Below are 72,089 nucleotides of genomic sequence, written 5' to 3' on the forward strand. Positions count from 1 at the left end.
CCAATGCCAGGTGCCCCAGAGGGAGTGAACCTAACAGGTAATGATCAAGTGATCTCTCTCCTGCCATCCATCTCCAGCCTCTGACAAACGAGGCTTAGGGCACATCTTACCGATCCACTGGCTAATAACCATTATGAAATTAACTCCATGAATTTCAGTTCTCTTTAAATCTGTTATTGGTCCGTAGCTTCAAACTCCTCAGGTAAGAGAGTTCCATGAGTTGATGTGAAGTGTGTGAAGAAGGAACTTCTTTTATTTGTTTTAAACCTGCTGCCCATTAATTTCATTTGGTGGCCTCGTTCTTATTTTATGGGGAATAATAAATAACTTTTCCTTATTATTTCTCACATCATCAAATTTTAATTCTCTATATTCCCTAGTCTCCTCTTTCCAACTGAAGAAGGCCTGCTCTTTATCTCTCATGCATATGGGACATTCAAACTTCCTTAATCATTTTGGTTGCTTCCCTTTGAACTTTTCTATGCATATATTTTTTTGAGATGAAGAGACCAGTCTGTACTGTATTAAGGATGTGAGAGTACATGGATTTATGTAAGGGAATAGATTCCGTTATTCTCTATCCTTTTTAATGATTCTAAATCCTATTTGCTTTTTTGCCTGCTGCTGCACACTGCATGGAGGTCTTCAGAGAATGTCCACATGATCAAGATCTCTTTCTGATGTTTTGTGCTAAATTGCCCCATCAGATTGTAATGTAGTTGGCGTTATTTTTTTCCCCAATGTGAATTACTTTCTTTAATCCAATTAAATTTCATTTGCATTTTGTTGTCCAATCACTTAGTTTTGTGAGATTTTTTGAAGTTCTTAATCTCTTTGGTCTTAACTATTTGACGTTTAGTTATATCTGCAAATTTGCCTATTGTTTCCCCTTTCTCCAGATCATTTTTGAATAAGTTAAATAGGATTGGTCTAGGACTGCCTGGGTGAACCCACTAGTTCCCCTTCCATTCTGAAAATTTACCAATTATTCTTCTTTGTTCTCTGTCTTTTTAAACTATTTCAATCCATGATACGATGTTCTACTCTTGTCCCATGACAACTTAATTTTACCTAAGAGTTTTTGGTGAGGGATTGCCAAAGGGCTTTCTGGAAATCTTAAGTCACACGTAATGGATCTTTGTACCCATGTTTTGTTGACTCTCAAAGAACTCTAATCGATTAGTAAGACATGATTTTTCCTTTTACAGAAACCATGTTGACTTTGCCAAAAAGTTTTTCTTGTGTGTTGACAATTTTATTCTTTCGAATTTTTAACTTTAATTTGCCTGGTGTGATTAGATTACCGGTCTGTAATTGCTGAGATACTCTAGGCCCTTTTTAAATATTTGGCATTAATTAAGCTATCTTCCAGTCATGGGTACAGAACACGATTTAAAGGAAGGTGCAACATAGTTAGTAGTTCCCGTAATTTTTCAGTTGAGTTCTTTCAGATCTTGGTGAATGCCATCTGGTCCGGTGACTCATTAATGTTAAGTTTATCAGTATTCCAAGAACCTCTCATGAACACGTCATTGTGACAGTTCTCAGATTTGTCACTATAAAGCCGGCTAGGTATGGATCCCTACATCTCAGTGTGAAGACTGAAAGCAAAGAATTATTTAGTTTCTCTGCAATGACTTTTTTGTCTTTAAGCGCTCTATTGTTCTTCATCGTCCAGGGCCTGGTTGTTTTAGGAGGCTTCTGCTTCTGGCATGTATTAAAATGTTATTGATCTTCTGGAGTTTTTGCTAGTGTTCTTCAATCCTTTTTTGGCTTTCTTATTAATGTTTACATTTTATTTGGCAGTGGTTTATGCTCCTTATCTTTTATACAGGATTTGACTATCCACTTTTAAAAAAGTGCTTTTTATCTCACGCTTCTTTACAATGGTTGTTAAGCTAAGTGGCTCTTTTCAGTTCTTTTTTGTGTTTTTTAATTTGCTCAGATTGAAGGATGTGATAATTCCACTTATTCAAATTGGGTGAGGTCTCATCTGGAGTACTGTGCCAGTTTTGGGCCACACTACAGAAGGATGTGGAAAATTGGAAAAGTCAGGCAGAGGAACAGAAATGAATTATGGGGCTGGAGCACATGCTTATGGGGAGAGGCTAGGGAATGGGATTGTCAGTTGCAGAGAGAAGAATGAGGGGTGATTTGATAGTGGTTTAATACCTGATCCAGGGGGTTCAAAGAGGAATGGATTAGACTGTTCTCAGTATTTTGTAGCTAGATGACAGAACAAGAGTAATGGTCTCAAGTTGCAGTGTGGGAGGTTTAGGTTGGATATTAGGAAAAACTTTTTCACTAGGAAGGTGGTGAAGCACTGGAATGGGTTACCTAGGGAGGTGGTGGAATCTCCTTCCTTAGTTTTTAAGGTCAGGCTTGACAAAGCCCTGGCTGGGATGGTTTAGTTGGTAATTGGTCCTGCTTTGAGCAGGGGGTTGGATTAGATGACCTCCTGAGTCCCTTCCAATCCTGATATTCTATGATTCTATGATGTAGACAGTCCTGAGTGGGATGGGGAGAGAGGGGAACCTGATTCTACTAAGACGAGGCTTCAGAGAGGGGTATGGAGCTAAGTGTCTGATTAGCATGGTGAAGTGCTAGAGGTTAAGACTCTGGCTAGAAAATAACAATTCTGTCTCACAAAAAATGTCAAGGTTTCAGAATCTGTTTTTGATCTGTTTTTGATCTGAGGCGGAGTGAAACTGGGGCCCTTTGACATTCTCACTTGGACTAAAATCACCCCAGATTCAAGGCCCTAATCTGCATGATTCATAGAAAATACTTGAGCCTAGATCTCCTGTAACTGGATTGACTTGATGGATCTGTCCACCAGGCTATTGGCTAGTCCAGCGTGGGTCTCTTTTTCCCACTTCCTTCCTGCCCCCTCCCCAAAATTCTAGAGTAGGTATTTCTCTGTTTTTCACATGCACCTGTCCCCCACAAATTCCACCCTGGCCCTAAGAAACTGTTTTGATGGAAAAAAAGTTTAATCGAAAAGTTTTCAATCAGCTCTAGTTAAGACCAAACATCCTCAGACAATTTATTCTCTGCCTCCCACTATCCCTCTTAATTTATGCTGCCAAGAGCAAGGAAGCAGGTCACAAAAAGAGTTGAGACTTACTGCCTCGCAGTGCAAGGGCTAGGAGGTCTGATGCTCTCATCTTGTATGGCAATTCTGTAATCTTTGTTCATTTCCAGCACTCAAACTATGGCCTACATTCTTCTCCAGGGGCCAAAAGGAAATTAGTTGCTAGAAGTCCTTGAAAATTCCCAGTGAGCCCAGTGTTTGTCTCTGTGCTCCAGTTCTGTTTCTTTTGCATGTATCTGTTGTGTATCAGTGTTCGCTGGATAGACTATGACAAGCAAATTCAGCTTATGGGGAGTTCACAAACTATTGAATTTGATTATTTTGCTATTCAATGGTGCGTGATTGGTTACCTCAGTCACACAGTATTGTTTCTGCTCCTTGACTGGGTGACAGAAACTTAGCAGAAGAGAAACAGAAAATAACAAATGACAAATAGAAAATAAGGAGTAATGAACAGCCCCGTGTCCCCAGAATCCTGGATCCACAGTGGGTGAGGGCAGGAGAGGGCTCAACTGTTTTCCTTTCCCAGCCTCATTGCGCCTGGAAGCCCAGGTTGCTGAGCCCCTCCTTCCACAAGGAAGCAGGGCCCAGTAAAAGCCCCCATCTAGGAGATGCTGTGGGCTCCAGCCCACATGGCTAGCGTGATCCTGTGTCCTAGAAAACCAGGACTGTCTCTGTCTCTAAGGCCTGCCCTACGAACCAGTTGGCTTTACCAGGAACTATAGACAATTCCCAATTAACAGACCTGAGCTGTTACCCAGACTCAAGGATGTTAGAGATGGAGAAAACTAGCTGATCATCTAAATCACTGGCCACTCCAGAGTTCTTCCCCACAGTTCAGTTTTCATTCATTTATCCAGCCTAGCTTTAAAACCAAACAATGGAGCGTGTCCCACTTTTCTCAGGACATAACTCCACTAACAGAACTCACTTCCCGAAAGATTTGTTTTTAGTGTCTCTTCTACATTCAATCCTAACTCCTTGTTCTACCTGGGGATTAACACTCTTCAGCTATATGGTTATTAAATCCCCACCCCGGAGCTGTCACTTAGCCAAACTAAACATATTTAGCAACTGGAATTTTTTCTCATGAAATAATCATTCCAATTCTCCTCATCATTTCTGTTGCTCTTATCTTAGCTCAGTCAAATATCTTTATGGTAACACTGTGCCCTGGACTGAATACAATATTTCAGCTGTGGGGTCATTAGAGCTGGAACAAAAATGGCAGTCATCGTTTATGGGAATTTTTTTTAAAAAAGTATTATTTTTGTCAAAATTTCAGTAGTTCATTTTTCTGATGAAAAACTGAAAACAAAATCTGAAAAAAAAATCAGTTTTTGAAAACTGTTTTGAGTAAAAAAATGTTTTCAGTAAAATTTCAGGATTTTGGTAAAATATTTTCTTATTTTATTATTGTTTTCAGGTTTGGAAAATTTAGTCAAAAAGTAAATTTTTTCCACAAATTTTTGTTGTCTAATTAAAGCCATTTGACATCAAAATTATATTCTGACAGAAAAATTTCAATCAACTCTAGGTCTCTGTGATACTCTGTACCTCAGGGGAACCCCCTGAACCCCCATGTTCATCCTTATAATATGCTTGTGTGGTATCCAATGCAAACTTTGTCATGTTGGGTGTCTTCGGATGGCCCATGATGCACTGAGCATTGTTGTTATAATAATGTTATAGGTTGTAATTTAATGTATATAGTTATGAGTTGAAAATGTGTCCTCGTGGCTTAAAACAAGCCCAGGAAAAACTCATTGGGGCATGTATGGGACAAACCCAGCCCAGATTCACAGGAACAAAGGACGCTGGCCTAGGCAGCAACAAAGGATCTGTTGGACTCTCAAGTGAGTCATCCCCCTTCCTTTGGTCAGTTTGAGACTGCAATGAGGTAATGCTCACCTGACTCTAAAGGGGGAGGGGCAAAACCAAGAGGGAAGAAAGAACATGATAAAAGAGAGAGACGTTTCCCATGCTCTTCCTCTCTTCCACCTCCATCTACAGTTATCACCACCAAGCGACTGAAGCACTGGTCAAAGGGAAGAACCTGGCTCAAGGGCAACCAGCTAGCCTGTGGTGAGAAGCATCTAAGTTTGTAAGGGTGTTTTCCTTTTATTTCATTTGACCAAATCTGACTTGTTGTGCTTTGACTTCTAATCACTTAAAATCTATCTTTTGTAGTTAATAAATGTATTTGTTTATTCTACCTGAAGCAGTATGTTTGGTTTGAAGCATGTGAGAGACTGCCCTTGGGATAACAAGCCTGGTGCACATCAATTTATTTATTAAATTGACGAACGCATATAAGCTTGCAGCATCCATCAGGCATAACTGGACACTGCAAGACGGAGGTTCCTAAGGTTGTGTCTGGGACCGGAGATATTGGCTAGTGTCATTTGGTTGCACAATCCAAGCAGCGGCTGGCCAAAAGTGCTCAATCACATAACTCAGAGCAACTTACATACTAGAGGTTGTGTGTGAACAGCCTGGGAGTGGGGGCTCTCACAGCAGAGCAAGGTAAAGCTGACTCCGAGAGTCGAGGACTGGAGTGACTTAGCAGATCACCGGACCAGATAACACCAGGGGAAATCAGTCTCCCCTTACTTGCATGGAGAGGGGCTGTTCCTTACTGATGACCTTGTGTGTTACTCCTCTAAACCCATTTGTGGACATCAGTGGGATTTCTAGTTGACATTGATGTGTGTTCCTTTAATGAGCAGTTCAGTTCCCTCCTCTTTCTCCACTTGTCGCTCCCCACTCCACTAGACTCCACATTTGTTTTTTATAATTTATTTCCCCCCTTGCTTTTGATGATCAGATATCTGGGCCTGTACGTGTACTGGGCATGTACTCCACAGGGGGCTGAACTCCTCCTTTGTGGTGCTGAGCACCCTGACCTCTCACTGGAGTCAGTGCAGCACCAAACAGGATTGCTTTGTGTGGGACTGAGTGACTGTCCATCCCTGTCAATCTCCGAGGCAGGCCATGCCTCCTCACTACAGGCTCTAATCTGATTTCCGGTAGTCTGAAGTTTTTCATAATTTTTCAGAAATAATGATCAGTGGTCTGGGAAGTTCATTCCTTAATAGCACAGGGTGTGGGATTATCCAGACTAGCTGATTGGTATATGTTGTATGGAACCCTCATGAGCATTTCTGAAGTGGAGTGGGACTTTTATTTTCCAACCTGTGAAGCCAATTTTAGCTATTAAAGCTCCAGCGGACTGACATTCCTGGGATCTTTTCCAGTGCTTCTGTTTTGGACCACAAGGGGCAAGGCAGGACATGGCAACGCCAGCACTGAATAGGCACGTGTAACATACAAGTGCTCAAACTATTCCTTTAGAAAGGCTCATGTTCAAGCCATTCCGTACTGTGCTTTCAGTTCCCCGCCAGTGCTTTTGCTTTAGGGTAGAATTTTGCTGGCATGGGGTTAGGCCTGGTGCACGTACCAGACAGCAGCTGGGCATGTTCTAGAAGTAACACAATACCAAAGAACAAACAGCTCAGGCAACAAAACCGATTTGCTCCTGTCACTCAAACCCTTCTCTGCTTTCAGCTCAAGATAAATTTCTTGCCATTAAAAAGCCAGAATGAACAAGTACGTGCCTCTTTTTCAGAGCCTTAATCCCTGAGCAGTTTTTCTGTCTGACAGCAACTTGAACTCCCTTTTCTTTGACAGCACCCTCAATAGACTCATAAGGCAGAGATTTTAAAGCTACACTGCAGAGATGATAGTCATACACAGACCTGGAGCTCTCAGATCGGTCCTACCCCTCGAGGGTCTTTCCTGCCCTGGAGGGTGAGTCCTGCTGAGCACCACTGAGTTTTTGTCACAAAGATGGATGTGGTATCGTGGTTCCAGGACTACACTCAATAAAACCCTTTCCTGATTTTGCTAGTTGAGCTGGGCAAAGGCTGGGGAAATATACTCCCTCCTATGGCCCCTAAATCCAACTCATGGCTCAGAGTGACCACATTCCTGCCTCTTTTTGATCAGCTTTTTGTGGTCACTTAGGCACCTGCTTCTCTTTGTGTGAAGGAGGGGGAAAGTCTATCTGTGAAAAGAGCATGTTTGTGCATAAGGGGGAACTTTTCACGGCCCCTCACAGAGGAATATGCTTCCTCTTGACACTTTCTTGAATACACAGATACACTCTGAGCAACTTAGAGTAAAGCAACAAGTCTCAGTTACCTCAGGGGGAATCCAGAACAACTTCAGGGAAGTCAGTGCAGCCTATTTACACCACTGAGGGTCTGGCCTTGACTGGCGAGCCAGTAGTGACTCTGGTCTGGAACCCCAATCTTCAGACAGTGATGATGCCTTAAAGGCAAACAACAGAGGTCTGAAGTAAATTAATTCACATGGTCCTTGGGTTCCCAAAGAACCTTTGGAGTCAGATCCTCAGCTGGTATAAATCAGCATTGCTCCACTGAGGAGGTGGCTGCAATGCTCACTTCACTATTGGCAAAGCCAGTAGTACATCAGGGAGAAAATATATTTGGCCTTTATTTACCTACCAGGACCCTAGTGCAAGATTCCTGTCTACCTGCCTGTGCTGCAGCTCGGTGGCTGTGAAATAACTGGCTCTTGCAAGGGAGAGGCGCATGGACTCAAGGGAATGAGGAGGTGATTGCTGTAAGAGCAAAGGGGATTTGCAGCCCAGGTTCTCCACTGCTCTGCACCATGTCAGGCTGGCATCAGGGTGTTTGACACCCACTTTACATGGGGGGGGGGGAAAGGTGAAGCAGAGTACACAGCAGCCAGAGGCACGCCTATCAGTCTGATCTCCCTCTCACCCCTTGTATGTGGCTAGAGTGACTTCTGATTGCCCTGTATGAAAGCAAGAGGAACATCAGTGCCACCTCCAGAGTCCTACTGCAGCTTTGGAGAAAACAAAAGACCCCCATGGGTCTAGAACCCAGAGCTACCAGGCTAGCACCCAGCACCAGCTGCACCCACTTTGTGCTTCACTTCCCCTGATCAGCTGTGGACACACCATGGGAAGTTCTGCCTCAGAGGTTTGACAGACAGCAGCCTCCTGCTTCTGATTAGCTCTACTATATAAACCCAAGGGGTGTTCCATGAAGTGTCCAGGCAACAGGGTCATGACTGTTCCTGCTCCTTGAGCTTGAATTCTTGGCTTGATTTGGACTTTGCCTCCTGACTTGGACCCTGACACCTAATGTAGGCTCTGGCTCTTGGTGTCAGCCTGGGCCTGGAACCTGGCTACGAACTCGTTGGCTGCCTCCAGCCTCAGGTTTCAGAGTGTCAGTGAATAGCAGCATGTAACAGGTGACTGAGGTGAGAGGCGTTGGATCCCCAGCTAGACTGAACGTGGTGAAGGAAGCAGGCAAAGGTGACTTCTTCCTCTGATCGTGATAGTAAACTGGCCAGAGGCTCAGTCTAGTGTGGGACCCTGGGTACCATTCCACCAGCCTGGGATTGCTGCTGTGTGTCAAGTGCTGCCTCTTACCCTTCCTCACTCCTTGTGCTGACTTTCTACTTGTGCTGGGGGCATCCTCAGCCCCTTTCTGCTGCTGGAGCGGAGCACAGGACACTGTAGCAGGGCTGAAGATCTGATCCTTGCTTCCTACAGTCTTTCCCCATGCACTGACTTCACCAGAACAGCATGAAATCCACCTGGCAGCCTCTCCTGAGTTATTGATGCACAGATGGACATCAGAGGGGAAAGCCCCATCCTCTGTGTCAGGCTGGCTCTAATGAGGGGAGCTTGCTTCCTCCAAGCTTTGGTTCACCAATTGCTTTTTCCTGCTGGGCTGGCTGGGGGAGGGGGTGGGCTGGCCTGGAATGCTGCAGCTGCCATTTGCAGGATCCCTGTGGCATGGGTTTCAGAGGATTAATGATGTGCAAATACCCAGTGTGTGCCCCACATGCTACACCTTGTTAGCAACTGCTGGACCCCAGGCAAAGGGGACACTGTTTAGGCAATTTGCTGATTCCATATGGTTCATTCTCCATCTCTCAGCACCAAGGTCATCTGTGGAGGAGGGATAGCTCAGTGGTTTGAGCATTGGTTGGCTAAATCCAGGGTTGTGAGTTCAATTCTTGAGGGGGCCATTTAGGGAACTGGGGTAAAAATCTGTCTGGGATCAGTTCTGGTTTGAGCAGGTGGTTGGACTAGATGACCTTCTGACCCTGATATTCCAGAAGTTCTACTCTCATCCCCTAGCCACTGGAATGTGCTGCCAAATACAGGGGCATTCCCACCTGCCAAAGTATCTGCACACTGGCTCCATTTTATAGTGTCATTTGCTAAATATATTACAACACACTACTTACCTGACTCTGCAGCTCTGTGACTTGTGAGTGTCCGCTAAGAATTTCACAAATAACTCACAAGGTGGGGTACTGTTGGACCAGCCTGTCTCCCTAGCCACTCAATCAAGTGGATGTTGGATGTTGGCCATGATTTCCAGAGATGAGTGCCAATGTTTAGCCTGCTAAGGCCATGTTTAGGCAGTAGTGGGTGCTGGGCTCTTAGGACTTTGCAAAATGTGGCCACTAATATGGGTGCCTACCATGCTGTGTTACCTTGCTGGGTTGAGTGCCAAGCTTCCCATATGCTGCCCAAGCCACTGTTTCCTGCTCATGGGAAGAGGAAGGGCCATTGCACACACCTAGGGGCTAGATTCCCAGCTGGGATGTGCTGGCCTAACTCTATTGACTTCAACTGAGCTTTGCAGGTTGACGCCCGCTGGGGATCTGGCACCTTTAAATGCCCTTTCTGTAGAGACAGGTGACGGGTCTATTTGGAGCCAATTGTGAGGGTGGGGTCATCTCCCTATTAGGATGTGGACTGGGACTCCCAGGGTGTTCTGTTTAGGCCACTGAACTGCTAACCACTTTCTTGCATTCACTACTGAGCTGGGGACAGACTTGAACCAGTCACCAAGACCTGAAGGGGCCTTGATCGTTTCAGATGTGTATTTCCATCAGTTCAGAGTCTCAGCACTTAGCCTGTGGTGTGTGCAGAAGAGCTACATGTCCAGGGATGGTCACACCAAGCTTTTGAGTTTTGTTCTCAGCCTCGTGAAGCCCTTTAAACCACAGCATTGGTGCCCATTGACCAACTATGCTTCATAAACCCAACCGCTGCACCCCAACCATCCTGGGGTAAGAGCCCGAGGGACCGGACAGGCCTCAGCCTGTGTCCTGAGTTGCTCAATTCTGGCACAAACAGAATTGTCTCTCTGCTCCATGGGCTACTAGAGGAGGTCAGCGAGCGCCATTGCCAACGCTGAAAATGTTCTGCTCCAGCCCGCTAGAATTTAAGGCCAAGATTTTCACAAATGCGGAGTGTGAGATACCTTAAAGGGGCCTGATCCCCAAGAAGTGCTGAGCACCTGCCCTCTGAAAATCAGTTCCCCTTAAAAAGTGTCTCTAGTTGGTACCCAAAAATGGGAGCTTCAAGAATCACAAGGTGCTTTTTAAAATCTTCGCTTAAAGCAGGATACTCAGCAAGAGCTCCCCAGCTAATCTCTGCTATCGTGATGGTGCATGGAGAGGGTCTCTGAGACAGCAGGGTCCTATCCTGGAGGACGCTTTGTGTAAATACCTCTAATGGTATGTCTACACTGCAGCTGGGAGCATGCTTCCCATCTCAGCTAGGAGAAACATGCACGCTCTGCCTGAGCTTTGCACTAAATATAGCAGCACACTGGGGATAGCATTGGGGGTGTATTTTGGCAACTAGTCAAGCCAATAACCCCCTGGATCCCTGGGTACATACTTGGGCAGTTAGCCCAACCTGCTACATAGGCTACCATGTCTACACAGCTATTTTTAGCGCACTAGCTCGAGGAGTGCTGGCATGTATCTGTCTACCCGAGCACGGAAGCATGCTGCCAGCTGCAGTGCAGACATGCCCTAAGACAACAAAATTGCAGTGGGAAAAGTCTCCAAACCTTTGTATGTTATATAACAATCTGCAAATAGACTGCACTTGAGATGCTGGGTGTTAACTTGCAATAAAGTTTCTTAAGCGCGAACAGCGTTCTCTGGGATTGTACAGCTCACTCAACTGATGTTAATAAATGGGGTGGGGATTAGAAATTTGAGGGAATGAGAGGCAGAGGCACTGCTGTGCAGAGTATGCAGAGGAGGAATTGCTGCTCTGTATCTTGTGTCAATCTTGTCCTTTACCTCAAAGGGAGAATCTAATTTATTCTGGGGTCCCTCATGATAAATAAGACCCAAGAGGGGGTGAAACGCTTTGAAACAGATCGGACAATTCAATGAGGATGCTTTAGCACTGAGTAAGAAGTGTGACAAATACAAGAGTCAGCTTGGCGAGGGAAATTACTTTCCCCTATTGAGCGACTTCATTGGATCTTTGTACTTATAGGTGGATGTTAAAGGGGAATCACTATGAATTCCTGTATGTGGTGGGTGGCTTTCGCATCCCACATTAATGTGCTCTTTGACTGTACTCAGCAAGCATGTGGGCAAAGGGGGGAGTCAAAGGTAAAATGTTCCCTTGGCAGAAGCAGAGATTAGCCATTCCTTTGCTGAAATTTACTAGAAGAAAATATCTTTTAACCTTAATTTCCTGCTCCCATCAAAGGGATAGAGAGGAGAGCAGGACCTCTGCCTTTAAATCCCTCTGTCCCACTTCTCCCAGCAAATCAGATGGTAATTGCTATATAATCTCTGGATGAGGAGGATTCATGGTTCTGGTTTTATGTAGTTTGAGGAATGGGAGCCTAGTCAAACAACCACATCAAAAGTTGCCACTGCTCATGAAAACTGGTTCTGACAGAGCAGGTTAATGCACATCACCAACCTCCCAGCTGCATGTGGTCAATTATCACTCCCTTCTCTAGTGTTTTCCAGTCGCATTGATCAGTGGGGTGCTTGTACCTCACACCCTCAAAGCTACCTTCTGTTCTGTACGTGCGTAAAGTGCCTCTGATCCATGGGCACAAAGCCACCTGGGAGGGATTCTATATTAATTACACAGAGCAGGAAATGTCTAATTCCTCACAGGCAGAGTCAGGAAAGTATTCACAAGCAATAAACGCGAACCAAACCACAGGCTGCTGTGGCCACTCATGGCAGAGAAGGGGGAAGACAAGGCTGTAATGAATAACAAAGGGCAGGCTAAGGGGTGACAGTGGATAAGTATTACATAGGGATCAAAAATTTGATATTAGGCTCCTCGATTCGAGCAGACAGAGGTATAACACAATCCAGTGGCTAGAAGCTGGAGCCTGATAAATTCAAACTGAAAATAAAATGCCAGTTTTCAGTAGTGGGGGTAATTAACCATTGGGACAATGAACCAAGCGTAGCAGCAGATTCTCCATCACTGGCAATTTTAAAATCAAGATTGGATGTTTTGTTTAAAAGATCTGCTCCAGTTCAAACAGGAATTCAGGGCAGTCTTATGGCCTGTGTTATACAGGAGGTTAAACCAGATGATCCCTGTCGTCCTTCTGGCCTTATAATCTAGGAATAAAGGAGAGTCTTCATTGAGACAGCTGGGCATAGCCAGACCCTGTGGTTTTCTCTGGAGCGCTGGCTCCCAGACTAATTAGCACAACCTCTGCTGCCTAGTGTCATCATACAAGATCTATCTAAATCCCGCAGAAAGGAATTGTTGACTACACGAGTCCAAACATGGTTGAACTTTGGGGACATTTGGAAATATATCCAGATGCAGTTTTGAGTCCAGAACTAGATTTGGCTACATTCTTTGGGCCCAGACCCTATAGATCAGATTATTAAAAGTATCCAACCCCTATTTAGATAACCAAGTCAGAGATCATATTTACAGAGGCTGCCAGGCACTGAGTTCTTCTGAAAATCAGTCTGATCTCTGGCCTCAACTGCGGGTGCTGAAAATCCTGGCCCTTATCTCTAATGGGCTGAGCTGAAACTCAAAGCCCAGAAACTTCCAAACTTTGGAGGGTTTGGGATCTGGATCCTGATCCAAAATGGTGCCGTTTGAGTGCATTGCTAATACTCATTGCTGAAGGTAGTGAGGTGCTAAAACCTGAAATCTCTGGCTTTCTTTAACCTTAGATCACCTGAGAAAAGCCTGCGGGAAGGAAGCATGGTTCTTGGCTCATTTTTTCAACCTTCAAAGTATTATTGCCAGAAATTAAAGCATTCCTGACATTTCCCAAATGTCTTGCAGATACTATTGGGCCAAACTTCAAACAATGGCAGCAAATTAGGTTTGGGTGTTGAAGATGACTTGAACCTGGATGTCACACGATTGAGCTGGATGTCTCAGGCAGACAGGCTTTTAAAATAAGGCTTCTGGCTCTTCTATTTCCTGTTGTAGCTGGTTTTTGTGGTATTTCCAAACAGCTTCTTGCGCTGGGCCCTTCTGACCTCAGTCAGAATCTGGAACTGCTGTAGTGACCAACCTGTGTGTGCGGAAAGGGGGTAGGGTTGAATTTAATCGTTAAAAGGAGCAAAGGCTCAGGAATGGAGGTGAGCTTTTGACTTAGACCATCCCCAGTTTTAGTATATTTCAGGAATAATGAAAAGATCAGAAGTGACTACAGGGCTCTGGGAGTACAGGTGAAGGAGTTCAGAGCGCAGGTGGTGTTCTCTTTGATACTTCCGGTCAAGGGTAGAGGCCGAGGCAGAGACAGATGCATCCTGGAGGTGAATTCCTGGCTGTGAAGATGGTGTTACCAGAAGGACTTTGGCTTTCTCGACCATGGGATGCTGTTCCAGGAAGAAGGACTGCTAAGCAGAGATGGGGCCCACCTACTGAGGAAGGGGAAGAGCACATTTGGATCCAGACTGGCTAACCTAGTGAGGAGGGCTTTAAACTAGGTTTGAAGGGAGCAGGTGACCAAAGCCCACAAGTAAGTCAAGAACATGGAGACCTGGGAGAAGGTTTGGAATTTGGGGGGAGCACGGACTGTTATAGCAGGGACAAGGGAGAGACAAGACAGAAGTGGGGGGATCAAATCTGTATCTTAGATGTCTGTATACCAGGCGTGGGCAAACTTTTTGGCCTGAGGGCCACATCGGGTTTCCGAAATTGTACGGAGGGCTGGTTAGGGGAGGCTATGTCTCCACAAACAGCAAGGTGTGGCCCAGCCCCCACCTCCTATCTGATCCTCCCTGCTTCTGGCCCCCTGATGGCCTCCCCGGGACTTCTGCCCCATTCACCCCTCTCTGTTCCCAGACCACCCCCGGAACCTCTACCCCTGATTGCCCCCCACCGCCCCATCCAACCCCTCCTCTCATTCCTGACTGCCCACCCCGGGACCCCTGCCCCATCCAACCATTCCTTCTCCCTGACCGCCCCCAGAACCCCTGCCCCTGACTGCCCCCAGCTGCCCCATCCAATCTCCCCTCTTTTTCCCGACTGCTCCCCTGGGACCCCTGTCCCCATTCAACACCCCTGTTCCCCTCACTCTGACCACATTGACCACTAGCCACCTCCCCACCCCCAACCACCACCGCAAACTCCTCTGCCCGTTATCCAACCCCCCCGCTCCCTGCACCCTCACCGCACTACCTAGAGCACCGATGGCTAGCGGCGCTACAGCCGTGCCCGTCCAGAGCAGCAGGACAGGCAGCCGCACCACCTGGCCGGATCCAGCCATGCCACCGTGCAGCACCGAGTACTGGGTCAGGCTGCAGCTCTGAAAAGCCCCACAGCCAAGAGCACTGCGCCGGTGCCTCAGTGAACTGAGCCTGCGGGAGTTGGAGGATAGCAGGGGAGGGGCCGGGGGCTAGCTTCCCAGGCCAGGAGCTCAGGGGCCAGGCAGAAGGGCCCTACGGACCATAGTTTGCCCACCTCTGCTGGATACTAATGCAAGAAGTATGGGAAATAAGCAGGAAGAGCTCAAAATGCTAATAAATAAACACAGCTATGGCATAGTTGGCATCACAGAGACCTGGTGGGATGATGCCAGAGTAAAAGCCTTTAGTAGAAAGATTTTTATCAACTAACCCCATAAACACCTGGCACAAAACAGTAAACATGGTTTAACATCTGAGGAGGTCGGTGGAATAATAATAAGGAATAGAATAACCTTTAACAAAGGTCCACTGGTAGGATTTTCAAAAGACTTAAGTGATTTAGAAACCCAACACGTTGCTTCTAAATCACTTTGGTGTTTTGGAAAACTATCAAAACAAGGTCTATAATGGCACCCTGGGACACACAATGCACTTTTCAGTGCGTCGTCACAGACTGTAGATATGTATAAGGGAAAGACAATAATTTATGAATATAACAATTCCTTTTGTTTGTTCAACAGAGGGTTTTTTCCCAGCAATATTTATAGTTTCTGAATATTATAAGCGTCAAGTGTTTGTTTTGCCATTTTTGTTGTTAATCTTTAATACCTCAAAAATAGAAATAGCCTTTGGGATAAAACAAGTAATGTATCCGCACAGTCCTGACTGATGTGGGACACACTTTAAACTAGCAGAGCAAGTGGATATATATTTATAAAGCACCTTTCATGCAGAAGAATCCTAAAGCATTCAATACAGTGGGCAAAATGGACCCATTGGTCGGTTCCATATGCTGTGAGATGGGCTCTACTATAACCTTGGGAGTCCTGGGAAATCTATTGTCCGCTGTAGATGGTTATGTAGGTTTTAGCTTTGCCCTCTTTGTGCCAGTCAGAGATGGGCCAGACCCCCCTGCTGGGGACCACTCGCAGCAGGTACAGAGCCAGCATAGCTCACTCCTATGCAGAGGGTGTGGTGGGGGCAGGCAGGGTGAGGAGGAGGAGTGGCCAGGGCATGATGAACTCTGGCAATTCCCAACTAGTGGACAGACCCCATCCTGCAATACACCCCCCATGGCCGGCCTGAGGCAGCTGACTCAGGCTCTATAATTTCAGCATAGACGTTTGGGCTCAGGCTGGAGCCTCGGCTCTAGGGGCACACGAGGGGGGTGGGTCCCATCAGAGATGCACTGAGGGTGGAGTCACTTAGAAATCGTGCCCAAAACGGAATGTGCAGTACTGGAGTGTGCAGTGCTCAGAGATGGGGCCCGTAGGTGAGAGTGTGAGGGAGAATGTGTGTGTTTGTGTGTGAGGGGAAGCGAGAGGGAGATTTATAGAAGGAAAAAACAAAGGAATCGAATGAAAATAAACTCAATTGAATTAGCAAAATCTGAGGTTGTTTCCGTTAGGTTGATATTGTTTTTCCTAGAATGATCTCATAGCAGGCAAAGAAATGCCTCCCTGCTGGTGAGCGGGCCATCTGTCTGCCCCTCCCTGCCCTCCCACTCCCTCCGTTTTCCATTAGCACCGGTGCCTTCAGGGCCTCTTAAAAAATAAAGGCAAATAAGTTACATGACCAGCGGTGCATGCTGCATGTTGCTGCCCACCCCTGGATGGGCCGGGGTCAGTGCTGACCTGCAGGGCCTAGTGAGTATTTCTAAAGGGCCACTGTAGCGGGCCTGACAGGGCTAAAACCAGTCCTGAGAGAGGGCTAGAGGGCAGGGAGAACAGCCCAGGCTGAGTGGGAAGCAGGCTCAGCTGGGGCCACGCCCCAATCAGGGCCCAGCTGGCCCTATAAAGGCTTGAGCCAGGAGCTCAAGCAGACAGTCTTGCTCCATGTTCAGGGAGAGAAGGGCCTGGCTGCAGGGAGCTTAACCAGGTATCTAGAGTGGAGCAGGGCTGGGGGAAGGCCAAGGGAGCCAAGGAGCTCCAGCCTAAGAGCCCCAGGCTGCAGGCCCGGTAAGGCCTATTAGGTACCGGGTTGCAGGGGCAGCCCACGGGTAGCCAGGTCCAAACCCCTTTGCTTGTGATGAGTGGCTGATATTGCAGTCTGCCCCATTGAACAGGGGCTAGATGGAGACTGCGCAGTAGCCAAGACTGAGGTGAAGTGGGAATAGTGGGTGGGGGTTCCCCTGGGAAGAGGAGACCCAGACTGTGGAGGTACGGCCAGGGGCAGCACCCAGTTAAAGGGGTACCTGGGGTCCTGGGAGGGACACAGGGTCCAGCGAAAGTGGGACACTGGCCTGCAGAGGGCGCTCTGATGGCTGGAGAAGAGCTAATTCCTGGAGACAACCAGCAGGAGGCACCGCATGGGGTGAGTCCACTCCCTTACAGCCACACTAAGGCATTGCTTGGGGGTATCTGGCTCATCACCGCTAGATGGGAATAGCTGCTGCTGCCATAGACACAGTAATATTGATAATAACACCAAGCTCTTCCACAGCATTGCCCAGCCGTAGATATCAATGCACTTTACAGACATGGGTCAGGACTACTACCCCATCAGACAGCCGGGGAACTGAGGCATTCAGCAGGGAAGTAATTTCACTTTGGTCACCCACCAGGCCAGTGACAGAGCTGGGAACAGACCCCAGGTCTCTTGACTGCTAGCCATTGGGCCACACTGCCTCTCAGTGCCTTGGCAAGGTCTGGCATTGCTCTATTTCTTCATCCTGTGGTTTGTCATCATGAGACATGCAAAATGGCAACAAACCGAATACTCCAAGGATGACCCCTGTCCAGACTCTGCTCTGGGCAGAGGGAGCTGCTAATGGCTGGCTTCCAACCCCAGCTTCAGAGACAGCAAGATTGTGGCAAGAGAGCAATGGCTGGGCACTTCTTTCCTCAAAGTGGTGCCAGCCCCCTTTGTATGCTAGTGACGCATAGCAGATACCTCCATGGGAAGGGTCCGACTCCGCATGTCTCTGTGGCTATTCCCCAAGACTCTAAACAATGTGAGCACTTCCTACCGATTAACTTCCATAGACCTTGCATCACTTTACAAAGGTGGCTTAGTATTTACAACTAGGAAACTAAGGCACAAAAGGAAAGTGATTTTCCCAAAATCCTGGTGTGGCCTGGTGCTCTCTCTGTCAGGCCGCACTGCCTCAATAAGGGATGAGTGTTGCCCTCGTGTGTCCAATGCCCAGTGGCAGTTCTAGCTTTGGAGTGTTTGCAGCACTGACCTGCCCAGAAAAAGGGGAACAGAAGATCAAGATTAAATGAAGGTCAGTTCACCAGTCCTGAAAAGAGTGTTCAGTTCAAAGGGTACAAAGAGCTCTCTGAATGCATGGGTCCTTCTCTTTATCACTCCAAGGCAGAGCCAATAAAAACTTCTTGCACTTCAGCTATGCTCATCTGTCTCAGTGTTTGAATTTGGGATTTCCCTTCTTTGCGATGGGCCATTAGGGTTGTCACTTCTGAGGTGCAAAACAACTGGGACATCTGGGAGGATCCTGAGCCAATAAAACTGGACAGCTGGCTGAGTGCACTGCATATCCCAGGATAACTACCTCAAGAAAGGGATGAACCTGGGAAAACCTGGACAGTGGCAACCCTCGGGCCCCCTATTCTGGCCTGACCTTTAAAATAAAGACCTGGATGTATTCCTCACTTGGTCTGTCGTACTGTAGGAGTACTGGTATGGTGTACACACAAAAGGAACTCATGCTATAGACCACCAGACTAGGAGGATGAGGTGGACAAGACTTTCTTCTGACTGGAGTACAGGTATTGAAGGCTATATGCTGTTTAGAAAAGACAGAAATAAAGGCAAAGGTGGTGGAGTAGCATTGTATAGCAATGATAGAGGGGTTAACATGTAAATAGAAGGATGGAATGGATAAAACAGAGTCTGTCTGGGCAAAAATCATGTTGGGGAAGAAAGCTACTAGAGCCTCCCCTGAGATATTGCTTGGGGTGTGCTACAGACACAGGGATCTGTATGGATATGGATAAGGACCTCTTAAAGTTTTTAATTAAGTAAACACTAATGGATGTGTGATCATGGAGACTTTAATTCCCAGACCTAGACTGTAAGACAATGCTAGTAACAATAATAGGGCTCAGATTTTCTGGATGTGATAGTGACGAATTTCTCACCAGGTAGAATGGAAGACACAAGAAGAGGGGATGCCATTTAGATTTGGTTTTGGTGAGTAGTGAGGACCTCTAGAAGAAATGGTGTAGGGGACAACTTGATTCGAGTGATCATGAATAATTCAGTTCAAACTAGAATGGAGCGATAAACAAAAGTAGATTTGGGACTAGGGTTTTTATTGTCAAAGGAGCTAGAACTTAAGAGGAATCAGAGGCAAATTACGTTGGGGAAATACTGCGACATTAGGACCTGAAGATACACTCGTGATCCAACGCGACGAGCGAGGCCTGGCGCATACCAATACGGTTCAAGATCAGCTTGCAGAAGACTTAAAGACCGATCCAAGAAAGGGAGGACAGATCATCAGGCGAGGTTGGCTAGACCAGTGGACCTGAGCAACATCTCAAGCAGAAAGGTCGGTCTCTGAATAAAAACAAAAACAGAGACCGTATAAAGAGTGGAAGATGTGGAAAGCGTAGGCAAGAAAGCTACCTATGAGTTCAGAACATGTAGGGATTAAAGTGAGGACAAGGCAAAAGCCATGTGATGTTGTGCACCTTACAAGGGAATAACACCCATATGCTAAAAGAGATTTCTATACGCATTCAAAGTAGAGGAAAGCAGAAGAAGTGGAACTGTAACATAGAGGGGTGTAGGAGTAAAATCGAGCCTGGACCCACTCAGTCTAAAGACATCTTTTCCCTAAGTCTTTTAGACGATGCTAAGTGAGGGACTTAGGGAAATCACTCGCTCGGTGGCATTGCATAACATGGGACGGAGAATGAGGATATGGGTGGTGAATTACCACACCGGTTAGAAACAACTGGACAGCTTAATGGGCCGAATCGGAAGGCCCAGTAATCTTCAGTCCAGAATATTAAAGCGAACGTTGACTATGAACAGCAAGCTGTTTTAAACTTAATCAAATATCAGGGGTTAGTACCGCGGGGGGCAAGGAGGGGGGAGCCAAATTGAGTCCAATAACATATACGCTGTTAGTCTGACTCTTGGATGTATTGCAAGGTCTTGGAAAAAAGTTGAGAGAAAGTACGCTGAAAGACATGGGAGTCATGGTTTGGGACAAAATCACAACAGGTTCTACAAAGGTTAATTGGTGACAAACCAATTCTGATCTCCTTCTTTGAGAGTAACAAATTTCTAGACCAAAGGAAAACAGTGGAATCTAACTTTACCTCGATTCAGTAAAGGATTATGATACAGGTTCCAGATGGGACATTATTACGTTATTGGAAAAGAATTGGGAATGATGAATATGACTGAAACAATTCTGAACTGATGATGTAATAGACAACGGCACACCTCCGGTTAAAGGGTGAGAAAGCTAAAAGGTCATACGAAATGTGAATTGTCAGGCTGAAGGACCGTTACTAGTGGATTCTCAGGCAGATTTCAGTTTTGGACCATCTTATTTAATTTTTTTATTTACTAGACCTTGGCAAACAAAAGCGGGACTTGTGCTAATCAGTCTATGGATGACACAAAGCGGGGGGTCATTGCTACCCAGAGAGAGGACGGGCTTGCTACAGGAAGATCTCAGGAGTAGACTTTGTAATATGGAGTTAATAGTAATAGAATGAAATTTATTAGGTGAAAAATGCAAGTCATGGCATTTAGGATTCATAACAAGAACTTATGGTTATAAATTGGGGACGATCAGTGGAGAGTAATCAGGAGGAAGCGAAGGACTTAGGGAGTACCTGGTTGATCACAGAATGCTATTAACCTGCCCAATGTGATAATGGCCATTAAAAAGCTATGTGGAAATATAATTGATGCTCAGGCGAGGTATTTTCCAGCCAAAATAAGGAGGTGTTGTACCGATTTATACAAGCACTGGGTGAGACCTCATCTGGAACATACTGTGTGCAGTTCTGGGCTTCCATGTTTTAAGAGAATATTTTGACTCTAGTTACCAATGTGACACAAGACCAAAATCAGTATAAACTGGACACTAGGAAGTTAGACTTCAAATTACGAGGAAGGTTTCTAACCATTAGAGAGTGAATTCCTTGGGCACCAGCCTTCACCAGGGGAAGTACGTGGGGACAAAAAGACATAAGTCTGGCTTCAAGACTAACGCTTGAATAAGTTTATGGAGGGGACTGATATATTATTCTTTTGTATTTTTTTTTTCAGATCTTTTTTTTTTTGGTTTCTTTTTGTTGATTGTTTTTTGTTCTTGCATGGGATAGCTAATTTTGGCAAGTATTAATTTGATCTTTGATATTAGCCCCGGTAATAGCCCATGGTCTACTCGTGATCTGCTGGATGTCTTATTATTGGGTGGGGGATCTGTTTATACTACAAGCATTCTTTCTGGAGTGTGGTTGGGATTGCGCCACGATGCTCAGGGTTAACTGATGCATATTTGGGCGTTGGGAAGGAAATTTCCTGCCAGGGAAGATTAGGCAGAGAGCGCTGGAGGTATTTTTGCTTCCTCTGCCGCTACGCATGGTCATATTGCTGGAGGCATCTTTGCACACTTGAGCGCTCTTCAACCACAATTTGGGACTCCAGTAACTCAGATTAGGTTAGGGGGTTTGTTCCAGGAGTTGGGTGGGTGAGATTCTGTGGCCTGATTGCAGGAGTAGTGCAGACTAGCATGACCATCAATGGTCTCTTCTGACACTTAAGTCTCAATGATCTATGACACTAACAGAGGTTACTAAGATCACGGGCCCTGGTTCTCATGGGAGATTTCAATCACCCTGATATCTGCAGGGAGAGCAATACAGCCGTGCACAGACAACCCAGGAAGTTTTTGGAAAGTGTAGGGGACAATTTCCTGGTGCAAATGCTGGAGGAACCAACTAGGGGCAGAGCTCTTCTAGACCTGTTGCTCACAAACCGGGAAGAATTAGTAGAGGAAGCAAAAGTGGATGGGAACCTGCGAGGCAGTGACCATGAGATGGTTGAGTTCAGGATCCTGACATAAGGAAGAAAGGAGAGCAGCAGAATACAGACACTGGACTTCAGAAAAGCAGACTTTGACTCCCTCTGGAAACTGATGGGCAGGATCCTCTGGGAGAATAACATGACGGGAAAAGAAGTCCAGGAGAGCTGGCTATATTTTAAAGAATCTTATTGAGGTTGCAGGAACAAACCATCCTGATGTGTGTAAAGAATAGTAAATATGGTAGGTGACCAGCATGGCTTAACCGTGAAGCTCTTGCTGATCTTAAACATGAAAAAGAAACTTACAAGTGGAAGATTGGACAAATGACCATGGAGGAGTATAAAAATATTGCTCAGGCATGCAGGAGTGAAATCAGGAAGGCCAAATCACACTTGGAGTTGCAGCTAGCAAGAGGTGTTAAGAGTAAGAAGAAGGGTTTCTTCAGGTATGTTAGCAACAAGAAGGTCAAAGAAAGTGTGGGCCCCTTACTGAATGAGGGAGGCAACCTAGTGACAGAGGATGTGGAAAAAGCTAATGAACTCAATGATTTTTTTTGCCCCGTCTTCATGAACAAGGTAAGCTCCCAGACTGCTGAACTGGGCAGCACAGCATGGGGAGGAGGTGACCAGCTCTCTGTGGAGAAAGAAGTGGTTTGGGACTATTTAGAAAAGCTGGACGAGCGCAAGTCCATGGGGCCGGATGCGCCGCAGCTGAGGGTGCTAAAGTTGTTGGCGGATGTGAATGCAGAGCCATTGGCCATTATCTTTGGAAACTCATGGCAATCATGGAAGGTCCCGGATGACTGGAAAAAGGCTAGTGTAGTGCCCATCTTTAAAAAAGGGAAGGAGGAGGATCTGGGGAACTACAGGCCAGTCAGCCTCACCTCAGTGCCTGGAAAAATCATTGAGCAAGTCCTCAAGGAATCAAATCTGCATCCTTAGAGGTTTTTAAGGTCAGGCTTGACAAAGCCCTGGCTGGGATGATTTAGTTGGGGATTGGTCCTGCTTTGAGCAGGTGGTTGGACTAGATGACCTCCTGAGGTCCCTTCCAACTCTGATATTCTATGGTATTGTTGCAGTGTGGTGCTGGAAGTGCTCTCACCGCATGTGGCCATTCTGAATGACATGGCAGTTTCTGTAATAGTAGGATATTAACCCCTGTTGTGGATTTTTACATAGCTGCCATGTTCCACTCCAGAGCTGGCTGCCTTTCAGTGGTGGGGGACGTGACTCATGCTTGTAAAGTGCTTTGGGATCATTTGAGACGGAAGGTGCTAGATCACTTTATACTCTTCTGGCTGTCACAGTGTCAGATCTCACCAGCTATTCTAACGTGTGCCATACCATTTTTACCACTTGCTCCTTTATATGGGGCAAAGATATCATAACCACTGCAGCAGGTAAAACTCTAACCACTGAGCCAGAATGCTGCTGCTTGGGACCCTCTTCACTTTGCCCTGGAGTGACTTTTTCTTGACTTCTGCCCATTTCTATAGTGGGAAATATGTTTTCTCCCCAAAGTGCTGCTAAATGGAGCAGGTGCTGGAAGCTAGAAGACCTGCCATTGGGACTGAGACCCCAAAGGTGTAGCCAGATGGGATGCTGCTTCCTGTCTCATTTTGAATTTGCAGGGGGCTGGATTCTCAAACACATTTAGTGCCTTTTGTTCAGTTTGCTCAGCACCCAGCAGCTCCCACTGTCAGATTTTCTTAAGTTCTGAGCACCCAACATGCTGAGGTCTTTTGACACTCCGACCCCTTATTAGGAGCCTAACTGTGAACTGAGCTCCTCTGAAAGTCAGTGTGACCATAGCGTCTGCTCAGGTTAAACCTTAGCAGAGCTAAATCTAGTCCTGCAGGGGAAATGCTACCCAAAGAGCAGCAAGCAGAGTCCTTCAGGAGCTCTTTTCCGGAAAAGGCCTGCAGAATTTAAAGAAAGGGGGTTATTTTATATACTAATTTTGGAACTGTTCTATACGGTGTCGTACAGAATTATATCCCTGCTCCAGACTTCAAGCAACCCCCAGAGAAGAGGAGGTTACTCACCTTGTGCAGTAACTGAAGTTCTTCGAGATGAGTGTCCCTGTGGGTGCTCCACTCTAGGTGTCGGTGCGCCCCTGCGCCTTTGATCGGAGATTTCTGCAGCAGTACTTGTAGCGGCCACACATGCTCAGAGCCTGGCCCCTGCTCTGAGTATATCACTAGTGAGCATGTGCGGCCAGTTCCCTCAGTTCCTTCTCTACAACGGAGGCTACCCCAACTCCGAAGTAGAGGGGAGGAGGGTGGGTAGTGGAGCACCCACAGGGACACTCATCTCGAAGAACGTCAGTTACTGCACAAAGTGAGTAACCTCCTCTTCTTCTTCGAGAGATGTCCCTGTGGGTGCTCCACTTTAGGTGACTTCAAAGCAGTGTATCTCAAGGAGGTAGGGACTTCGGATCTGGCAGGAATGCCGTAAGCAATACTGCCCTGCCTAATCGAGTGTCAGAGAGGGGGCCTTGAGTAAGGGCATAGTGAGTAATGAATGTATGGTGGGAGGACCAGGTGGCCGCCCTACAGATGTCTGACAAGGGTACTCTGCGTAGGAAGGCTACAGAGGTAGATACAGATCCAGTGGAATGTGTCCTGATCAATGCCGGAGGTGTAACGTTCCCTATCTGATAACAGAGACGTGTGCACTCAGAGATGCATCTCGAAGGCCTCTGAGCAGAGATAGCCATGCCCTTGGAACGGTCCGCAATAGAGACAAAGAGTCCAGGCGAGCCTCGGAAGGGTCGTGTTCTGTCCAGATAAAAGGACAAGGCCCTACGCACATCAGGTGTGTGCATCGTGGCCTCAAGGAGTTTGCGTGTGGTTTCGGGAAGAAAGTTGGTAACTGTATTGGTTCATTGAGGTGAAAAGGAGCATGAACTTTTGGAAGAAATTTTTGGGTGTAAACGCAGAACAACTCTGTCCTTGAAGAAGAGGGCACATGGTGGATCCGCCGCAAGAGCTGCTATCTCGCCTGCCCGTCTGGCGGAGGTAATGGCCACCAAAAGGGCTGTTTTCATTGAGAGGTGCAAAAGGGAGCAGGTGGCTAAGGGCTCAAAGGGTTGATGAGTTAAACAGGACAATACTAGGTGAAGATCCCATGAAGGGGTAGGTGGCTTAATGTCTAGATATAGGGTTTGGAGTCCCTTCAGGAAATGCTTGGTGATGGGATGAGCAAAGACCGAGGTATTGTCAACTGTACCATGAAAGGTTGTGATGGCAGCTAAGTGGACTCTGATGGAGCTGAAGGAAAGGCCGGATTGCTTAATGTCCAATAGATAGTCGAGTATGCAGGGAAGAGGTGCCGAGGTAGGAGACAGTTGTTTAGTTGAGCACCATTTTGTGAATCATTTCCACTTTCGGAGATAGGTGGTATGGGTGGATTGTATTCTGCTGTGTAGAAGTGCCCTCTGAACTTGGTTGGAGCAGTCTAGTTCTCGTTGGGAGAACCATGCAGGTACCAGGCTTTGAGATGAAGCATGGAGAGATTCGGGTGAAGAAGCTGGCCATGTTGCTGTGATAAGAGATTCGGGATGAGAGGCAGGGAGATCGATGTTCGAATTGACATTCTGGTGAGGAAAGGGAACCACGGTTGTCTCGGCCATGAAGGTGCGATCAAGATCACCCTGGCAAGATCTGTTCGTATCTTTATGAGGACCCTGTTGAGCAATGGTATTGGGGGGAATACATAAGCTAAGTCCCGGTGCCATGAGATCATGAATGCATCTCCGAGGGAGTGTTTGCCCAGTCCCGCCCTGGAGCAAAAATTGAGGCATTTCATGTTTTTCGCGGTTGCGAAGAGATCTATGGTTGGGTGATCTCAAGTTCGAAATATGTTGTAAATGATTCCCTCATCTATCTCCCATTCGTGCTCCAAAGGGAAATGTCTGCTTAACTCGTCAGCAGTGGTGTTCATCACCCCTGAGAGATAAGCAGCTGATATGCGGATGTGGTTCACAAGGCACCAATTCCAGAGTTTTATGGCCTCTGAGCAAAGAGAGTGGGAACGAGCCCTTCCTTGTCTGTTTACGTAGAACATGCAGGCAATGTTGTCTGTCATTATGCGTACATGCTGATTCTTGATTAGTGAAAGGAAGCAGCGGCAGGCATTCCGTATAGCTCGAAGTTCTAGAACGTTTATGTGCAGGGAGGTCTCGGAATAAGACCATAGCCCATGGACTGTTTGGTGAGAGATGTGGGCCCCCCAGCCCATGAGGGATGCATCGGTCGCCATCATCAGAGTTGGGGGGGTCTGGAGGAAGGGGACTCCAGAGCAGAGGTTGTAGGGGACCGTCCACCGTATGAGAGAGTCTTTGACTCGGTAGAGTATGGCCAGTTGTTTGTTTAGTGAGTACACGTTTGGTTTGTAAACCGTGGCCAGCCAAGCTTGGAAGCACCTCATGTAGAGATGTGCGTTCTGTACCACGAAAGTGCACGAGGACATGTGGCCTAGTAGCTGGAGGCAGTCTCGGGCAGTGACCCAGGGGCTGTTGCGAAGTCTTGTAGCCAGCAGTTTTATGGTATTGAATCGGTCGGGTGGGAGAGATGCCAGTCCGGTTGTGGAGTCAAGGCTCGCTCCTATAAACTCCAGGTGCTGGGTAGGACTTAATGTGGAATTTCCTTTGGTTTTTTGCAGGCCCAGGGATTGGAAGCAGTCAATGGTGATTTGTGTGAAGCGGAGGGCTCGTCGAACCTGGAGGCCTTCAGCAGCAATCATCGAGGTAAGGAATATTTATGACTCCTTTTTTCCTGAGGTAGGCAGTGACTACCGCGAGGAGCTTGGAGAAAACTTGAGGGGCAGTGGAAAGGCGAATGGTAGAACTCTGTATTGGCAAATGCATTGAGCGAGGGTAAAACGAAGAAAACGTCTGTGGGTAGTGATGGTGAAAGTTAAGTGTCTTGTAGGTTGAGGGCTGAAAACCAATCGCCTGCTCAGGGCTGGAATTATGGTGGTGAGAGTAACCATCTTGAACTTTTGCTTTTGACAAATTGGTTGAGCCTCACTAGGCGAGGATCGGTCGCCATCCTCCAGTTTTCTTTTCTGTTAAGAATAAGGGGAGTAGAACCTTTCCCTTGTTGGCATTCGGGCACAAGTTCGATAGCACCCAGGTGAAGGAAATGTTGTACTCTGCTGGAGATGTGGCTTGTGAGAGGTGTCCCTGAAGAGGGACGGGACGGTGAGTGGGTGGGGGTAAGGAGAAGAAGGGATAGAATACCCAGTGTGATGACTCTAGAACCCACTTTCAGTGGTAATTATCTGCCATTGGTGCAAAAATGGGCTGTAGGCGGTGTCCAAAGATAGTTGTAGGCAGTGCAAACGCTGAAGTTGAGACGATGTTTACAAGACCCTCGACAAAGGTTCAAATCTGCTTATTAGCTGGAGGAAGTTGGGCATCCCGGAAGAATTGGGGCGACGCCGCTGGTATCTGGATCTCTGGCGTTGGTGGTGTTGTGTTGATCCTGAGTCTTAGGAAATGCTGAGTATATGGGGGGTAGCGGGATGGTGGTAAGGTTGATATCTGTACTGTCGCCTTCTGGTTGTAGGGGTTTGGATGCCTAAGGATCAAAGAGTTGCCCTTGAGTCCTTCATTGAGTGGAGCACCTCATTAGTGGTGGAAGCAAAGAGTTTATCACTATCAAAAGGGAGATCCTCTATGGTGCTCTGAACCTCGCGAAGAAAGAGGGAAGAGGAGAGCCATGAACTTCGGCGCATGACCACAGCCGTAGCGGTGGATCTTGCTTGCTGCAGTATTGGCTGAATCCAGAGATGCTTGAAGAGCCATGCGTGACATGATTTGGCCCTTGGAAACCAAAGCTGTAAACTGTTGTTTCCTGTAGTCTGGAATGTGTTCAATAAAGTCCATGAACTTGTTATAGTTTCTATGGTCGTACTTTGCCAGAATTGAGGTATAACTGGCAATTCGAAATTGTAAGGTTGAAGAGGCATACACTTTGTGACCCAGTAGGTCTAAGCGTTTGCCTTCCTTGTTGGCTGGGGTATGGCAGAAATACTGTTGTTTGTTCCTTTGATTGGCTGTGTCCACTACCAGTGAGTTTGGCACAGGATGTGAGAAAAGGAATTCAGAGCCCTTAGAGGGAACGAGGTATTTATGGCCCACTTGTTTGCAGGTAGGCTGGCTTGTGGCTGGAGCCTGCCAGATGGACTTAGCAGGTTCCAGAAGGGCTGCATTAATTGGTAATGCCAGTCTGGATGAAGATGAGGGCTGCAGGATGTCCGTTAACTCATGTTGTTGGTCCGGTACTTCCTCTAGATTGATTCTAAGCTCGCTGGAAACCCTTTTAAAGAGATCCTGGAATTTCGAAAAATCATCTGAGGGTGGTAGAGGCGAGGGAAGTAAAGCTTCTTCAGGCACTGCTTCAGTTGGTACTTTAGTTAGTACTGGGTCAGGACCAGGAGTTAATTGATCCTGAGAATGGCAGGGTGCCGCCAAGTGAGTCATACGATTTGGACGTTCGCGTCTCGTCGGATTGGAATAGGGGTGTGCTGCCGAGGGAAAGATGCCCATGGGGCCCAATGCTGCCATGGTGGTGGAAAAGGCATAGGTGGTGCCATCCAGGGATTAACACACCAGGAGGTAGGGTCTCGAGGGTAGTCTGAGACAATTGTCCTGTGCCCGCGGGTGACAGGACTCCGAGGATGGAATTCTGATTTTATTAAAACATCACCTTGTAGTTCAGACTCCTCCTCAGTGGAGGAAGACTGTTCAGACCCTGAATCATTGGTAAGGGAGAAGCAGTCTTTAAGGAAGTGCGATTGCAGTGTAGGTGACGCTAGGAGGTCACTTGACTGGGTAAACGGCAGCACTGAGGCAGCTGAAGGTGAAGACTAATAGAATTGCTGTGAGGGAACCCGGGCTTGCACCGAAGTTCTTAGTCTTGGCTCCATACCAAGTAGCGCTGTTAATGCCGGTGCCGTAGTCGGTCCCGTGCTATTAATAGCAGGCTGCGGTGCCTCAGTGGGGGCCTGATTTGTCGGAACCACATTCATCGCAGTGCCGATAGGTGCCATAATCGAGGCAGGCAACTGAAAGCCTGTCGCCTCGGCACCGGAGCCTCGCGCTGCCACCGAAAGCACAGGAAGTTTTAACGCGGTGCCGGAGGACCCTGGCTCGTCGAAAGTGCTCAGGTGGGGGAGCACCGGTAAGGAGACTGTGGATCTGACTGGAGAAGGTTTGTGTCTAAGGGCTTCTTTTGAATTTGACAGAAGATGTCCTCGTTTTGCTGCTTTCTTCTGCTTTTTAGAAGTGGGAGAGCTGTGTCGGTGAGCGGAGGCAGAGTCCGCGCCAGGGTCTGAGGCGGACCCTAGGATTTTTGAGGTAAAATAAGTTTAAGTTTTATCTCCCTGCCCTTTCTCGCTCTGGAGCTTAGTTTAGTGCAGTGAGCACATTTTTGGGGAATATGGGTCTCCCCCAAACCTTTTATGCACTGTGAATGTCCATCGGAGAGAGGGATAGCATCCTTACAGGAGGAGCAGCGCTTAAAGTCCGTGGAGCCAGGCATATCTGAAGCGGCTGAGAGAACAATTTTTTTTTTAACAGTAGAAAAAAGGTAGGTAACACTAACTAACTAACTAACAAGAAACTGTCTAACTACAAGTTATTTTAAAATGAGGAAAGAAATTCTTTAAGGAGTCTGCTGAGCACCGTCTCAAGCCAGGGACACTAGAGAAGGAACTGAGGGAACCGGCCGCTCATGCTCACTAGAGGTATACTCAGAGCGGGGGCCAGGCTCTGAGCATGCGTGGCTGCTACGAGTACTGCTGCAGAAATCTCCAATCAAAGGCGCAGGGGCGCACCAACACCTAGAGTGGAGCACTCACAGGAACATCTCTCAAAGAAGAAGATTGCATTCTCTAGTCATTTCTACAGAACACTGCTCAGTTCATCCTTATCACGTTCCCTCTGCTCCACCCTCCATCATGCTGCCCAGCCATTACCTAGATCTCTCAGTAGAGATTGTGTTGATGTACAACACTGCCCCTTAATAGAAGAGGATATAGCTGTTGCTCATGAATGACCCCTTACGCCTGGGAAGTGGCTTTTCTGCAGCAGGGACAACAGAGGTGATACCAATCCAGGTACTGGGAAGAGATGGAGGTGGGGCAGAACTCTTGTCTAGTGCTTCCTGATGGTGGACATTCTAACTGCTCGCTAGCACATGCTCCTGGTGCAATACGTGCCTCCACCACTAAGCCATCCAAGAACCAGCAGTGGAGGTAAACTGCCTGGGAACACAAGGTTGATGGACAAAATTAGCAAGGGATTGTGGCTGACTGTAGCTGGGGAGTCTGGAGGGCAGCAGCAGGATGGGATCTGTTGTAGAGATAGGGGACAGGTTGGAGTGCAGTTGTGGGAGGGTTAAGGAAATGGGAGAGGGTTGGCTTGTTTTCGTGAGGGAGAAGGAGAAAGCAGCATTTGAGAAGGTGTTGGGGAACCTGTTGTGTTGGTGGTAGTGGAGCTGCTACAAAGGAAGGTCTGGAGTGAAATGAGGTAGAAGAACTTGGATCTAAACCCCATTGAGCTCGTATTCCTATGGGTGGGACTATCTGAAGAGCATTCTCTGTGCCCAAGAGTTGGATTGAATAATGTCTGAGAGCCCCTGAGGCTCTGCTCAGAGGCTGGGCATGTGCTCTAGGAAACAGGTGGCACCCGAGAACCTGGATACTACAGGAACTGGTGCCACAGAAACACGTGTATGGTCATAAATATTAACGGTGTCGCAGTGATTGATGGTCTTGTGCCTGTGGGCACCACATTCCTCTGCAGGCTTACAATGGAGCTGCTCTCCACTGGTAGGTTTTCTAGAGCTGGTAGGCAAATGGAGGGAACTCTGTCTTGATTGACTCTTCCCCTTTTCTTTTGGACTAGCTGCTCTTCTTGTCTTCCTGGCCCTCCCACCTTCAGTTACTGCCTGTTGTGCCCCTTCTTCATTATCCAACTCAGCAAACCTGTTCCTGAGCTTTATTTCCCCTTCCCTAGCTGGTCTTGTCCTCCGTCTGGTTCTCATAGTCACATTCTTCCACTGGCCACTTTCCTCACCCAGCAGCCTCCCCTCAGAGTTCTCCAGTCTGGCTTGCATCTGCGAGTCTTCACTTTTCCCTTCAGCCTCCTCTCTCCTTCTCCCCATCCATACGCTCAAATCCCCTTCAAACCTCAACCATAGTTTCCACCTGCATCCAAACCTTGGATCTTCTATCAGCTCTGTCAGGTGGCACCTCATACAAATGAAGCTCTTTTCAGGTGTGTGCTCCAGGGTAATGTACATCCCACAGCGTCCACATCCGATCAGCTTCATTGTCTCTTCCCTTCCTTGGGTCACTGCCACTGCTGCCTCTAGCGCTGTCAAAGCCTCCCACCTAAATGTCTGCCAAGGAGAAAAAAAAAACCCAAAGGCAAACCAAAACCAAACATTAAAACAAAACCAGAACAATACACATCCGCTCCCCCAACTCCCCTGAAAAACTCCCACTCAAACTCCCATTTTCAGCTCTGTTTGCTGGCTCGTGTCCTGCTGGCTCACTGCTTTTATAGGTACAACGCATCGAAAAATGCACAAACTCACTCACTACCCCTAAGGAGTCTTCTCTCTTCTCCTCCAGCTGAACTCCCACTCAAACTCCCATTTTCAGCTCTGTTTGCTGGCTCCTTTTTGCCAGGCAGTGGCCAGAAGCCCAGCCCTTGGAGTCAAAGGAAAGCAGTGAGTAAATCGCAAGCCAACACATTTTCTCCTTTCATCTTAGCACTCCAGACTGATTTGAGTCTGGTTAAAAACCATAACCAGAGTTAGATCCCTTTTCTTGTCATTTATCTGAGGAGCTCAAAAAGCATTAGAAACATGACGGTAGCAATAAGAGCATAAGAATGGCCATAGTGGATCAGACCACTGGTCCATCCAGCCTAGTATCTTGTCTTCTGACAGTGGCCAATGCCAGGTGCTGCAGAGGGAATGAACAGAACAGGTAATCATCGAGTGGTCCATCCCCTGTCACTCATTCCCTGTTATGGCAAACAGAGGCTAGAGACACCATCCCTGCTCATCCTGGCTAATAGTCATTGATGGACCTGAACTTATCTAGTTCTTTTTTAAAACCGATTATACACAACATCCTGTGGCAAACAGTTCTACAGGTTCACTGTGTGTTACGTGAAGAAAAACTTCCTTTTGTTTGTTTTAAACCTGCTGCCTATTAATTTCATTTCACCCCTAGTTCTTGTGTTATGAGGAGTAAATAACACTTCCTTATTTACTTTCTCCACACCAGTCATGGATTTTATAGACCTCTATAATATTCCCCTGACTTAGTTGTCTCTTTTCCAAGCTGAAAAGTCCAAGCTTTATTAATCTCTCCCATGTGAGGCCTTACATTCAACTTGATGGCATTTCTCTGTTTCTATGTATGCATATATGTAACGCAATAACTTTTGAATGCCACATCTGATCAATTCCAAAATTTCAGAGAATGTTCTAGATGTCAATGGCCAGAAACTTTTTATTTTGGGGGATAATTTGAACACTGAATGGCAGGAAAATGGAGGACAAAGTTGCTACCATCTGTTGATGGCATCCATTAACAGTTTGCAGCATAACAATACCCCTGCTAAGGGACAGCCAGAGGGAAAGGAGAGAGAACGCTTCATTCCTTCTTTCCTTCTCCCTAATGTTCTACCTCCTCAAAGACAGCACAAGTTGTCCACACCTTCCTTCTCAATCTTGTGAGAAGAAAGATATTTCAAGGGGCATGGCAGGGAAAGACAGAGCCTCCATTTGCACTTAAAAAAAATTTGACAAATCTAAAGAGCAAGGCCTACAGTAGCAATGAAGCATGCAATCCTCTAGTGTGTGTGGGCAGCAGGAGAGGATGCCCGAGTTTCTTCTGCTGCTGCACCAAATGGGCACTCTGTGGGCTTGATTTTAGCCGAAAACGGGTCTTGTTTTTTGATTTTCACCAAAAATCAGTACAACATTCCATGACATTTTTTAATTAATTGGATGCAGTTTTCAAAAGTTATTGCCTGGCACAGAGAAATAATATTGAGCTGAGTGTAGGACCTTGCCTTGTTGGATCAACTAGTAAATTTTTACTTTAATTCTAACTTTTATTTGCACTCACAGCCCTAATTGCTTAGTAAAAACTATGTAAATATTTTGCATAGCTGGTTGGACAACATCTAAATAACTCCCTTGAATATACATATAATATTGTATTTCTGTATATATTAGTTTTTAGTTTGTTAATCTTTCTTATATGTTAATGACCAATTTTCACAAGGCATTTCCCCTGGTGAGGTGGGTAAATATTCTCATCTCCCTTTATAAGTGGGGAACCTGAGACCCAGAAACATAAAGTGACAGCTACAGAGCAAGTCAAGGACAGAGCTGGAGCAGAACTCAGGGACCCTGGACACCAGCGTTTTCTGAATTAGCCAAAGGGAGGAACAGACCTGGAGATCCCATCAAGCGGCTTCATGGTCTTGTTTTCTGGCAAGATTTAATCAAGGCAAAGGTCGAGAGGGAAAACTTGTTAGCGAGGCTCCCAATTACAAGCAAGAGGGGACAAGAAGCAGTGTTGCACAGGGAAAGAGACTATTGCCTGTAGGACGTCTGCCTTGTTTGTTGCAGGAGTTGGAAGGCGTGTAGTGCAGGGCCGGTGCAACCAATAGGCAAACTAGGTGGCTGCCTAGAGTGCCAAGATTTGAGGACACCAAAAAGCGGTGCTCAAAATGTCTGGGATGCTCACCTGGCACTGGCTAAAAGTGTAACCCTCTTCCTGCCGCTGTGCAAGGGGGCGCTGCAACTTTGATCAGCTCCGGCCCGCAGGCCAGGAAGTGATGTCGTTCCTCCTTCGGCCGCTGGGGGCGCTGCGCTGCTTCCAGCTGCTCTGGCTCTGCCCCAGGGCCCCCGCCCCCGCTCCCCGGAGCTCTGCAGCAGGGCCAGGCCTGCACTCACTGGCGGGGGGAGGTGCAGAGACCCAGCCCCACCGCTCCACCGGGGAGCGCTGGGGGTGGTTTCCCCCCAGCCCCCCAAGCCCGCCCTACCCCCCCGAGGCTGCCCCCCCACGGGAGCCTGGGGGAGCCCTCGCCCCCCCGAGGACCCTTCCCCTGCGAGGCTGGGGGCACCATTGTGTAGGCGCCCCGAATATCTAGGGACGACCTTGTACCGCCATCCTGGCTTCAGCCAGGCCCTGCTGCACCCCTAGGTCTGCCCACAGCCAGCCCCACCACCCCCTGCCCTGCCCGCAGCCAGCCCTGCATTCCTCTGTCTCTAGCCGAGCCTCCGGCCCCTCTGCCCTGCTCACAGCCAGCCCCCACCCCCTGCCCTGTCTCCCCAACCCCCACACCCCCCTGCCCATGGCCCGCCGCCCCGCCACACCTCTGGTCTCCAGCCAGCCACCACACCCCCCGCCCTGTCCCCAGCTACCCCACAGCCCCTCAGAGCCCTGCCTGCAGGCAGCCCCACATCCCTGTCTCCATGGTCCAGCCCTGCTGCAACTCACTCCCTGCCTGTCTCCAGCAACCCCACACCCTGCCCTGCCTGCAGCCAGCCCACATCCATGTCTCCAGCAAGCCCCTGCCGTGCACCCCCCCTGCCCTGTTCTCCAGCCAACTCACACCCTCTGCCCTGCCTGCAGCCAGCCCCACACCCCTGTCTCCAGCCACCCCCACACCCCTTGCCCGCCGCAGCCAGCCCCACACCCCCTGTCTCTAGCCAACCCCACACCCCTTGCCCTGCCCGCAGCCAGCCCCACACCCCCTGTCTCCAGCCAACCTAGGGCCTAGGGCGCCAAGTATCCTTGCACTGGTCCTGGTGTAGTGAATGAGGCAAAGGCTTACAAAAAGACAGAGAACAGTCTTATGATTAAGGCAGGTAAGTAGGTGTCCTGGGGAATTTCGGTTCTATCCCTGCCTCTGCCACAGAGTTCTTAAGTGATGCCAAACTAGTCACTTAAACGAAACTTTTCACAGGTGGTCACTGCCTGTGTGATCCTCATTTTCTGGGTGCCTGACTTAAGACTCATGGTATGTGATTCATTAACACTTGTGAAGCGCTCAGATACTGCAGTGGTGAGCGCCATAGAAAAACCCATGAGGAAAGCTATAGTGCTGTCTTCAGAAGAGGGTTGGAATAGTGTGCAACAAATGAGGCCTGGGGCCACACACTGAGCAATAAGAAAACAATAAAATATTGACAAGCTGCTCAGTCGGGAGAACCGTTCAGTTTGTGCACTAATGAATGAGGAGCCCTGTGGAAATAATAGTATGTGATCATGTAATTACAGACTAGTCATGATGCACAGGCACAAGGGGGCCAACCTCAATGCAGGCATTTCCTAACTTTTGAGTGTTTGACTTTGCAACTTGGATAATGTTCTTTTAATGCAATTTACTAATATGCAATATTTATATAGTGCTATAGCCTCGTTCCATTGAAGTCACGGGCAACATTTCCACTGACTTCAATGGGAGCAAGTAGTGGCCATCACTCCTTTCCTACACACTCCCGCCTTAGGACTTACTCCCGCTCTTAGGCTTCTGTTCTTTGACTGGGCTCTCATCAGGCCAGGACCTGTGAGCTTTGCGTTCTGCTTGCACGTGACAACACCTTGCACCACACAGGGTTCAGCCACATGGATCTGAAATGCAAAATAAAGATGGTTCTGTACAGGACTTGTTCAGGTCCTTTAAGGGCTGATCTTACATAGTACTGAGAGACTCCTAGGAGGTACTCTGCACCCTGGACTTCCATTGACAACTAAGGTCACAAGCGCCTTCCAGAAATGGTCCCCTATAGCTGGACCTATTACTTCAGCTCACACAGTAGGAATGTCATACCCCGAGTGTCCTGCATGGGCATCTGTGTTTGATTCCTACACAATCGCATGAGCTGACTACAACATGACTGCAAATTCCCAGGCAACGGAGACCTCATGGCATTTGTTCCTGGTGGCACTAGAACCATGGTGGTGGCTCACTGGAAATGCCTAGACCATCTATGCCTAGGCAGAAAATCAGAAGAAAGCAAAGTAAGCGCTGTTCCTTGGAAAAAATAATCCCCAGCCCAACTGCTATTACGGCTAATGGGGACTAAATACTCAAAGCAAACTTAGGTAATTATAGAGCAGGGGTCAGCAGCCTTTCAGAAGTGATGTGCAGAGTCTTAATTTATTCACTCTAATTTAAGGTTTTGTGTGCCAGTCATACATTTTAATGTTTTTAGAAAGTCTCTTTCTGTAAGTCTATAATATAGAACTAAACTATTGTTGTATGTGAAGTAAATAAGGTTTTTAAAATATTTAAGAAGCTTCATTTAAAATTAAATTAAAATCAGAGTCCCCAGTCCGGTGGCCAGGACCTGGGCAGTGTGAGTGCCACTGAAAATCAGCTCGCGTGCTGCCTTCGGCACACGTGCCATAGGTTGCCTACCCCTGTTATAGAGCAACTAGGTTTTTGAAATTCAGGCCTGGGCCACTTGTCACCTTGCAGGGGGTGGAAGGAATTGGCGTGAGAGCAGCATGGAGGGTGGGTGGCATTAAGGCCATGTCATAGAAATTACCATGAAGATTAAAAGTTGTGGGCCAAGTTTATCCCTGGTGCAATACCATTAGCTTTAGCAGAATTACATCAGGGAAGAATCTGGTCCCGTGGCTTTCTAAATAACCTTGAAATCTCTTCTTTGCTCTCCTCACACACACCCCTTCCCCTTCCCACACCTACACTTCCCCTCAGTGGATCTAAGTTCCGCAATTTAGAAAACCACTCAGGGCTGTGTCTAATGTCACACTGGTGTAAACTTGAAGTAGCTCCATGGAAGTATGAGACGTATATGTAAGAGCAGAATTAGGCTCACTGTAATGATCCATATTTCGGGTTAAATAACAGCTAAAACTTGTGCTGCTTGAGGGTTGGTATGAAAGATGCCTCTAGCATACGCAACAGTCAAAAGAGCAGTGAAATTATCATGTGAATAATCCTGTATGCCCAAGTTTTTGTCTCACCTAATTTTATTCCATTGAAAAAAGAACTTTTTAAAGAATTACACACACACACACTGGAGAGTGGCTATGTCATTACTTCATATGATATTTTCTCCACTCGTAAGATGATGAGATCTACGGGATCTGGTCCTGCTCTCAGATACACTAGTGTAAGTCAGGAGTGATTCCACTGAAGCCAGGAGAATCACATTCAGTGGCAGCTGGTGCCAGAATAAGTGTTGAAGCTACAGGTACCATAATATCCTGTGCTCCAGTCTAGTTAAGCAGGTGTGAGCGTTCTCAGCCACTGCTATGGCTGGGCAAAGTACTGGATGTTGTTTAGATAGAGAGAAAAAGGAAACAAATCTGTTATGGCATGATTAATCTGAGACTTCAGGACCTCCCACTTTCCAAAGGCTCACACAGCCAGGGTTACTTCATATGGAGGCCTTTCCTTCACCAAGGAAGCATTATCACTTCCATTTTACAGATGGGGAAAGTGAGGCACAGAGGTGAAGAGCATCACCTAATGTCAGACTACAAATCAGCAGAAGAGCATGAATTAGAAGTCAGACTTTTTCAACTCACAATTGGGTACATATTCCTTCAGGCTATACTGCCTCTGCTCTTACCTGCTACAGCATAAGATTGTGGTTGATTTAATTATTCAGTTCTTGGCCTAAAGTCTTGCATAGTCTAGCTGTGTGCTATTAAACACTCGGCTTTTCATAGCAGAGACGGCTGCATTTCACTAGTGAGTGGAGTGATTCCATTGCATATGAGATTGTAAAGAACACTGAAGTCCTTTGGGAAGTAAGTTGCTACATATGAAGGTCATTATCATCTCCAGACTACTTGAATTGGCTTTTGACATTCAGGGGGAGGGGAAAAAAGTAACAACACAAACCAATCCTGCTTTCAAATTTCCTCTTCGGTCTGCCCAGTGTGCATAGTGGAGATGGTACAATAAAGGCATTACAATGAGACTTCACGTTCAAATGATTATATATTACAATATAATTTGCAGGCCTTGGAAGCCATGTATTCTGTGTTGTTATAGGTCTGTGAATATAAACATATGGATATTTAGGTGAATTATGTAATATATAGAATTCAAGTTAGACACAATAGAAGAATTATCCCTTGGCTACACTTGGGGTGGTGTATAGGGTATATATGCGGCAGTGAAAAGCAGGCTGAGCCACCACTCACTGAGGTATGTAGTACCTGTGACAGTGAAAGGCTCCGGCAGTGCGGAGGCAGCAGGGAAAGGCTCTGACAGCAGAGAGGCAGTGGGACATTGCACTGCTAAAAATACCAGTGTAGATGTGGAGGCAATGGTTGGATGAGTCGAGAGCTGTGTAGGGAATACACCCTACTGGGCTGGCGTGCTGGGCTCATTGTATGCACTGCTATTGATATCGGTGCTCAGCGGCATGCAGGGTGTGCATTCCATTCTCCATGCCGCCGTACGTGTAGACATAGACGCAGGGAAATAGAGCAATGGAGGGCTGATCTTTAAAGGTGTCCTGCAAAGCTTTATTTATAAAACAAAAACTGCTTGTGGTTGAGTCCCAAATCTGGGACAGAATCCTTGAGTACATTTAGGAATGATAAACACACAACCAAATTCAGTTTAAAAAACAAATTATTTGTGAAGCAGCTCCTCCTCCACATAGCATCGCAGACCTGGGGGCAGGGAACCGTGTTTCCCCTTTAGCTGGCCATGGTAGGAGGTACACTCAGCCTGAGAAGAGGTCTCCTGAGTCTGTGCAAGCAGCAGGACTTAGACTCCATGGCAGAGACTCTAGTGCCGCTTCAGAAAGAAGCAATGTGCACTATGGGTTCCCTAGGGAGGTGGTGGAATCTTCTTCCTTAGAGATTTTTAAGGCCCAGCTTGACAAAGCCCTGGCTGGGATGATTTAGTTGGGGATTGGTCCTGCTTTGAGCAGGGGGTTGGACTAGACGACCTCCTGAGGTCCCTTCCAATGATATTCTATGTTTGATCCCCAGGGTCTGTTTTGGGATGCCACGCCCCTTAACCAGGTGGTCACACCTCCTTGGGATTGTGGAATGCTGCTGGGTACAACCCCTGTCCAGCACTCTGGAGGAAGTAAGTTAACAGTCTGCAAAGACAGTGTTTGGGTCACTGAGCGTGGGAGCTACCTGTGAGGGCAAGGCAGATTTTAGCCCTCTGTTTATCCTCCTGCAGTATGTTGTCCTTCTCTGGCATTTTCCAGTAGCAGGTCTCAGGTACTTCAGAAACCTTAATGACACCTGTGACCTCGGTCAGTGGCATGATCCCCATACAGTTGAGTAAGGAGTGCTCAGAGTTAACTCACACAGGAAATAGAAGCTAGAACTTCTGACTCTGAGGACTGTGTCTGGAGCAAAACACCATCTCTCCTCCCCTTGCTGAGTTTTATTTGCCAAAGCCTTTCAAAGAAGGATCTTGAAAATAAAAGCACCAACAATGAAAGGGAGGTTATGCATTTCTGATAGTCAAATGTCAATCGTTGCCTAGGTTGGGGGAGAAGAGAAGCAGATCCTGAGACAGAGCAAGAAGTGAACGAATTAGTATATTAATCTATACCTTCTCCATACAAGAGAACCCAGTTTGTTTGCTAGGATGTATATGTGACTGGAGACTGCATAATCTTTTCCAAATCGCCCTGTTCAACCCCACCCCATTCCCCTCAGGTTTGTTCTCACCCGCTCTTGTCTCATCAAGTCTGAACTCTAGACTGTAAGCTCCTCGGGGTAATTCTGCTCGGAGTGGCACACCTTAGGTGCAGCACAAATAATAAATAATAGTAAAAGCAAATGCGTAACAAAGATTAAACTGCAAACAGCAGATCCCAATGATATCTTCAAATGTAGATGCAAATGTTGCCCAAAGAATCTCTGTTAGGAAAAAAGGGGTTGACACACACCCCCTGAAACTCCATGGATCATGGACATCATCGGAGACAATGACAAACATTTTCTGATTTCTTGTTAACAGCATTTTTGCCCCTTCTGGTGAATTTCCTTTGTTTTACAGGCTCGTCCCACACCACTGACATTCCTGAACATTGTTTGCAATGTGTGAACAGCATTTGCTTGCAAATTTAATAAAAAATAAACTGCTAGATGAAAGAGTCACTAAATGCTGTGTAAAGATCTAGCCAAATAAACCTTCCTGCTCCCCCCATGTGTAAACACAAACATGTACAGACACATATATTACACACTAGCAAATATTTTCACATATGCAGATATACATACACCTATATCACTTGCCTGTGCCAACACATAACACACACAGACATCTGTAGACACACATAATACCTGCACATACACAGGAATATAGGCACCTATATGGAGGCACATACGTGCACTCACACGTGTTTACATGGGGTATTCCAACAAGCACATACATCACTTGCAGACACTGGAGCCTTGTCTGCACTTGGATATCTTGCTCCAAATTTCCTACCATTGTTAAAGTTGTAGGAATTTTGCTGCACATTTGGCTCCAAGCAGCTGCTGGCATTATTACCAAGGTATTGTCCAGACTTACTGTGAGCAGGGTCAGGCAACATGGGGATTAAAACGCTGGCTACCACATGGAGCCCTAACTACACGAGCACTCCTACCATTGAATCAGTGCTAGCAACAATGGGAAATTTAGGACAAAGGCCCAGAACCTCAAAAATATTTAGGTGCCTAACTCTCATTGAGTGCCTAAGTACCTTTGAGGATTTGGGCCTAAATGCCTTGTGTCTGCTCCAAAGGGTTAATATATCCCATTAACACCAATGAGAGTCTTTTAATTAACTTCAGTGAGCTTTGGATCAGGCCTGTAGGGCTGGTGTCTCCATCTTCACTCACACGTCCACTCCACCCGCTTAGAAATGCCGCAAAACCTTTTTCTGACTGTTGCGCTGGCTGGAGTGGCTCATGAGTGAAAACACCGATCTCAAGGCAGACTGTGCAGAAGCAGGGCACAAGCCCCAAGCTGTCTGTGAGCTCTATACTTAGATTTGACCAACCAAGTAACAAGTGTGAACTCCTCAGGCTTGATAACAGCTTTACTGTAGAGTCACAGACCATCCCCCTGGACATTCCGATCTATCTTGCCACCCAGGCAAACCTGACCCTGATAGCTGGTCGCTTTACACCAAAGATCACAAAATATTCAGGTTACTCCCAGTCCCAAAGGACCAGTCACTTACCCCAGGTCGCAAACCAAAAACAACACTTGTAGCCAATCCTACAGTGCACTAACTAAGGATTTATTAACTAAGAAAAAGAAATGAGAGTTATTTACAAAAATTAAAGCAGATAAACATACACTCACAAATGAGTTGCAGTCCTAGGCTTTAGATGGTGATAGAGCTGCTGAAATGTCAGCTCTAAGTCTTTTAGGGCTAACCTAGGGTAATCCTGGGGATCTCTTGCATATGTTTAGGAATCTTTGCCCCTTATAGTCCCAACGGCATAAAAAGACCCTAATTCCTTCTGGGCAGGGATTTTTATCCCCATCTCCCTATAGTCCAAGCTGATGGGACAAGCACTTTTACACGTCCTCCTCTTCATTGCTTGCTGGGAGCAATCAACAAAGTCCTTGTTCTTCGGTGGTTTACAATGGCCCATTTGCTGTCAATAGGCCTTCTTGATGGGCTGGAGGGAGCCCCTCCTCACGGGTGCAAACCAGGCTTTCACACTTGCTGGTGTTTCTTTCCTGACTGGATTTACAGTTTCCAAGCAAATATTTTTACAGTTACAGAACAAGCACTTAAGTGTTACCGTATAGCCTGGGTTACAGATATTGTACGTGAGATGAACGCGTGCAGCAACGTACAAGCATTTCATAACCTCTAGACTCTAAACACACTGGTGAAAGTCTAATACCAATGTTAGCAATACTCACACACAGGTGAGGCAGATGTACGTTTGATAGGCATTTACCCAGAAGAGATGGGACAATCCTGCCCCGAGTGCCTCCCTTTTCCCTGCTCTTGTGAAAAGTGTATTGCAGTGGTCCCAACATGGTGTCTGAGGGCACCATGGCACCAGCCAGAGCATTTATGTGTTCCCGCCTAGTGCCCAGCAGGGGACTTGCCAGGGACAGAGAACTCAGGCTGCGGGCACGGTATTCTCTGTTCCTGGCAAGTACGGGGCCTGCCTAGTTCCCAGCAGGGGAGAGAAGCTGCGGCCCCACACCTGCCAGGGACAGAGAATTCTGGGGCTGCAGGAGCTGGTGTTCTTGGTGCCCGGCAGGTGCGGGGCCCACCTAGTGCCCAGCAGAAAAGAGAATCTGGGGCCCCACACCTGCTGGGGATAGAGTACTCCAGGGCTGCGGGCACCAGTGTTCTCTGTCCTCGTGGCTTTTCTCTGGCTTCTCTCTGGATTCATATATTATGTAATATTAAATCTGTTTTTTTGTATTATTTAATATACAAATACAAAATAAGCCTTGTAAAATTGTTGGCACCCACCACACTCTTCTGAAAACATGAATGTGCTACTGGTCACAAAAAAGTTGGAGACAGCTGGTGTATTGGGATCTAGGCCCTTTGTTCTCTGTCTGTTCCAAACACTGGCCTTTCCAGCAGTATAGCACTCCTTAGCCTCCTGCCAGGGCACCTGGTTGGGACTGATAATACATCTGAGCTGGGATTTTCAAAGCAGGCCAAGGGAGTTAGGGGCTCAACACCACTTCATTTTCTGTGGGGCCTTGGAACCCCTAAAAATCCCAGCCCTTAACAGAACTGATTCAGGACCAACCAGGAGCCCCACTCCTGGTTTTCGCTACACTGACTCCCTGATTCTCAGCTTGTTGTTCAGCACACAAGAGTTCCCAGGACAGACTAACTGACCGATTTCCTTCCCCTGTAATTGGGGGCAGCTGCTGGTGGGCCTCAGTCCATGCTGGCTTCTAGTGTGCTTTCTTGTTTTTTTAAATTATGCACACTTGTGTAAAAATACTCATTCTTTTTTAATCTTAGTAGGGAGGAAAAAACAGAGTTGTGGTCTCATCTGTTTTAGGTTGTTTTTAATCTAATAGAGTTTACAGACAATTCCTTCCCCATGACAATCGGCGCTTAAAGGATTATTCTTTATTAAGTAAAAAATTAAGGTGGCTGAGAAATGAAGGTAAGAAGACCAGCTAATGGTTCATGGAAATGCTATTTATATAACCTCTATTTTCTGTCTCTCCTTTCTCTCAGTCTTGATGAGAAGGAACACACAAAATAAGATTTTTCTTCAGACTACATCAACTCCTGAAATCAGACTCTGGTCTACCAGAAGCCAAGAGTAATTCCACTAACTTGTGCAGTATAACTGTTATCAGTGTTGGGTCTATGGTCTTGCGTTTATGACATCTTAACTCAATAAGTGCTCCCTGTGGAAATGCCTGTGAAGTCATAAACAGGATGACTTCAAGCATGGCTGGCTCCAGGCATGAGCAGAGGAAGCACGTGACTGGGGCGGCACATGCTAAGGGGCGGCATTCCAGCCATTCGCGGGCGGCACAGTCCGGGTGGCTCTTTTTTTTTTTTTTTGCTTCAGCAGTTAAGGTGATGGTCCAAGCTGCCTTTTTTTTTATTTTTTCCTTGGGGCGGCAAAAATGGTAGAGCCAGCCTTGTCATAGTATAATTCCCAAATCTGAACCTTAGCGTCCAGAAAATGAGATACTAGCAAGAATCCTCTAAGCTTAATTACCAGCTTAGATCCTATAGCGCTGCCACCACCCAGGAATTCCAGTGCCTGGTACACTCTAGTCCCCCCAAAACCTTCCCTGGGGACCCCAAGACTCAGATTCCTTGAGTCTTACAACAAAGGGAAATAACCCACTTCTCTTGCCCCCTCTTTACCTCCTCCCAGATTCTTCCTGCCCTGCGTACACTAGGAAAGATAGACAGATTCAAGCTCCATGAATTTAAACAAAGGGATTCTCTCTTTCCCCCTCCCCTCTCCCGGAGAGAGAGATAAACACAGAGAACAGGTTTTTCCTTCCCCCCTGTCTTCTTCCTCCCACAAATTCCCTGGTGAGTCCAGACTCAATCCCTTTGAGCCTTAACTAGGAAAAAAATCAAACAGGTCTTAAAAAGCAAAACTTTTAATAAAAAGAAAGAGAAACCATCATTCTCGCCTGTATTAGATGTTATTACAGGTTCTCTTAGCTGTACCAATGCGATACCAAGCTCTATCCCAGATCAGCTACATTTAACTATTTTCCAGCAACACTACCATTTCACATTAAAGAAAAAAAACAAATAAGGCATATTCTGTTTTCTCTTACTTAAGATTGTAACAGAGCAGTGAGACCTGTAGAGACATGTGGTGACCCTCAGAGCCTAGACAGCACACACACACAGAACAAAGGACCCACACCCAAACTTCCCTCCACCCAGAGTTGAAAGTATCTTGTCTCCTGATTGGTCCTTTGGTCAGTGTTGTTTGTTAACCCTTTCCAGGTGAAAGAGACATTAACCCTTAGCTATCTGTTTATGACAAGCCCTGATTCAAGGGAGGAACAAACTATAGTCAGTAATACCCTGTATTTCCAAGGCCAGAGAATTTGCCATGGAATTGTGCTGCTAAATCTGCTTCATTTGTAAAAAATTATGTCTGTACCCCTTGTGGAAGCAAAGAACACGTTGAAAAGGTGAACTGTGTGTGAATTAATGCATTGCTGTCGGCCTGATTCTGCAGACAGCCTGAAACAATAGTTCTTGGAGTTGTCTATTTCAGTGTGGTGTTGATTCTGAAACATACAGAGGATAGTTTAAATGTCAGCATTGTTGGCTGCTGGGTGCTTGAGATGAAACAGCCAGATAACCACCATAGGGGATCTTCCCAATCTCAGACTGGAAACTGCCACTTTAAATCTAAATAAATCTGAATTCCTAGTCTGCTGCACCCGTGCACCACATCAGCCAGAGACCTTGCTGCAGAATTTAGGCCGACAGCTATACATTAGTTCACACTCAGTTCACCTTTGCTTGGGGCTTGCTACAGGGCACATGGTGCATTGACCGTGGGGCACAAGACAGCGCCATAACATTTTCAGCTGTTCTGGTCCTTGCTGTCTCTCCCCAACTCTGCCAAACACACCTCAGTCCTGAGCTGCAGCAGGCCCTGCTATTCCAGCCTCAGTATCTTTGTCAGCGCCTCCAATTGTGTGTGTGTGCACATGCGCGTGCACGGGGAGCAGAGTAGGTGTGAAGGGCAGGGCACAGGGATGTGATAGTGACTTTGCTGAGACCGTCAAACTCGCTGCACTTGGACTTAATCCCAGTTTGCTCTCGGATCATGCGGGATGCAAGTTGATTTTGCATATTATTGTTTTGCTGCCCCATTAGCAGCTATTTGCCTTTGCAAAGTGGGTCAGTTTGCCTTGTTCACTCAAGGACGGCTAGTCAGGGTAGGCAGTTTACCGTAATGTACAGCCTACACCAGTCATTTATTGTTTCAGTGGCACATTTGATCTCTCACTTATGTGTTTAAACCCTTCCTTAAAGCTACCTGAATAATCCCCAAGTGTTGTGCTAACCTCTCCCTGACCCACATGCTATTTTTACCTGGCTGCCTCATCTTGTTTGGAACCCTGTGCTGTAATTGTCAGTGGCTGGCAACCCATCCAGCCGGGGGGCAGTCCTGTCATGCTGACACAGATGGAAGGCATGCAAACTTCCTTGTTTGATTTGCAAGCTGTAAAATCCTCGTCACCTCCCTGATGCCAGTTTTGTACAGAGTCCAAGATGACTGCAGGTCTGTTCAGACCACACGAAAACTGCCCTGAATCTACTTGCTGAGGGCATCAGGCTGTTGTAGCCAGGCATGGACGTGGCTATGATGGCCACGTTCTGTGTTCTGTCTCATCGCTATGTTCCCTGTCTCTCTAGCAGGGCCTGTCACAGTTCTCTCTCAGCTGCAACCAAGTTTAGGAGTTAGGTGCTTTTGAAAATCCTGGTTGCCTGGTCTTTCTTCAGTTGCCACCAGGCTAGTGGAACTCTGATTTCTGCAGTCTCATGGGCTGCATGAAAGGATCTATTGCTAAAATCATTTTGCTCTCTAGGTGTTCATCTCCATGAAATAGGTCCTGACGTTCTGTTAGAAGGCTGAACTGGGCCCCTGGAATTGTTCTCCCTCCTCTGTCATGTTGAGCATATTCTGGGGCTGTACTGCAATCAGACTTGCTTGCACTGCCCCGGTGCCCAGCAGGGGGGTACTACTGTGTGCCAACAGGCAATAACACCTCTTGTCCCATGGGTTGCCTATCGGCAGCCTGAATTTGCCCAGGGTCTCAGAATGGTTTTATTGTACATCATCAGCATTTCTTCATATTTTACAGTTTAATATTGCTACCCTCAGTGTCGCTGGGATTACATTGTAGCTCGTTCCACAATCTAACTGGAATTGAATTTGTCCTTGATCAAATAGCACAGTTGCAGATAATGGCAATTGAATGGCTGGCAGCTTTCTTCTGCAGTGTGTGTACATTGAGCGTCTTTGGATCTGCTTGAGTCACATGGCAGATTTCCTCCTTCTCACTGGAAGCCTCTATGTACTCAATTACTGCATGTCCTGCTGCTTTTTAAATCCTGGGGTAACCTGTGGCACTGAGACATGAAGAGTTGATGTTTCCCACAGCCCTGGCACCATTACACATATGCTTGGGATTTTTCTTTCTGCCTTGCTCTGTTGATTTTCACAATATATGCACTGAACTATGATGCCTGCATTCTCTGTCACTCTGTCTGTCCTGCTTCCTGGGTTCCTTTAGCTTGAGCCTGTGTACTTGCTCTGTGCTAGTGGCTGTCATTGTTTTGATCCTTTCCTTAGACAGTTCTGCTATCCTTGCTGTTTGGATGCATTTTTCTGGGATCTGTTTTATATGCTGGAATAGCATGTCCCACAATCTAGCATTCCTCTAATTAGGGAGTTTTTTATTCCCTACATTTCTATTGCATCTTGTCCTATCCTCAAAGGATAAGGAGAACAAATTTTCTCCCTCCTCATTGTAACAACCTTTTGTGTACTTGAAAACTGTTATCATGACCCCTCCCAGCCTTCTCTTCTCTAGACTTAACAAACCCAGTTTTTTCAATCTTCCCTCATAGGTCATGTTTTCTAGACATTTAAGCATTTTTGTTGCTTTTCTCTAGACTTTCTCAAATTGGTTCACATCTCTCCTGAAATGTGGCACCCAGAACTGGACACAATTCTCCAGCTGATGCCTGAGCAGCGTGGAGTAGAGCAGAAGAATTACTTCTTGTGTCTTGCTTACAACACTCCTGCTAATGCAGCCCAGAACGATGTTCACTTTTTTTGCACCAGCGTTACACTGTTGACTCATATTTAGCTTGTGATCCACTATGACCCCCAGATCCCTTTCTGCTTTACTCCTTCCTAGGCAGTCATTTCCCATTTTGTATTTGTGCAACTGATCCTTCCTAAAGCGGAGCACTCTGCATTTGTCCTTATTGAATTTCATCATCTTTACTTCAGATCAATTCTCCAGTTTGTTCAGATCATTTTGAATTTTAATCCTATCTGTGACAAAGTTCCTCCTCTACCTTGGTGGGTCCTGTGCTTATTGGTGGATTTGCTCACCTCAGAGATCTTCCCCTCTGGTGGAACCCACAGTTCGGCTCAACTCTTCCTGCGTCTGCTAACGCTTGTACTCCTCAGTCCTCCAGCAGCACACCCTCTCACTCTCACTCTCGGCTCCTTGCACCGCTTGCTCCCAGCTCCTCACACGTGCACCACAAACTGAAGTGAGCTCCTTTTTAAACCCAGGTGCCCTGATTAGCCTGCCTTAATTGAGTCTATCAGCTTCTTGATTGGCTGCAGGTGTTCTAATCCGCCTGTCTGCCTTAATTGTTTCCAGAAAGCTTCTGATTGTTCTGGAACCTTCCCTGTTACCTTACCCAGGGAAAGGGGACCTACTTAACCTGGGGCTAATATATCTGCCTTCTATCACTCTCCTGTAGCCATCTGACCTGGAGGCTGCAGGAAGGCAGAGGGCTGCTGCTGCTGAACACTGGCCCTCCTTGCTGATGTTGCTGCTGCTGCTGCTCCCTTGGCTGGGCCAGACACCACCACTTCCACCCCCGACCTTCCCCTTCTCTGCTACCCTCTAGTTGGCTGGCTGCTGAACCCCGCACCCCCCCACCCATTGCTGGTGTTACTCCACCCACAGCCCTGGAGGGGAGGAGAAGGCTGCTAAAGGCCTGCTTTCCAGAGAAGGAGGGGAGTGAGGGACCCCGGTTCTTGTTGCTGAGGCCACCACCATCTGAGCGGGGTCCCTCCTGCCTGGACACCAGACGGCCACCACCTGGAGCTGCTGGAGCTACTGTGGCTGTTGCTGGGGAGCAGTTGGAGCCCCAAGGAGAAGGAGTAGGAGGAGAAGAGGACCACCCGCTGCTGGAAGACCGCGTGAGGACCACTGTGGAGGGGGCTTTTCTGGACTGAGTCTTTTTCGAACTGTGCTGTTGTGGTGGGGGTTTGGACTGTGTCTGTTGGGACGCCGGGGGTGTGGTGTGGAGCCTGCCCCCGGTCCATCAGTGTTCCCCTTGGCCCCACCACTATTGTTCCCCCCCTCACCACCCCCACTGGCTGTTTTCCTTCTGCTTAGACCTCCTGCCTCTGGGACCAAACTGCTCGCCTAGCTCGCCACGCCTACTTCCACCATTTGGGCCTGCAGCAACAGCAGCCAAGCATTGACTTTTTTGCACAAGTGCCCATGGGTGCACCCCCCTCCACCCCCTGGACTGACCCCCTTTCCTGTGCCTTCTTTGTCTGTCCCACCTGTTTCCCTCTGCGGCCCTGATTGTCCTGCCCCAGCCCTGCAGCTAGCCCCATGATCCCTCTGCCCCATTCCTAGCTTGCCCTTTTTCCCCCTCCACCCTGTGATCCCCCAGCCCTGATTGGTCCCTCCCCTCGTGCAGCCATGCCCCCTCCCATGCGCTTGTGCCCTTCCCCCATTTGAGTTTGCCCTTGTTCCCTGCAGCCCCTTATGCCGTTATCCCCCCTGATCTCCTAGCGCAGCCAGAGGAGCCAGAATTCCCCTCTGAGTCAGTGACCTGACACCCTCCTGCCCCTAAGTCCTTAGTTGCTCCCCACGCCCCTTTAGTCTTCCCTTTCTGGTGCCCTCCTCCCCTGCCTGCAGCCTAGCGGGGAGGGGTGGTCACCTCCTCTCCTTCCCCTCCCCACGCTGTTTGTCCCCCTCCCTGCTCTCGTTATGGTGGGGGACGCAGTGGGGAAGATCCCTCGTGATGCTCCTACTGCCCCTCCTCCACCTGCCCCCGTGTCCATTTCCCAAGCCTCTACCTCGACCGCTGCTGCCGATCCACCTACCACCGCCCCTGCTGGGGCACCGGCGGCAGCGAGTACCGGGGAGACCTCCGCTGCTGCCATGTCCCTCACCCCTTCCGATTCGGGGGGAGCCGCCCTATAGCAGGGTGGATCCCTGCACTGGCCCTGAAGGGGTTAAAAACAGCCCAGGGAAGGGGCTGGGGCTGGAGAAAGCAGCCTTTTAGGCTGGGCTGATTGGGGGAAGTGGCAGCAGCTGGGGCCAAGCCCCAAACTGAGCCACAGGCCCTTATAAAAGGGCAGAAAAGCAGACCCCCAGAGAGTCTCCTCTCCTCTGTAGAGGGAGCAAGGCCTGGCTGCCGGAAAACCAGAGATACAGGTAAAGCAGTTCTGGGGAAAGGAAGGGAGCGGGGCTCCTGCCTGGAAAGCACCCAGGCTGTGGCCAAGAATTAGCCAGGAGGTACTGGTTACAGGTGCACCCAGGGTAGCCCAAGGCAAGCAGGTCCAACCCCTTTGCTGCATGAGAGTGGCTGATAACGAAGTCCTCCCAGCTGGGGCTAGACAATGACTGGCAGTAGCCAAGACACTGAAGCAAGTGGGAATAGAAGATGGGGGTTCCAGAGGGAAACCCCTAAAGAAAAGGCATTACTGCAAGGGGTCATGAACCCCACATAAAAAGGGCACTGGGTCCAGGAGAGGACATGGGCCCGAGTCAGGAAACAAGGCGGAATCACAAGGCCGGCAGATAGGCGCTCCAAGCTGCAAGTTTTGGCTAATTCCAAGGGATGACCAGCAGGAGGCTCTGGGGGTGATGCCGCCCGTTACACCCCCCAACTGGTGAAAGGTCGGGTGGGGAAGAAGGGTAAGGGCCCCACTAAAAAGGGCCAGGCCCTCCATAGCATGAGACTGCCACCGCCTCCCGCAGCCCTGCTACCGGCCGTGGCATCCCTCCTCACTGCTCCCTCAACCAGCTCGTGGGTGTCCCCGCGCCCCCAGGGCGACGCCCAGGCGCGCCACCACTGCTGCCGTGCTGCCTCCGACCGCCACTTCCGCTACCATCTATAGCGGCCGGGGCCCCTTCCCCACCTTGACCAGGAAGCACAGCGTCCGTTTCCTCCTGGTGCCCGCCTCGCCCAACGTGGAGACCTACGTGCGGGTGTTGGCGAGGGTGGTGGGGCCCACGGCCATCGCGGCAGCCTCCAAAATGTACGGGAGGGTGGTCTTCTTCCTGGCATCGGAGGCTGCCGCCCAGGAGGCGATAGAGATGCGCCTGGCGGTTGGGGGGCGTGTTCATCCCCTGAAGCCGTTGGAAGACCTGGGGGTCCGCTTGATCCTTACCGCCATCCCTCCCTCCCTGCCCAATGCCACCCTGCTGCCTGCCCTTTTGGCCCTGGGGCACCCCATCTCCGTCATCAGCCCTCTCCAGTTGGGCTGCAAGGACCCCGCCCTCTGTCACATCCTCTCATTCCGCCGGCAAGTGCAACTTCAACTGCCGCTGGCGGCGCGTGGCGGAGAGGCGCTTGAGTTGTCATTTCTGGTCCCCTATCAGGGAGTCCACTATCGGGTGCATTATTCGATGGGAGAGGCCCGGTGCTACCTCTGCCGGGTGATGGGGCACGTCCGGCTGCCCGGCACCCGAAGCTGCCCCTCCTCCTTCTCGGTCCACCACTGTGGAGGGGGGTGTGGTGGAGATACCGCCGGGTGTGAGAGAGGGCTTGCCCCAAGGGGAATCCTCCCTCATTCCTGCTACCCCACCATTGCCTCCCTGAGCCATCGCCCTTGCCCCCCGGCCCCTGTTAGCCAGCCCCCGGATGATGCCATGGAGGGCTGGTCCTTAGTGCAGGGGAAGCAGGGCAAGCGGAAGGCTCGGGTATTATTACATCCTTTAGATTCGGAGACCCCCCGGAAGAGCAAGAATAGGGGCACCAATAACGAGCTTTCTGCCTTGCCCCCTGATAACTCCCATTGTGCGGTGCTGGTTGGGGACACCGTGGCAGCCCCGGAAGGTAACACCACCCCTCCTCCAGGGTCCCTTCCCGTGGAAGCCCCCAAGGAAGCCTCTCTTGCCCGCTTCCCATCCGAAGCCCCTGCGAGTGCCGAGGTGGGCGTCACCTCGGGTGCTGATGGGGAAGGCTCTAGGGTGGTGGACGGTGATCTCCCTTCCATCTATAAGGAGATCAAGGCCCTGGGTCTGACCCTGGTCACGCTGGGGGAGGAAGACTCTCTGCCAGCTGGCCTCGATCTGGGTGATCTCACCCTGGTCCCCTTGTCCCCATGCTCCCTTCCCCAATTGCTGCTTCTGCTCCCGCCTCTGAGGGTCCCCTGGAATCTTCCATCAGCCTGGCTGCAAGTGGCACCCTGCTAACGGCCGCTGAGCCCATTGGGGTGACGACCGGTGCCCCGCTGCCGGAACCTGGTTCCCAGGGGGTGTCCCTCTTGGGTGTGGAGCACTCGACCTCCTTCCTGGGCAGGGCCCCCGTTGATGACCATCCATCTCCTGATGCCGGGGCTACCCCCCAAACCATAGTGGCTGAGCCCAGCATCGTTGGGGGTCTGCTTCCCACTCCCCAGATCTCTGAGCCTAACCAGGAGGGGCCGCCTTCCAGCAGCCCAACTAATGAGGCTCAGGATCCTACTTCTGCCCTCCTCCCTAGTTACCTCCCTGATCCCCGCCCTACTCCTGTCCCCGGCCCTATCCCTGATGCCAGTCCTGTCCTTGTCCCCTCCACCTCCCGTGCTGCCAGTGCCGCACCTGGGGATACCCCCCAGGGAGCGGCTTTAGTTGTTTTTCCCCGTCCTGATCCATCGAGGGCTGATGTTTTCCTTACGCTGCCCCTTGTTGAACCAGGGAGTGGGGCAGGTCGCGTGGTATCAGCCCATCAGACGTCTCGTCGGGGGGTCTGCCCCCTGCCTGCCTGCCTCGGTGGGCCACGGGGCTGTGACAGGGGCCCCACTGGGGGACAGTCATAGATCAGTGACCCGGCCCCCCCATGCGCTGAAGGAGGAGCTGCAGGAGTTCCTTGAGGACGTCCGTGGCTCCCGTAACAAAGTCCAGCTTGTGCTCCAGCAGTGAGGGGATTTCCGTCAGGTCCTCTGGGCCGCAAGGGCCCTCATGGGGGAGGGTAAGAGGACCAAGAAGCAGGCCACCGCGGCCTACCAGCGGGTCCGCCTCTTCCACGACTCTTTACTCACCTACATGGTAGGTCACGGATTGCTGCGCGACCCGACGGAGGCAGTGGGCATGTCTGCTGGCGAGGATCCCCCTCAGCCCTCCTCATGGCACCAATCATCTTTGCCACATTAAACACCCAGGGCTGTAGGATGGGTCTCCGCAGGAGCCAGGTGGTCTCCTTCCTCCGGGAGGGCGGGTACGCTGTGGTTTTCCTGCAGGAGACCCATACGGATCTGGCCGCTGAAGCTAGCTGGCAGCTGGAGTGGGGAGAAGGGGTCTACTTTAGCCACCTCTCGGTCCTCACGGCTGGCATGGCGACCCTGTTCTCCCCCGACCTATGGCCTGCGGTACTGGGGGTCACCGAGGCTGTGCCGGGCTGCCTGCTGCACCTCCGGGTCTGTATGGAGGGGCTTGTGGTTAATCTTGTCAATGTTTACGCCCCAACATCGGGCCCAGAGAGGTTGCGTTTTTATCAGCAGGCATCCTCCTTCCTCGGCTCCCTGGATCCTTGTGAGCGCCTGTTCCTGGGCGGGGACTTTAACACAACCCTCGAGGAACGAGACCACTCGGGGACCGAGCACTGCCCAGCTGCCGCGGACGTCCTCTGGGAGATCGTTGATCACCACTCCCTGGTGGACGTCTGGCGCGACTACCACCCGGACAATGTCTCGACGTTCACCTTCGTCCAGGTGGAGGCCCATCGGTCGCGCCACTCCTGGCTGGACTGCATTTACCTGTCACATTTCCATCTTTCACGGGTCCACTCCTCCAGCATTCGGCTGGCCCCCTTTTCAAATCACCACCTTGCCACCGTGACAGCCTCTCTCTGCGCAGAGATGCCGGGGCCAGCCAATTGGCACTTTAATAATAGTTTGCTGGAGGATGTGGGCTTCATGGCATCCTTCCGGGAGTTCTGGCTGGCCTGGCCAGGGCAGAGGCGCGCCTTTCCCTCGGCGCAGTAGTGGTGGGATGGGGAAGGTGCGTGCCCGGCTCTTCTGCCGTGACTACGCCCAGGGCGCCAGCCGAAGGAGGGATGTGGCAATAGGGCAGTTGGAATGGGAGGTCTTGGAGCTGGAGAGGCGTCTGGCCACCAGCCCCGAAGATCTATCCCTCTGTGGTCCATGCTGGGAGAAGCTAGAGGAGTTCTGGGCCCTCGAAGGCCATCGAACCCAGGGTGCCTTTGTTCGATCCCGCATCCGCCTCCTTCGAGAGATGGATCGCGGCTCCCAGTTCTTCTATGCCCTGGAGAAAAGGAGGGGGGCCAAGAAGCACATCACCTGCCTCCTGGCAGAGGACGGCACCCCCCTCACGGATCTGGTGGAGATGTGCAAGAGGGCCAGGGCCTTCTACGTGACTCTTTTCTCTCCGGCTCCGACCGATCCTAACACTCGCAGAGTGCTCTGGGACGGTCTCCCAATGGCCAGCACGGGCAACCGGGACCAGCTCGAGCTGCCTTTCACTCTGGCCGAGTTCTCGGAAGCCATCTGTTGCATGCCCACCAATAAATCTCCAGGCATGGACGGGCTGACCGTGCAGTTCTACTGCATCTTCTGGGACGTCCTCGGCCCAGACCTGGTCACCATCTGGGCGGAGTCTTTGCAGGGTGGGGTCCTCCCTCTCTTGTGCAGGCGAGCCGTGCTCGCCTTATTGCCGAAGAGGGGGGACCTCCGCGACTGATGGAATTGGTGTCCCTTCTTGCTCCTCAGCACGGACTACAAAATCATTGCGAAGGCCATCTCTATGCGGCTAAGGTCCGTGCTGGCGGACTTGATCCACCCAGACCAAACCTACACCGTCCCAGGCCGCACAATCTTTGATAACCTGTATCTGGTCCAGGACCTTCTGGAATTAGGGTGTAGGGAAGGTCTGTCATTTGCCCTCTTGTCCCTGGATCAGGAGAAGGTGTTTGACAGGGTGGACCACGGGTATCTCCTGAGCACTCTACGAGCGTTTGGCTTCGGACCCCGGTTTGTGGGTTTTCTCCAAGTTCTGTACGCTTCTGCGGAGTGTCTGGTCAGGCTCAACTGGACCCTGACCAAGCCGGTCAGCTTCAGGAGAGGAGTGTGGCAGAGGTGTCCCCTCTCAGGTCAGCTGTACGCTTTGGCGATCAGGCCCTTCCTCTGTCTCCTTTGTCGGAGGCTGATGGAGTTGGTACTTCGAGAGCTGGAGCTGCGGCTGGTCCTGTCGGCGTACGCCGATGATGTGCTCCTCGTGGTCCAGGACCTAGGCGACTTGGCGCGGGTGGAAGCTTCCCAGGCCATCTACTTGGTGGCCTCCTCCGCCTGAGTCAACTGGGTCAAGAACTCTGGCCTGGTGGTTGGGGACGGGTGGCAGGCGAGCTCCCTCCCACCTGCTCTTCAGGCCATCAGGTGGAGCGTGGGTCCACTGCTCTATCTCGCCATTTACCTTTCTGCCACATATCCATCTCCGCTGGAGAATTGGCACGGTTTAGAGGGAAGGGTGACGGAGCGGCTCCGGAAATGGATGGGACTACTCCGGTGCCTCTCCCTTCGAGGGACGGCACTGGTGCTCAATCAACTGGTCCTGTCCATGCTCTGGTACCGGCTCAACACCCTGGTCCCGGCCCCAGGTTTCCTGGCCAACATCTGGACGACAGTTCTGGAGTTCTTTTGGCCAGGGATGCACTGGATCTCTGCAGGGGTCCTCCACCTGCCCCTGGAGGAGGGAGGACAGGGCCTGAAATGCCTCCACACTCAGGTCCATGTCTTCCACCTCCAGGCCCTGCAGAGACTCCTGTATGGTACAAGTAGTCCGGCGTGGAGTGTATTAGCGCACACCTTCCTCCGCCGCTTCCAAGGGCTCCAATACGACCGGCAGCTCTTTTACCTCCATCCGAGAGATCTTCCACGAGGCCTTTCCAGGCTGCCGGTCTTCTACCAAGACCACCTCCGGACCTGGAAGCTCTTTTCAATGATCAGGTCCGTGGCGGCCACTATGGGGGCCAATCTCCTCACGGAGCCCCTGCTACACAATCCCTAGCTTCATGTGCAAGTGGCAGAGTCCCCCACGGTGCGCCAGAGGCTGGTCTTGGCGGGAGTCACCAGGGTCGGAGACCTCCTGGACTATGACCAGGGAGACTGGCTGGATCCCCTGAAGCTCGCTCAGCGCATGGGGCTCTCCAGACCTCATGCTCCCCGGTGCGTACTTCAGGAGGTGAAGGCCACTTTACTGCCTGCTGCTTGGGCTTACCTCAACCGGGTCCTGCGAGAGGGCATGCCCTGCCCACCTCCCCCCCGCCTCCTCCAGGCCCCATGGACATTTTTATCAGGCCCCTGCCCCGTGGACCCAGTCGGCCCCCTCACCCATTCACTGTGAACCGGCTGCACGATCTGCAGCCGGTTCTGTTCCAGACCGCGCCATGGAAACACCTGTACGCGCTCGTGCTCCACACTCTCCACTACCTCACCCTCACATCCCGCCCTGATACTAAATGATGGGACCTCCTGCTGCCTCTCGAGGGTGAGAAGCCCCGGTGGGCCAGCTTGTACTCTGCCCTGGTCCCGCGGCCCGCCGGGGATATCAATTGGTGGCTCCTTCATGAGGCCATGAGCATGGGCGTGTACTTGGCACTGTTTACCCCTGTCCCCAACCTGCCCATTTTGTGGCATGAAAGAGACCCTGGCGCACATTTATTTAGAGTGCGCCAGATTGCAGCCCCTGTTCCGGCTCCTCTTGAATCTCTTCTTGCGTTTTTGGTTGCACTTTTATCCCTACCTGTTTATCTATGCACTCCTGATCAGTGGCCTCACAAAGTCGCGGGATCTCCTTATCAGTCTCCTCTTGGCCCTGGCCAAACTAGCCATCTACAAAACCAGGGAGAGAAGGCTGGCTGACGGGATTTCCTGCAACTGTGAGGCCTATTTCTGCTCCTCTGTCTGTTCACGTATCTGGGCAGAGTTCCTCTGGGCGGCATCCACTGGCTTCCTTGACGCCTTCAAGGAGCAGTGGTCGTTGTCCGGGGTTCTCTGCTCGGTGTCCCCATCAGATTCCCTTCATTTAGCCCTATGACCTCACTCCCGATCCTGTTTTTTCATTAGTTGTCCCATGGAATTGTTTGGTATCACAGACCTGTGGATCTTCCCCTTAGGCTGGGAGGAGGTCCTTTAGAAGCCCGCCCACCTCCTGGATACCAATGGGATCACTCTCCTGTAGCCATCTGGCCTGACCCTGTCACATATCCTCCAAAGCACTTGTAACCCTTCCCAGCTTGGTATTGTCTGTAAACTTCATAAGTGTACTCTCTATGCTATTATCTAAAACATTGATGGAGATATTGAACAGAACCTGACCCAGAACTGATTCTTGCAGGACCCCACTCATGATGCCCTTCCAGCATGACTGTGAACCACTGATAACTACTCTCTGGGAACAGTTTTCCAACCAGTTATGCACCCACCCACCATCTAGGTTGCATTTCCCTAGTTTGTTTATGAGAAGGTGATGCGAGACAGTATCAAAAGCTTTGCTAAAGTCAAGAAATACCAGGTTTACCACTTCCCTCCTATCCATGAAGCTTGTTACCCTGTCAAAGAAAGTTATCAGGGTGGTTTGACATGATTTGTTCTTGATAAATCCATGCTGACTGTTACTTATCTTATTATCTTCTAGATGTTTGCAAATTGATTGCGTAATTATTTGCTCCATTATTTTTCTGAGTACAGAAGTTAAGCCGACTGGTCTGTAATTCCCTCAGTTGTCCTTATAGTGCCAATCTATAAAAAGGGAAATATTTGCCCTTTTGCAGTCTTCTGGAATCTTTCCCGTCTTCCATGACTTTTAAAAGATAATTGCTAATGGCTCAGATATCTCCTCAGTCAGCTCCTTGAGTATTCTAGGATGCATTTCATCAGGCCCTGGTGACTTGAAAACATCTAACTTGACTAAATAATTTTTAACTTGTTCTTTCCCTATTTTACCCTCTGATCCTACCTCATTTTTCACTGGCATTTACTACGTTAGATGTCCAATCACTACCAACCTTCTTGGTGAAAACTGAAACAAAGGAGTCATTAAGCAGCTCTGCCATTTCCACATTTTCCATTATTGTCTTTCCCCCTCACTGAGTAATGGGACCACTCTGTCCTTGGTCTTCCTCTTGCTTGTAATGTATTTGTAGAATGTGTTCCTGTTAACTTTTATGTCCCTAGCTAGTTTGATCTCGTTTTATGCCTTGGCCTTTCTAATTTTGTCCCTAAATACTTGTGTTATATTTGTTTATATTCATCTTTCGTAATTTGACCTAGTTTCCACAATTTGTAGGACTCTTTTTTTTTGAGTTTCAGATCATTGAAGATCTCCTGGTTAAGGCAGGGTGGTCTCTTTCCATACTTCCTATCTTTCCTGCACAGTGGGATAGTTTGCTTTTGTGCCCTTAATAATGTCTCTTTGAAAAACTGCCAACTATCTTCAATTGTTTTTTCCCCTTAGACTTGCTTCCCATGGGATTTTACCTATCAACTCCCTGAGTTTGCTAAAGTCTGCCTTCTTGAAATCCAATGTCTTTATTTTGCTATTTTCCCTCCTACCATTCCTTAAAATCTTGAACTCTACCACTTCATGATCACTTTCACCCAAGCTGCCATACACTTTCAAAATCTCAACCAGTTTCTCCCTATTTGTCAAAATCAAATCTAGAACAGCCTGTCCCCTAGTTGCTTTCTCCAACTTCTGAAATTAAAAAATTGTCTCCAATACATTCCAAAAACTTGTTGGACAATCGGTGCCCTGCTGTACTATTTTCCCAAAAGATGTCTAGGTAGTAGAAGTCCTCTATTAGCACATCCTGTGCTTTGGATGATTTTGTTAGTTGCTTACAAAAAGCCTCATCCACCTCTTTTTTTTTTTTTCTGGTTAGATGGTTTGTAGTAGACCCCTACCATGACATCACCCTTGTTTTTTACCCCTTTTATCTTTACCCAGAGACTTTCAACAAGTCTGTCTCTGATTTCCATCTCAACCTCAGTACAATTTTTAATATATAAGGCAACACCTCCTCTCTTTTTTCCCTGCCTGTCCTTCCTGAGCAAGCTGTACCCTTCTATACCAATATTCCAGTCATGCATATTATCCCACCAATGGATGACAACTATGTCAGAGTTGTGTTTATTTACTAGCATTTTGAATTCTTGCTGCTTATTCCCCATACTTCTCGCATTAGTGTGCAGACATCTAAGATACTGATTTGATTCCCACCCCAGTTTTGTCTTGTCTGTCCTTTTATCCCTGCTATAACAGCCCATGCTCCCCCCAGATTCTGACCCTTCTCCCAGGTCTCCATGTTCTTGACTTACCCTGTCGGCTTTGGTCACCTGCCCCCGTCAAACCTAGTTTAAAGCCCTCCTCACTAGGTTAGCCAGTCTGGATCCAAATATGCTCTTCCCCTTCCTCACTAGGTGGACCCCATCTCTGCTTAACAGTCCTTCCTGGAACAGCAGGGAAGCTGAAGCCCTCCTGGTGACACCATCTTTGCAGCCAGGCATTCACCCCCAGGATGCATCTGTTTCTGCCTAGGCCCCTACCCTTGACCAGAAGGATCGAAGAGCAGGAGCGGCGCCAGGGTTTTTGGCACCCTAGGCGGGGGTCCTTCCACGCTCCCGGTCTTCGGGACACTTCAGCGGTGGGTTCCGGAGCGGGTGAAGGACCCACCGCAGAATTGCCGCCGAAGACTCGGAGCGCGGAAGGACCCCCCGCCGCCGAATTGCCGCCAAGGGCCACAAAATGCCAACCTCCCAAATCCTGGCTCCCTAGGTGACCGCCTAAATGGAAGCGCTGGCCCTGTCGAAGAGAACACCACCTGTGCTGCCAAGTCCTTCACCCTTACTCCCAGAGACCTGGATCACTTCTGATCGGCTGACGGTCATACCTTGCAGTATCATTAGTGCCCACATGGATGAGTCATAGAATATCAGGGGTGGAAGGGACCTCAGGAGGTCATCTAGCCCAACCCCCTGCTCAAAGCAGGACCAATCCCCAGACAAGTTTTTGCCCCAGATCCCTAAATGGCCCCCTCAAGGATTGAATTCACAACCCTTGGTTTAGCAGGCTGATGTTCAAACCACTGAGCTATCCCTCCCCAGATCCTTGATGATCCCTCCATAATGTCTTGGATATGGGCCCGTGGCAGGCACGATACCTCCCAGAATGCCATGTCAGGGCACAGATGGGTTCCTCCGTCCCCCTCAGAAGAGTCACCAACCATCACTACCCTAAGTTTCCTCCTGTGAGTGATAATTTTCTGGAGGATAGGTCGATCGATGGCTATTAGCCAAGATAGTCAGAGATGCAACCCCATGCTCTGAGTGTCCCTAAACCTCTGACTGCCAGAAGCTGGGAATGGGCGACAGGGGATGAATCACTTGATGATTGCCTGTCATATTCATTGCCTCTGAAGTACCTGGCATTGGCCATTGTTGGAAGACAGGATGTTGGGCTAGATGGATCATTGGTCTGACCCAGTTATGGTCATTCTTATGTTCTCTTCAGACCATCCTACTTGAAAACCCTTAAACTTGTGTGTTATAGAGAGAAGTCTGATCCCTGTGTCCAAACACAGCCTCTCACCCCAGAACAAAGAACTCACATATCACAACTATGGATGCAGTGTGAAAACAAAGATACATAGACTGATCAATCAACCCTTGGAGGTGTTTGAAATCTGAAATCCAGACCCACATTTTACAATCGGCCTCTGTGTTTATAATGGGCTGAACCAACACCTTAGGTCTGAACGCTGGAGTATTTGATATCCAAACACTGGGGCTTATGCCCATCTCTAGTTGTAAATCTATGGGCTGTGTAACTGGATTCCAGAGATACTGAAGAAACCCAAATCTATTAGTTTTTTTTTTCTCTCGCCCCAACCTCATCACTTTTATACGATGGAAACAACATGAAATCTTGTCCCCTCATATACTTCTACTGTCCAAGGACTGAGATGCCAGGAGAAGAGCAGACAGTAGTAGCAGTAGTTATTTTGCTGCCATAAATGGCTCTGTCAAACATTGAAAAAGTCAATTTAAAAGATAAGCACAAACACAAATAGCAGAAAGAATTCATGCCCTTAACCAGATAGAAAATCTTTTCCCTTCTCCTGCCCATGCTGGTGTTCTCACTAGAGATTCTAAACTTCCTTCTCTCTCCAGCAAACCAGGCCTAAAATGGACATATCTCAGTGCTGTTTACATAAGTTGTAAAGGAGGGTGTATTAAGCAAACAAAATGCTAATTTGGTTACATAGGATTAGTTGATCTCTTTGGGCTAAGCATGGGGGAGAGAGAGAGAGAGAGGGGAAAAAAACTTGTTTTGATGACTTAACTGAGCAAACATAACAGGAGAGTGATGAAAAGGTAGAGAAAGAGGAGACAGGGTAAACAGAGTGCACCAGCAGGCGCTAGCTTAGCAACAGTAGTGTTGTGCTAGGCATGGAGTAACCCATTACTCACACCGCCACAGGTACAGTATGTAATGGGGAGTCGGTTTATGTTACAGCAAGTTTTGGTTTGCTCTGTTATTGTTTTTATTTAAAGAAAAAAAGGTTGAGTTATGCAGAGAAACAAATGTGAATGCTCCATCTTCCCTGTAACAGCAGGGCTTGGGGCTAGAGCCTCTGCCTCTACCCTCCAGAAAGACTCTGGCAGCAAAACTTCCTCGCTGAGATCTATTAAGTTGTGGTACAGTATTCCAAGGAAGGTGGGACAATGCACTCGAGCACACTGTTGGCAGTCATTCTGTTTGTCTAGCTAATCCAGCAGGTTTCTAGGATTGCATGGAAGTCCGAAATGCAGCCATGTGAAAATATTCCCAAAAGGTGAAATTAATTCTCTTGGCTTAGGCTGCAGTTAGTCAGGCAATCAGTGACTGGAATGGAGGGTGGGTAGGGAGGTGAAATCTACTGCCCACAACCAGGGCCGTGGGTGCAGTGTCTAAGTGTAGCCTCCCTGCAGCTGCTACCCAGCCCATTCCAAGAGACTCTTGGGGCTTATTACTGAGGCCATTGGATCTGCATGAGCATGGATATGCAGCCCTTCCCTTGGGCTGCTTCCAGCTCACCTGCAAGGTGGTCTGCACCAGCCGATGTGGAGTCAGTGAAGAGACCCTTCCGCAGCGGATGTGCAAGCAGCCAGGTGCAGCTCCGCTGCACGAAGATGCTTTGTGCAGCATGTTTGTCGGCTGCAGAGGACCTTGCACTGAGCTTCCATGGGGCATGAATTCTACCCAAAGTCTGCAGAGCTGGCTGAGATAGGAAAGAAAGGAATGTGTGTGTCTGCGTGTTTGTGGCATGGGAGTGTGTACACTTGTGCAGGGCCGGGTTTAGGAAGCGTGGGAATTTCCTGTTTAGGAATTCGAACAGTTTTGACGGGACCCCGGCAAGGAAGACAAAAAAAAAAAACACCATGTAAAAAAAAACACATGGGGCTTGTACTCACCTGGTGGCGCTCCGGGTCTTCGGCAGCACTTCGGCGGTGGGTCCTTCACTTGCTCCAGATCTTCAGCAGCACTAAAGAACCTGCCGCCGAAGTGCTGCCGAAGATCCAGAACACGCGAAGGACCCACTGCCGAAGTGCTGCCGAAGACCCGGAGCGCCGCTAGGTGAGTAAAAATTAAAAAGGCGCCTCTAGACAGGGAAGAGATTCTCACTGGGCGTGGGGCCCTCTTAGGCGCGGGGCCCGATTCGGGGGAATTGGTGGAATTGGCCTAAAGCTGGCCCTGCACTTGTGTATGCTTGTTGGTGCAAGAGAAAAATAAATTCAATCTGGCTTCAACATTTTTTCACCATGCAAACAGTTCCCAGGCTGGGGATGCTCATTTTGCCATGAAAATCTTTTTACTTCCTGGAAAATATCAAACCACCTCCCCCCTGGAGCAAATGCATGAAAATGCTGATTCTGCCCAGCTGGTGGAAGGTGGTTGTTTAAACTGCGACAAGCCCCATTCATCACAGTGACTCCTACCCTCCAGTGAAATAGTCAAGTTCTGCACATGAGTTTTGGTGAAGCGCGTGAATACCTTCCCCAGCTCTCGGCAGTCCCTGGTGGGTCCCAAACACACCACATTCCAGAAAGATCCAGAACCTGGCTCTGTGTATGACCCAAACTGCAGGGCTGTGGAAATTCGAGTGCCATGAAACCACTGTGGTTCTCATTTTCTTTTTAAATTTCTTTAATTATTTGTATACATCCTTATATATAAGGAAATCACTTACTCTGATCGACAGTCCTCAAAAAGAAAAATTATTCTTCAGTTAGCTCTTGCCACTTCATGCATGACTAAAACCATACAGCACAGGCACATTGCAGCAGCAAGTAATTAAATAATTTTGTTTTAATAATGGAGATATACCCATCTCCTAGAACTGGAAGGGTCCCCTGAATGGTCATTGAGTCCAGCCCCCTGCCTTCACTAGCAGGATCAAGTACTGAATTTGCCCTAGATCCCTATGTGGCCCCCTCAAGGATTGAACTCATAATGCTGGGTTTAGCAGGGTAGTGCTCAAACCACTGAGCTACCCCTCCCCCTGAGTGGTCCTCTCTTGTGTGGGTGAGGAAAAGCAGCCAGGATTCTGTACCTGTATTCTGTATCTGTATGTCAATTCACAAGCAAAAAAACTTGGCTAACTTCCAGTTAATGTCACTGCTTCACATTCAAGTTAAAACAGATGTACATTAAAAATGGTCCAGGACAAAAAAATTAGACCCTTGTTTTGCAATTGTGTACATGTAAGTGGCCACCAATGCCTTCATGGAGACCCACTGACTTCAGTGGGCCTCTACAAAAGGGACTCTGTCTGCTCATATGCTGTTGAAAATCAGGGCCTTATTGTTTAATAATATGGAAAGGTGCAATTAAGGGAAGATAAACATGAAGATTTACATGCACAGAAAGCTTGAAGTGTAAAACTTAAAGCGTGCTGACTATACAGACTCTCCAAACGTTACTCTCTTCCATTTTAAGAAAGTGTAGCATTGAAAGTCCTATAATGATTTGTTCAACTTATTTCAAACTTCGCAAAGATTCTACTCTGGTACCAAAGTAATTGCAACGATTTTGAAGCCCAAGGAATTTTTTTGTCTAAAATTGTGTGTGTGAATGAGGGTGCGTGACAGAGAAAATTAGGTTTATAATGACAACCCAGTTATCCTCTTGTCGTGATTTCTTACAAACCTGCCAAAATCCTCCTCCAACTGTGACCAGTTAAACAGTCTTGTTTTTAGAGTCTTATCATGCAAAGAATAGAGTCGCATCCATATCTGATTCAAAGCAAACAGCAGAGCTTCCAATTGTGAGGTCACAAGCACTAGCCTACAACCTGAATTTAACACCTCACAAAAGTCTCCTGTTAGCAGACATGCCAAACTTGCAGGAAAAAACGCAGAAATTGGGCTTGGTTTTGGCTTAATTGTCTTGTGAGTTGCTTATTGGGTAGTTTTTGGTTTGTAGCTTGTTTCTTCTTTTTTTTTTAATCTGCTCCCAGAAAGCAGGGGCCAGGGGTCGGAGAGAGTCGGGGTACACAGCAGGCCCACCACAGTCCCAGACTGCACATCAAGGGGTCTAGTTGCATAGTGTGTTGGGGTTCTTAGGGATTGGCTTGTTTTGGCCTTGTTTTGAAATGGGATTAGCTTGAATTTTGGCTAATTGTGAAAGTCGGGTGCTTATTTACCGTGTGAAAGTTGGCCACTGTGCCTGTTAGGCATTTTAATCTCATCTTTGTTAGGGTTCTGATCTTTTGAACTGGAGCAGAATGTGTCAGAAATGGAAAACGGTTAAAAAGAGGAAATATTAATTTAATCACCAGCAACCTCAGCCTCCACCACTGCTTAGTTTAAACCATGCCCATTGTTGGCACAGCCCCTTGCTAAGGAATTACCCCATGGACTCCCATCACATGTAAGCTTCGTGTCACCATCTTCAAAGCTCTACAGAACTCTGCCCCTCCCTGCTTTCCTCCCTTGCCACGATTTGTGTTGTGTGTCCCCCATCTGCCATGCTCCACTAATTCTCCCAGCCTGTCTTGGCCTTTCTCAGCTTCCCCTATACCCACCTCTGTGCCATCTTCCACGCAGCTCCCTACGCATGGTTCATCCCCTTGAGCCTGCCTGCAAACCTCCTGCCTGTACATTTAAATCCCTCTGCGGCCATGTTGCCCACAGCGAATTGAATGGCTAGTATATAAATTGCCTATTTTTGAGCCACTTCCCCCAACCTCTGTCCCTGTATTGTGAGCTCCTTGGGGCAGGAACCGTTATTCTTAAGGGTTTGGAAAATGTCTAGCACATAGTGGGAGCTAATGTAAATAATAATAATCACAGGGGTAAAATGGGGCGTCTGGTGTGTTGACAAGTGCAAGGAGGTAACTTTGGCTCCCTTGCCTCTGAATTGCTTTTTATGGCTGTTAAATTTCCTCTTCCCTGTCTGCATGGCCAGGCAATGGCCGATAACCAGACGATTTACAATTCTTTACAGATAATGCCTCATTCAGCTGCCTGGATAGTATCCCTGTCCTTGTGGTCAGATAACATTATCATTGTGGCTTCCCTTTGCTGTTGCTTTCCCAAGTGGGTTTTGAAGCAGATCTCGACTGAAACAGGATTTGTTCAAACAATACAGACCTAGGGGAATAAGACAGCAAATGAAATCCAAGGGATTGCAGCATGCTGGCCTTACAAACGATACCAAGCATTTGCTCTGCTACAAGAGAGGCAGGGAGGAACTGAAAGAGAAGGAGATTTGGCTACAGAGGCAGGAGAGGAAGAAGGTGTTACCAGCAGGGGAAGAGGCGGGACGGGATGCACTGAAGCCAGAGAAGAAAAGTTTGCAATGAGTAAGGCAAGACATAAGAGGAGTAGTGGTGGAGAGAGCTATGACACAGTGGTCATGGAGAAGCAGCAGGATGTAATGTGAGAGCCAGGGTATAGAAACTGGCTGTTGGACTGGAGAACAGGCTCCCACTGGACACCCCACCACTGGGAGAGTGCTTGAAAATGTGCTGCAGGCAGCAATCCTGCTTTGCCCTGCCCCGGGGAAGCAATAGGTTGTTTCCACCTCTGATTTCTAGGAGCTCGAGCATCCAGACTTTGGGATGGTTCTCTCTGGAAATTCCAGAGCCGCCTTGCATTGGGCATTGGTATTTGAGTTTCTGTGTCTGAACCCAAGGGTATGTCTACACTACCCGCCAGATTGGCAAGTAGTGATCGATCTATCGGGGATCAATATATCACGTCTCGTCTAGACGCGATACATCAGTCCTCGAACGCGCTCCCGTGAACTCCACCAGGGCGACAGGCGGAAGTGGAGTCGATGGGGGAGTGGCGGCCGTCAATCCTATGCCGCGAGGATGCAAAATAAGTCAATCTAAGACGAGCTAAGATACGTTGACTTCAGTTATGCTATTCTTGTAGCTGAAGTTGCGTATCTTAGATCGATCCCCCTCCCCAGTGTACTCCAGGCCCCAGTCTCAAGTGATAACCTGCTGGGAAACGTGTCCAATCCAGTAACGTCACTGGGACACGGTCCACAGACCAGGTCCCTCGGGGGACGGGGAGAGGGGAAATTAGCATTGTCGGTGTCCAGAGAGAAGAGAGAAGGCTGAAAAATGTGGGGGGGAGAGATACAAACGTTTCTCAGCATTTTCTCAGATTTTAAAAAAAATGAAATTTGAAATGTCATTGAAATGTTGAAATTTGAAACATTTTGACCAGCTCTAGAGCTGGTATGAAAAGCAAACAAAACATGGGGGCGGGATTGCCCCTTTTATTGAGGGGGGATTTGTAAATTCCTAATAAATAACAATTCATCTCCTGGGCCTGGGCTGGAATTTAGCCTCCTGGGGTTTCCTCCAGGAGATTCTCTGGGCAGGGGCACAGAGCCAGGCGAGGAGCTCAGACACGGCACTCCTGGCTGCCAGCACAGCACAGTGAGGGAAAATGGAGTTTGAACAGGCTTCCCCACCCCCGGGTGCCACATTATCCCTTTGGGGCTTTTGGCAGCCTGGACAAATTAAAGCTTAAAGCTACTTTTGCCAAGGATCCCCTCTCCTGAGTTGTGCACACACTTCCCAGCCCAGCCTACGGCCTGGGCCCTATCAGAAAATCAGAAACAGAAAGTCAGAGAATCAGTATATGTACCAGCCCGCCAGGGCTAAAAAGGAGCAATCCAAGAGGACAAGCCCCCATGCATTTATCCTGAGTCTTATTTTGTGGGGGAGGGGGTCAAAGCCCCAGAGCTTGGAGTCCTGTGGTTTGTGTGAAGCTCAGCTTTCATTAAAAAGAAAAGGGACTGATTGCAGAGATGCTAAACATGTCTTTGCATCTGTCTTTACCATAGAAAATGATGGGGGAAAACCTGCCCTAGGATGATGTTTATGTGCAGCTCTGGTGAAGCAGTATTTCCAGTAGAGACAAGGAGATGTTAGTACCAGGCACTGGTGAGACCTCATGCAGGATACCATGTGCAGTTCTGGGCTTCCATGCTTAAGAAGGATGAATTCAAATTGGAACAGGTGCAGAGAAGGGTTACTAGGCTGATCTGAGGAATGGAAAACCTACCTTATGAGAGGACTTTCAAAGAGTTTGGTTTGTTTAGCCTAACCAAAAGAAGGCTGAGGGGAGTTCTGATCGCTCTCTATAAATAGATCAGAGGAATAAATACCAGGGAGAGAGAGGAGTTATTCAAGTTAAGCATTAATGTTGGCACAAGAACAATTGGATATAAACTGGCCATCAACAAGATTAGACTTGAAATTAGACAAAGGGTTCTAACCGTCAGAGGGGTGAAGTTCTGGAACAGCCTTCCAAGAGGAGTAGTGGGGGTAAGAAACCTAACTGACTTCAAGACTGAGTTTGATACATTTATGTAGGGGATGGTATGAAGGGACTACCTACAATGGGCATGTAGCTGATCTGCGACTGCTAGCCGCAAATATCTCCAATGGCCAGTGATGAGACACTAGATGGAGAGGGCCCGGGTTACTGCTGAGAATTCTTTTCCAGGTGTCTGGCTGGTGGTTCTTGCCCATGTGCTCAGGATCTAACTGATCGCTATATTTGGGGTCGGGAAGAAATTTTCCCTAAGTCTAATTGGCAGGGACCCTGTAGGTTTTCCACCTTCCTCTGCAGTATGGGGTAAGGATCACTTGCAAGTTTAAACTAGTGTAAATTGTGGATTCTCTGTAACTTGAAGTCTTTAAACCATGATTTGAGGAGTTCAGTGGCTCAGCCAGAGGTTAAGGGTCTATTTCAGCACTGAGTGGGTGAGGTTCTGTGGCCTGCAGTGTGCAGGAGGTCAGACTAGATGATCATGATGGTCCCTTCTGGCCTGAAAATCTATATGGCTCTGGGAAAGGGAGATCCCAGAAACAGAGGTGTTGGAACAGCTGGAGGTGGATGGTTCATTATGTATCCCAGAGATAGGAAGGAAATAGCTGAATTACTGACTAAAATAGTTAGAATGCATCATGGTAAACAATTACTGTACTATCCCAGAGGGCAGAAACATGGCCGGTATTGGAACAGGTCTTTTAAAAGGTACTATGGATAATCCCAGGAATTATAGACCAGTGAATCTTAGTTCAAGGAAAAACTGATAAGGAAATACGCAAACAACAATAAGGCGTCAAATGTAGCAAGCGCACGATAAACGCCATTATTAACTTGAAGCTCATATTAGAAAGATCAATTGAAATGGGGAAAACGGTGTAGTTGTATTTCATTGACTTCCAGAAAGCATTTGACAGAATCTACCAGTACAAATTGCTCTATACTGTATATTAAGATTTGTGGACACAGATGGACATGAACTCCGATTAATAAACAATGATGCTGGAATCATAAGACAATTTTAATGAGAGATGAAAATCTAACTGATCAAGAATGGAATAAGACAAGGATATATAATGTCACTGACTTTATTCAACATTTATAGCAAGTGTTTGATTAAATTAATCAAAGAAACTGAAGAAGGTATTAAGATGAATGCAAAATGGGTGAATAATATTCAATATGCCGATGACACAGTACTGTTGACTGATTCAGAAGAAGGTCTGATGAAGTCAGTGGAGATTATATATGTATTATATACACAGACACGATGAGGCACAGGGGATAAGCTCAGACGTGCAGATGGAAGCAGGACCAAAGAATTCTGAGGAGGGGCTGCTGAGTGAGGAAAGTGGACAGTGGAAGCATGTGACTAGGAGAACCAGGCAGAGGAAAAGACGGGCCAGAGACGGAGAAATAGTACTCAGGAACAGGTTTGCTGGGTTGCAAAATGAAGATGGAGCACAGCAGGTGCTCGCTGAGGGAGAGAGGGCAAGGAAAAAGAGACAAGCAGCTAGTCCTGCAGAAAGAGGGGAGGAGTCAATGGAGGCAACACCAAGTATGAGCCCCAGGAGGATTGCAAGGGCAAATACGAATCGAGAGGACTTGCAGCCAGCAGGTGCAGGGGATAGACCGGAGAATCACACTTGTCATCAGGAAAAAGGCCAATCTACATGATTGGAGTTCTTACTGAGAGAAATAACAGGCCTGCAATCTAGCTGATCGGGAGAACAGAAGGGTGTGCTGTCTGCCGGGTGCTCGAGTACAGGATGTGGACCTGAGGCTGCGAAAAGGCATCCTAGGGGAGCGGAAAAATCCGTTGATTGTCCTTCCTTGGGAACGAATGATTCACGGCTAAGTACTCGCTGGACTGTATCAAGGAGGGACTATGGCCAGACTGGGGACGCCAAGGAATCGAGCGCTAGGTGATTTCAGTGGAATTTGCGGTCTAAGAGCGGGGCGACGAAGATGTGACAAATTATGAGCGATTAAACAGATGGCTCGGCAGTGGGTATAATTAAGGGGCTTTGGATGTACGGGTATTGGGAAGCCATTTACGGCCAGACGACGTTGCCTCAGGATGGACTTCACAGATAAGAAGGTGAAATAGACTTCTAGGATGAGGCTCGCCGCCCCATTAAGAGAGCTTAAAACTAGGAATTTGGGGGAGATGGTTTAGAAGTCAGGAGATTCCACGCCAGAATTTAACTCTGGAGAGGGAAGTAAACAAAGTGAGCAGGGATACACTTGGTGACCAAAGAATGACCCAGGAGCGAAAAGCCGGAGTCGAAATCGACTAAAGTATGCTGGTGTAGGTCTGTGCCAACAGGTAAAGGAATTCACTGAGCAAACGCCCAAAAAATTAAAAATTCTGTACACCAATGCGAGGACCTAGGTAACAAAATGTGAGAACTGGAGCTACTGTGCAGGAATGAAACCGGATATTATAGGGATAACAGAAAACCTGGTGAATAGTTCGACTGGAGTAAGGTTTAAGCTATGTCTTGTTTACGAAAAATCAGGAAGAAAGGCAATGTGGTGGAGTAGCATTGTAATCAATGAATATGTAACTGTAAATAATAGAAGTGATGGAATGGATAAGACAGAGTCTTCTGGGCACAAATCAACACTGGGTAAAAGGCTACTAGAGCCTACCTGAGATATCGTGCTGGGTCTACAGACCGCCGGATCTGATGGATATGGAAGAGACCTCTTAATGTGAAGTAACATAAAGGGGATATTGGATATGGAGACTTCAACTTCCGTAGATACAGGACTCGGAGGACAACATGCTTGCAAGAAAAATAGGGCTAGATTTTTTGGATGTGATAGGCGATGGATTTCTTCACCAAAGTAGTTGAAGTACCGGACAAGAGGGATGCCATTTTAGAATTTGGTTTGGCTGAGCAGTGAAAGGACTCGCTAGAAGAATGGTAGGGGATCAACCTTGGTTCGGTGATTCATCGAGCTAATCATTCAAACTAGATAGTAACAAAGGTAGATCTGGGATAGGGTTTTTGATTCTCAAGGAATATTTAAAGATTAAGTAATTATTAGGGAAGTGGATCTGGATGTGATAACTTGTGGATTAAATGTCGGAGAGGCCTTGGAATTACCTTATAATCTGCTGAGAACTGTTCAGAAGCCTGCATCCCAAAGACAAGGGGAAAAAACATGGCACGGAGTGTAAGCCTAAAGCTGGGTGAGGCAAGCACTCGAGGGGGGATTAGAAAGCAATCTTAACAGGGAGTGGAAGTAAGGCAGGATTATTGCAAGGGAAGCTACCTTAGGTGAGGACAGAACATGTAGGGATAAAGTGAGGGACGCTAAAAGCCATTTAGGAACTGGAACTTTGCAAAGGAATTAAAACCATAGTAAAGGTTCTAACAGCCACATAAATAGAGAAGAAACAAGAAAGAAGAAAGTGGGCCACTAAGTCACTGAGAATTGGAAGGAGGTTATCAGTAAGTACTAGCTATGCTAATATTCTAATATATACTTTGCTCTAGTCTTAATAAGTACTAAGTGAGAGTTTAGGGATGATGGAAGGGATTACAACTCGGAATGAGGATATGGAGGTGGATATTACCGCATCTGAGGTAGAGCCAACTTGAACGCTTAATGGGACAAATCGGAGGGCCCGGACATCTCCATCCAGGATATTAAGGAATGGCGGCATGAAATAGCGAGCCCGTTAGCGAGAATTTAATCAATTGTAAACTCGGGGGTTGTACCGTACAACTGGAGAATTGCTAACGTAGTTCTATCTTCAAGAAGGGAAAAAAAGTGATTCCGGGTAACTATAGGCCTTTAGCTTGACGTCTGTAGTTGTAGGTCTGGAAAATTTAAAGAGAAAAGTATTAAGGACATTGGGTCAATGGTAATTGGACGAATTGCAACATGGATTTACTAAAGGTAGATCGTGCAAACCAACCTGATCTCTTCTTTGAAAGGTGACAGATTACTTAGACAAGAAATTGCGGTAGATCTAATTACCTTCGATACAAGGCATTTGACACGGTTCCATATGGGGAACTGTTAGTTAATTGGAAAAGATGGGAGAAATATGAAAGTTGAAGGTGGATAAGGAACTGGTTAAAGGGGAGTCAGCGGTAGTATGAAGGTGACTGCAGCTGGATAGTTAGGGATTACGGGGACGAGGAGATTCAGGATGGTTTTGGACCAATCTTATTAACTTTTTATTACTGGACTTTGGCAAAAGAGCAGGAATGTGCTAATAAGTTTGCGGATGACACAAAGCTGGGGGTGTATGCTAACACGGAGAAGGACCGGGATATTACAGGAAGACTGGACCACCTTGAAACTGAGTATATAGTAATGGATGAAATATAATAGTGAAAGTGCAAGGTCATGCACTTAGGGATTAATAAAGAAATTTGATATACATTGGGGACACATCAGTTGGAACAACAGAGGAGGAGAAGGACCTTGGGGTATTGGTTGATAGCAGGTGTTCTATGAGCCGCCAATGCAATATGCCGTTAAAAAAGCAATGCGTGTTTAGGATGCATCAGGCGAGGTATTCCACAAGGATAAGAGATGTTAGTACATTATATAAGGCGCTGGTGACCCCACTGGAATATGTGTGCGGTTCTGGTGTCCCATGTTTAAGAGGATGAATTCAAACTGGAACAGGTCAGACGGGCTACTAGATGATCCGAGGATGAAAACCTGCCTTATGAAGGAGACTCAAAGAGCTTGGCTGTTTAGCCTAGCAAAGAAGCTCCGGGGGGATTCTTGTTCATAAAATATATCAGGGGATTAACATTAGGGAGGAGAGGAATATTTAGTTTAGTATATATGTAGACACGAGGACAAATGGTAAAACTGATATTAGAAGGTTGACTGAAATAACGAAGGTTTCTAACATTAGGGAGTGAAG

This window comes from Chelonoidis abingdonii, chromosome 25 (assembly GCF_003597395.2).
Source record: "Chelonoidis abingdonii isolate Lonesome George chromosome 25, CheloAbing_2.0, whole genome shotgun sequence".
NCBI lineage: Eukaryota > Metazoa > Chordata > Testudines > Testudinidae > Chelonoidis > Chelonoidis abingdonii.